Raw genomic sequence first — 72,089 nt, 5'->3', positions numbered from 1 at the left:
TAACACTCATCCTTCTCAAACTCTTCCAAAACATATCAGAGGGAGGAACACTGAAACAAATTCTACAAGGCCACCATCACCCTGATACCAACACCAGACAAAGATATCACAAAAAAATAAAAGTACAGACCAATATCACTGAGGACCATTGATGCAAAAATCTTCAACAAAATACTAGCAAACAGAATCCAAAGGCACATTAAAGGGATTAAACACCATGATCAAGTGGGGTTTATCCCAGGAATGCAAGAATTCTTCAATACATGCAAATCAATATGATACACCATATGAACAACCTGAAGGATAAAAACCATATGATAATCTCAATAGATGCAGAAAAAGCTTGTGACAAAATTCAACACCAATTTATGATAAAAACTCACCAGAAAGTTAGCATAGAGGGAAGTTACCTCAACATAATAAAGGCCATATATGACAAACCCACAGCCAACATTGTTCTCAATGGTGAAAACTGAAACAATTTCTTCTAAAATCTGGAACAAGACAAGGATGCCCACTGTCACCACTAATATTCAACATAGTTTTGAAAATTTTAGCCACAGCAATCAGAGAAGAAAAAGAAATAAAAGGAGTGCAAATTGGAAAAGAAGAAGTAAAGCTGTCACTGTTTGCAGATGACATGATACTATACATAGAGAATCCTAAAGTTGCTACCAGAGAACTACTAGAGCTAATCAATGAATTTGGTAAAGTAGCAGGATACAAAATTAATGCACCGATATCTCTTGTATTCCTGTACATTAATGATGAAAAATCTGAAAGTGAAATTAAGGAAACACTCGCATTTACTATTGCAACAAAAAGAATAACATACCTAGGAATAAACCTACCTAAGGAGACAAAAGACCAGTATGCAGAAAACTATAAGACACTGATGAAAGAAATTAAACATGATAGAAACAGATGGAGAGGTATACCATGTTCTTGGATTGGATGAATCAATATTGTGAAAATGACTCTACTACCCAAAGCAATCTACAGATTCAGTGCAATACCTATCAAACTGCCAATGGCATTTTTCACAGAACTGGAACAAAAAATTTCACAATTTGTGTTGAAAAACAAAAGACCCTGAATAGCCCAAGCAATCTTGAGAAAGAAAAACAGAGCTGTAGGAATCAGGCTCCGTGACTTCAGACTATACTGTGAAGCTACAGTAATTAAAACAGCATGATCTTGGCACAAAAACAGAGAAATGGATCAATGGAACAGGATAGAAAGCCCAGAGATAAACCCACACACATTTGGTCACCTTATCTTTGATAAAGGAGGCAAGAATATACAATGGAGAAAAGACAGCCTCTTCAATAAGTGGTGCCTGGAAAACTGGACAGCTACATGTAAAAGAATGAAATTAGCACACTTCCTAACACCATACACAGAAATAAACTCAAAATGGATTAAAGACCTAAATGTAAGGCCAGATACTATAAAACTCTTAGAAGAAAACATAAGCAGAACACTCTATGACATAAATCACAGCAAAATCCTTTTCAACCCACCTCCTAGAGAAATGGAAATAAAAAAAAAAAGCAAACTAATGGGACCTAATGTAACTTCAAAGCTTTTGCACAGCAAAGGAAACCATAAACAAGACAAAAAGACAATGCTTTGAATGGGAGAAAATATTTTCAAATGAAGCAACTGACAAAGGATTAATCTCCAAAATATACAAGCAGCTCAATATCAAAAAAAACAAACAACCCAATCCAAAAATGAGCAGAAGACCTAAACAGACATTTCTACAAAGCAGATATAGAGATTGCCAACAAACACTTGAAAGGATGTTCAACATCACTAATTATTAGAGAAATGCAAATCAAAACTACAATGAGGTATCACCTCACACCAGTCAGAATGGCCATCATCAAAAATGTACAAACAATAAATGCTGGAGAGGGTGTGGAGAAAAGGGAACCCTCTTGCACTGTTGGTGGGTATGTAAATTGATACAGCCACTATGGAGAACAGTATGGTGGTTCCTTAAAAAACTACAAATAGAACTACCATACAACCCAGCAATCCCATTACTGGGCATATACCCTGAGAAAACCATAATTCAACAATAAACATGTACTGCAATGTTCATTGCAGCTCTATTTACAATAGCCAGGACATGGAAGCAACCTAAGTGTCCATCGACAGATGAATGGGTAAAGAAGATGTGGCACATGTATACAATGGAATATTACTCAGCCATTCAAAGAAACCAAATTGAATTATTTGTAGTGAGGTGGATGGACCTAGAGTCCATCATACAGAGTGAAGTATGTCAGAAAGAGAAAGACAAATACCGTATGCTAACACATAAATATGGAATCTAAAAAAAAAAAAAAAGGTTCTGATGAACACAGGGGAAGGATGGGAATAAAGATGCAGAAGTAGAGAATGGTCTTGAGAACAAGGGGAGGGGGAAGGTTAACCTGGGAAAAAGTGAGAGAGTAGCATTAACATATATATATACTATCAAATGTAAAATAGATAGTGGGAAGCAGCTTCATAGCACAGGGAGATGAGCTCAGTGTTTTGTGACCACCTAGAGGGGTGGGATAGGGAGGGTGGGAGGGAGACGCAAGAGGGAGGGGATAGCGGAATATATGTGTGCATATAGCTGATTCACTTTGTTATACAGCAGAAACTAACACAACATTGTAAAGCCATTATACTCCATTAAATATGTTAAAAAAAAAAAAGAAGATAGCATAGCTTCCTTGTTTGATACCAGTCAGTTGTTAGGGGAGCAGGGATTTGATTAGATATCTGTTTCCTTACAAATTCATGCTTTTTCCTGTTTAGCTTCTGATCTGGAAAGTTGTACATTGTTTGGTAAAATATGGACTCTAGTTTCCATACTCTTGCCGTTACCTGTAGGTAGAATTTTGACTTCTAGTATATTGTTCATTTTACTTTTACTGTAAAATTTAAATTTAAACAAATGCTTAATAATATTATATTTTCAAATTATTAAATAGTTCAACTTATAAAAATAGTAGTTTCAAAATTTTATTTACTGATTATAATTGATATCTTACTTTTAAATTTCTAATATTTTAGAATAAAATGAACTTTAAAATATGTATTAAATATTAATTTTTCAATATTACATAAGTTTACATTTTATCAAAATACACTAATTGTATATACTTGAATATAATTACATTGAAAATTATAGATTATTATGTTAAATAGAATCCAAATTATGTGAAAATATTGGTAATAGCATAATTAATAATTTTATTAAAATGAAGTAAAAATATATTTTGTGCTATAAATATATTATTTGTGAATTATGAATGCATTTTTAAACATCATAGGTCCATCTACAGAATATTTAGATCTACGATAGTAATTTTAATGATAATTATGTCATCTTTTGTATTTTACCAACTTTATTTTAAAAAAAAGTATATATATCTTTTGATATTGGGGTTTCAATGCATATTGTCCAAGATAGGAGGCTGGGACATATTTAACTGTTTGTTGCTTAATTTTTAACTTTTAAATAGTTAAGCATAGGTATGTGGATCCCCAGTTATACTCTAGCCCCGAATCTTTCAAATGTGATGCCCTAGCACCACAGATTAACCTTAGGGCTCATTCTGCCCATTTATAAACTGGGGTTCATGATCTTTCATGGCTGTGGTAAGAATCGATAATGCACACCAAAAAATTTGTAAATTACTAAGCACCATTCTAATATGTAAGGTATTGTTTAGCATCACTGTCTCAAAACAATTTTTAAATGTTGAATGCTAATTTATTTCCACATAACTTAGAATAACAGAATCTTCAAGTAGAAAGAAACCTTTAGATAACATATATCACTTCTCTTTTCTTCCCTCTGTGCTTTCTGAGACAGTCCATTTTATTCTTTGATACTGCTGTTTTTAGAGAGTTGAAATGTGCCCCTCCTTCCATTTTGTAATCTGCCCTTATCAGAGGCATCATCACTGCTACACCTTTTTCTTGGACGTTACCTCTCTCCCACCTTTAAAATTCAGATAATTTTCAAAGACATATTAAATTGTAATTTAAAAACACTTTCACCTCTTGTGAGCCTTATTCCTTTTAAAAAGCAGTCATCAGGACACCATATCTCTGCTTTCCCTGACATTAAATTTCTCCCAATATATACATATCCAAGTGCTCCTGTCTTAAATGTCATGAATTCTAGGCTGACACGATCATTTTCTCTTCTGTCTTATTTCTAAATTATTAGTTTATTTTCTCATTGGTCAGAATTAAGCCCAAGAAAACAGCTTCTCTCTTTGTTTCTTCCTCCTTCCCAGCAACCATATTCATCAGTAAAACAGGCTAAAGTTGCATCAGATACTATACCTTTAGCGTAATTAGATCATTTCTTCTGTTGATGAGAGTTATGCATGTATAAGCAGGCTATATAAGGGAATTACTGAAATGATGCATTAATTTTCATTTTCCATGACTGTGAAATCATCTGTATCCCAATCTAACAGATGTCCTGAACAAAGGGAATTGAATGTAGTAGGAGCAAGTGGTGGGACCCCCCCCCCCACCATGATGAGTTAGAGAGATTTCTAAATAATTGTTTTAGTAAAATTCCTACCCAAACCTTGAAACACTGTTGTTGTTTTTTTCCAACCTATAGAACACTGTATCCAAAGATCTACATGGAATAAATAAAAGTACAATTGTATTATAGAGCTGACAGTGTGTGTATATAACGTTAACTGCATCAGGTACCATGGCAGCAGTTTAGAGTGAAGTTATGAAGGCTCACATCCTCCTCCTGCCACCTCCCCTCTGAGTTATCAAGTGATGGATCATTTGTAGTCAAAAGTAAACCCTGTTGAGTTGCTATATCCAACTTAGGTTTGTATCAGAATTAATTATACCTTCTGCTACTTTGCAAAGGAGTTGTCACCAATAAATTCTAATAAACAGGAGTAGAAAGATTTTATTCATGCCATTCTAAAGAAATTAGAACATAGTAGTGTTATTTAGCAATGCAGATGTTATATTATTGTGTTGTTTATATGGAAATGGATATGACATGAAGAGGTATATCAAAAGAGTAAGAGAGAGATTTGAGCTGGGCTACTGTTTTGATTATGCATATTTATTCATAAGGCAGAAGTTGCTCCATGGAACCTCTTTTCCTAAGATGGGTTACCTATTTTTGGAAGCCTTATTCTATATTTTTTTTATTATTTAGAAGTGTCAATACTACCAAGGTACAATATTTATGAGTGCCTTGTTTAAATTGTACCTTAATTGGTTTAGTCTCCAGAGTTGCAAGACATGATGCTAATACTTGGTTGCCCAGTGAGCAGGGCAGATAATGATGTGGTGTTTTCTGTTGGCTGCTGGGGAATGGGGTGGCAGTACATGGTCTGAAAACAGTAATTGCACTGTGACTGTGATTTGTTGTTATGGGTATAATGTTGTTTCACCAGCAGATCACCTAATTTTCTATTTTGATTACTCTGTCAGGACAATATCCTTATGCGCATATTTTATTTTATGTTCTCGATAGCAGTATGCCCAAACAAGATCTATGTTAACCAACTGATTAAAGAATTAAAACAATTAGATGACCTCCATACACACACACACACACACACACACAAATAGAGAGAGAAAGAGAGTGAGAGAGGGTGTGTGTGTGTGTGTGTGTTTCTTGCTTGAAATATTCATGGCATTGTGACTTAGGGAGTACTTTGAATTATCAATATCATGACCCAATGTCATGACCCTTTCTTTAGTGAACCAGTCACATCCAAGTATTCCATATGTTTCAAAAAGAAGGATAAAGTGTAGTAAACTGAGAAGTTAATAATTTAGAAGTTCATATCCTACCTGGGGCAGATTAGGGTTAAAAAAGCAAGGTAACTTTGCAAATAATTTTCAACTTGGTACAATAATTACATCCATCTTCAAAATTTGTGCAGGTCCTACAAATCTTTCACAAGGCCTTATACTCCCAAATTCATTCCCGCTTCACATTACGTCCTATCCCTTCAAGCTCAGAACAGAACACATCAATTTCAAGTTTTGACTAGTTATATCTCATTTGACTCTAACATGTTAAATCTTCCAAGTATGTTCAATATAGTCCTCTAATCTAGGATATCCTGCCTGTTTTTCTGTGTTTGAAATGCTCAAGGATTATGACATATAGGCCCAGTGGCAATTCTCCCATGTGTCTTTTTATAATTGGTTATACCAAACAACAAGGACAAAACAAATATTGTATAACATATTTTTGTACCAAAAGTACACATTTGTTTTTATTTCTACTTCTCACTCTCTTAGCTATGTGGGTGAGAGAAGGGAGGGACCTAGTTGAAATACTTTAAAATTTGAACACTCTGACAATAGAGGTAACCAGTCAAAACAGAGGAAAGAGACTATCCTGCAATCTCCAGATTATCTTAAGACTCTGGGTTGTCTTGTGGACAGAGGGCAGGTAACATTTCTCCCTGTGGGTCCCCATGGTTGCAGTCACCAAGTCCCATAGTCCAGTTGCCCTGAAGAGGAGATGTAGTATCTGCCTTTTCATGAAGCTTCTGAAGATGTATCTATAATTTTTACAAGTTACCAACAGATGTGACCAGGCTTACTTCCTTGACAACTGAGTCATTCCAATTAAAAATTCAAGACAACACTTGCATCATCATAAAAATGTGATAGAAATTTTACAACTTCTACAAGTAAGTCTTCAATTAATTTAGCCAATGGTATGATAGTCACCATCCAAAAGGGATCTCATTACATAGTTAATACAAGGCAAGAAGATGAAATGAAACCAAGTCTAGAGAGGGACTTCCTTTGTGGTGCAGTGGTTAAGAATCCACCTGCCAATGCAGGGGACACAGGTTTGATCCCTGGTCCAGGAAGATCCCACATGTCATAGTGCAAATAAGTCCTTGAGCCGCAACTACTGAAGCCCATACATCTAGATCCCCTGGTCCTCAACAATAGAAGCCACCACAATGAGAAGCCCATGCACCGCAACATCACACAACTAGAAAAAGACCACGAGCAGCAACAAAGACCCAACACAGCCAGAAATAAATAAATAAAATAAATTTATTAAAAAACAAAAACAAAACAAAAAACAAAAAAACAACAACCAAGGCCAGAGAGATTTTTCCAAGGGCTGTGCTTTTTTTGCTTCAAGTCCTAAATTCCATCTTCTCCCTGAAGCCCACAGTGACCATTCTGGCTCACCAACTTTAGTCTTCAAAAGCATGTAGTAACACTCAGTAATTCTGCTCTTTTTACATCCTGCATATATTCCTAGTTATCTAAATGATCTTCTGTTTTACCTTTGCCTTTTCCTTTCACTTAGGACACAAAGTCTTTGAATGCAGGAGATATATAGTAGATTCATTTTATTTGGGGTATTTATATTTTATAAAGTTGTCCAAACTCCGAATTAGCAAATACTGAACCATTGTTCCTAGGGAAAATACATCAGAAATGTTGAGTGACTTGACTGAGGCCACTCCACTAACACGTGCAAGAGTTGTGTTGCCATCCTCTGGTCATCTCTATATGAGGGCTAAAACAAGATGGAAGAACATCATTTTATTTGACCTCAGCTGGGAAATACAGGTTGGAGACTTAAATTTTTCACCACTTTGGGCATGACCATGTATGCCTACAATGGTCTGAAAGCCCGTAAGTATTGATTTTGGGGTTACAAATAAATTTTAGCAGTATGCACATTTGCAAATATGAAATCCATGACTAATGAGGATTAATTGCATTTGTCATATTTCTTTGGGTGCCTCAAACACTGAATACAGCCTTTTGCCAGTAGTGATTGCTCAATAAAAGTTTGTTCAGTGATGGGTTGGGTGAGTGAATGAACTGATAGCCCCAGAATCAGAGAGCAAGGGCTGGTTTATTTCTTGCTGTTTTGGAGTACACCTCCCAGTGTGTTGAAAGACGCACAGTGAAGGTGTTGCGAGCATGGACTTTGGAGATGGAGGGTCTGGATTTGAATCCTAACTCCACCATTATATCCACCTCTATGAGTTAAGCCTCAGTTCCCTCATGTATAAAATGGGAGATAATAATAGTTCTGAACTTAGTGAGTTGTTATAAGGATTAAATAAATTGATATTTGAAAAAAATTTAGCAAGTACCTGGCACATAGCATTATATAAGTGTTTCATAAAATTAAAAACAGAAACAAAAACAAAACTCAATATCATATTCTTAATACCTAGCATTGTAATAAACTATTTTTATTGTATTTCTAAAAATTAATACCTATAACTTTCCATTTCTCTATACTTATTTGAGAGAAAACATCCAACTGCTTTCTTCAAAAGAAGACTAGGGAGAACAGTGAAAACTATATTGAAAATATGAACTTAAAGAAATGCAAAATATTACTATGATTCCTTTGTATGCAAGTCTGGCAATCTTCAAAACCAGGATGCCGTCTCTTTGGTCTGTCCTAGCAATACCTGAAACTTGTACTTTGCGGTTCACCCAGTACATGGACAGGTAGCAATTTTGTTGTGACTTTCTCACACTTAATGTCTTTGAACGAGCTGACAGAACTCACTGCTGCACTGCCAGAAAATAATGGTTTAGGGTGGAACTGTATATATTTCCTCCCTTTTCTACCAATCGACAGGTTATAACTTAAGATAGAAACGAGGCCCCTGAGTTCATACTGGAAATCAGGGGGAAAAAAGTAAGAAATGATATGTTGTCAGCTTCCCTGAAAAGGTACAAGGCACCAGAACTGAACATAAAGACTTTATTGCCTTGCAAAGAAGGCATCATAGCATTCAGATATTACCTACATCTGCTTTAATGATTCCATTTAAGCTGTCATTTTCTGCATTTACCTTTCAGCATTCAAAAGCAACTATACTTACATGTTCACAGCCAACGCATTGCCAGCATTTACAAAAGTGGGGTTTGGTGGGGGGAAGAAAATGGTATATGATGTATTTCAAAGAACAGTTTTCTTCCAGAAAATTAGCAGTAATTTTGAGGCTACTCTTAAAGGGAAGTAAAGTTTCTTCAGAGATAAAATGTGCTGACACTGAATGAAAGAGAAGAGGAGAGAGAGAGAAGAGAGAGAGAGAGAGAGAGTGAGGCAGGCTAAATTCACTCTCTGGTCCTTTCTCTCTCCACCTTTTTCTATTTATTTGATTTGCTGTCAAGCACTTCTGTGGGGATTGCAAAGAAGCTGGGGATGAAGTCACCCTGCTTTTATTCCCAACAAGACCAGTTCTGATCAATAAAGGACACAAATAAATGTGGCTTTTCTGGGGATTCACTTTGCTGCTTCTGAAATGGGAGGAATTAATGGTGGCTATGGCTTCCAAGGGTCTGTGAAGAAGGTCCCAAGGTCTCTATGCTCCTTGGGAGCCCCACGGTGACTTACAATCTAGAAATGCAAATCACTTTGGATGTGGCAATTTTGTTATGGGTGGTCAAATATTTTGAATCAAATGCTGCAACTTCTTCTCTAAATAGGCTTTATTTCTCAAGTTTGAGCTTAAATCCCATCACCACTGCCTCTGACCTCTCCAACCTCCAAGGGTTCTCTTCCTCCTTTAAGTTCCTGGGATTTGGGTTAACCAGACTCTGGTCTGCACTTTGAGTGATGCACTAGAGCATTTGTTTGCTTACATGTTTCTGTATATGTGTGTATTTTCTTAGCTCTCCAACTAAAACTTAATTTTGTGAATTCAGAGGTATACTTCTTGGGGCCACTCATGCCTCCTGCAAGGCACATTTCAGAGAATAAGTGTTTGAAACAATAATAGTCTGTCTGCTATTTTTCTACTGAAGGTGAGCTCCAAATCTACACAGTCTATAAGACTATGTTTATTCATTTTTTGGACTCCTTCCCCTGCCTATTTGACCTATTAGGGGATTCTCCCTTCATTAAGCTTCCAAATGGTTTCAAAATCATTATGTTAGTGCTCCAAACAAACTTGAGCTGACAATTTGGATCAAGCAAACTTGGCTTCGTTGGAAGAACAATGGCTTATGACTAAGCAGGCCTGGCTCATCTATCTATGATTCTCTACTGTAAGCCTTTTCTAGACCAGGTGATGGTGAAATGAATCCTGTGGTGCTCCTTAGTAATGAGAATGCAGAGTGCTCATGATTGTATAAAGTGGAACTTCATAAATCTCTTTTTAATAAAATGATTCACTAATGAATTCATAAACAAATTCAGCAACTTTGAGCAATTTGCTTAAGTCCCCTTTAGATCTTCTGTAATTATGTGGATAATGCTTAGTGTCCCTTTAATCTGACTGCATAATTCAACAGGTTTATGCTCAATTCTCAGCAGAAATCATTTTCAATTTTTTCCTTTTTTATTGAAGAATGAATACTTTAAAATCAGAGAAAATTAGGGATTCTGAAATAGATGGCAGGGCCAGAAGCAGAAGCAGAGGGAGGAAATGTTGTTTATTAATGTTACTGCAGTAGTATTTTATTTCCTGGAAGGTGAGGGGACCCTAGGAAACATGGGCCAGAGTTTAGTTATGGATTTTCATTATTCTTCTCTCTTGACTAAAGAGAAGAAATCTTGTCTTAATTTGCTTTTGTATTCAGGTGCCTAGCACAATGTTTAGAATATAGTAGGTGTTCAGTAATTGTTTTCTGAATAAATGAAGGGGAAGCATTAACATAGCAATGTCAGAAAGGTAGGCAAGGAAGTAGAGGGTCTAATGGAGAACATCTTGTCCGTGTTCCTGTTTCTTTTTTCAAGATACCCTTTCTACATGAGAGTGGGAAAGAGAAGGGAGTACATTTTTGACTACTGCCATTTTTTTTTCCTCTGTATCTCTACTAGGTCCTTGCTCAAATTCCTTCTGTTTGGAATTCAGAAGGGTGACTGCATACTCACTCCACACACACCTTCTTACTTCCTGTCAAATTGATTGTCATATTGGAGAGAATTTGAAGAAATAATTGCCCACATTAGTGTTAAAAACTGAATGCAGACTGCTTTATTTTTCAGAAATATTTGACTTCATTAGGGAACAAATTCTGATTCCAAGGATCTTATGTCCAATAGAATTCAAGATAATGCTTACCAAATGTACTACTCAATCAGTAATTTAAAAAATGTATACATACACATGTTTTTTTTCTGCAGTCCAAGTAAGTTTGAAAAGCATGGGTTAAATACAGTTAAATAGACTGGACTTCCCAATTTTTAGTATAAAAAAATCCTATGTGAATCTCTACATTTCTCAAAGTTATCTTTCCATGGAATCTTTTTTTAAAATAAAGTATCATGAGAGATTAGAATTCTGTGTAAAATTCTTTGGAAAATTTGTAATAAACCATTTCCCAGAACACATTCACAGAATGAGGGTTATAAACCTCAATCCTGAACACAGGCTGAAATGGAATAATTTTCTAATTCATTTTTTCCATTTCAGAATTCACACAACATTATTCATCTCAAGTTACAAGAATGTTGAGCACTACTGTCCCTTCACCAAAACAAAAAAGATTATATTATAGGTGTGTGCAAGAAACTTTGCAATAAAATCACCTGCCCTGCATAATGACTGGTTTAGTTATTGGTAAGACTGGGGACAATAACTCTTTGAACTCTATGCTGTAATGTTTCTCATAAGCCATATCGCCAAGTTTTCCAGCTGCTTCAAAATCATTAATTAGTGAAGAAGTGTATCTGAACACAGTAATTTCCCAATAAAAACCACAGGTATCAGACCAAATGGATGCAAGCTGATCAAAATGTAATGTTATGTTTCCCATAATCATGGTGGATCATTTGGTTCATATTGAAATTTGGACTTTAATTTTCTGCAACAGCCAAAAGGAAATTTCAGCCAAAGGTGGCAGAAACTCAAGAGGCTCTGCTCACCACAGGTGTTTAATCATCAGGGATGCTCTTGGGGAATAATATTGACGGCTGTCCAGGCTGGCTTCTGCAGATGGGGAAAAGCTAGTTGGGGGGAGAGGCAGGTTAGAAGAGCATCAAAATCTGGAAAATCTCCAAAGAAAATCTCATCTTTCATTTCACACCGTTGCTATTTTCTGTCAGTCTCTCCCCAGAAAGCGTTATTACTTTGCAGGGCTCAACAGGGGTTGATGGGTAGCTTCAACATTTCCCCTCAGCCTCATGCCTGGTGAATGGACTTCTTCATTTAAAGCCGCACCACACTTTTCCCAGTTTAATGGGCATAAATATAGCTACTCAAAGAGGGGAAACACTTTCCTAGCCATGAAGATATGACATCCAAGAGACGAAAGGAAAACCTGCTAATTGAGAATTACACTTCGGTTTAATTACACAGATGCTAAAATAATGTAACTGAAGCGACTTAAAAATATAATTACCCACTCTGCTGTGCTTGAGAGCATGTTTTATCTTTTTTCCTTTAATATACATGATCAAGAAAGAGCCAACAAAAGAATAATTCCTGGGTAACTTGGGAAACTGGGACATGTTTGGGTTTGAAGGATGTTTCAGAAAAGTGTCTTGAAATAGGAATTATCAAAGGTATTTTATGAGTAACTATACATAAAATCCTTCTTCTTTACCTGTATGTTCTTCAAAGGCATCTGAGATTAAAATAAATAATAAATTTTAGGGTAGCTTGAAACTGTATCCAATTATCTCCTCCAACATAACAACAAGTGAGGACTGCTGTATATTTGGAAAGACATCCTGTTTTTATGATGTGACTTGAAGAAGGTCGGAAAAGCACCTCTGATTGATGAAATATTCTTTCCACCTCTCCTTCTCCAACCTTAAGCCCCAACCTATTGAATTTATTATTAATACAATGCTGGTTTATTATAAATTTTTCAAAATTTTACATAGAATGCTAATATTTATCTCAAACACTGCTAAAAATAAACCTGATTGTGTATTACTTTCCATTGCTATTTACTTTGTGTTTTTATATGCATTTTATTTTCCTTGTAGATTTTGCCTATTTCTGTAAGTAGTGTTTGCCATGGGTTATAGTAAACACGCTTGATTGATGCCAATATTATGCATTTATTATTAACATGGTGGACAGTATATACTATTGTTGGCATTCTAAGAAAGATTTTCAGACAAAAATGGATAGTAATTTAACAAAAGGAGGGCTGATAAAACCTACTTCCATGTAGCAATCTAGAGATGGTACTTCATAGACCTAATTCTAGCCTTCAAGAAGTACAGAAACTTCTAGGTGCTGGAAAGAGAAGTGTGTAGTCATGAGAGTAAGAGGAAAGAAGCAGAAGATGGAATGCTTGGAGCTTCTCTAAGGCCAACATGAAGAGGAGGACTGTGGGTTAAGTGATGCAGTCACAGAACATCTTGGTTAGCACCTTGACAAATAGGCTGTGGAGGAGGGCATATGGCAGAGGAGGAATGGAGCCTGGGCTAGATTCAAGATGAGGAAAGTGCTGGTTCCCCCTATTCCTACCTCACTCCCCTCACACACACAGGAGGCCATAGAGCTGTGAAGGAGAGGAGGGATGAAATCTCAGGCTCTGGAGTCTGAATGCCTGGACCATAACCCTGTGCCTATCTGACAACAGCTGTGGAACCTTGGAAAAGTGATCCACCTGTCTAATCCTCAGTTCCTTCCTTTGTAAGATAAAGATAATATTAGTATCCACTGGTTGAGTTTTTGTGACAATTAAGTGAATGAATTCAAGTAGCACATTGAGAAGAAGGCTTAGCCTGTTGTGAATACTCAAAAAATTAGCTGGTATCAGTTCTCCAAAGCCCAGGCGAATTCTACTTTGTCAAACCATGTGTACATTTCAAACACCTTATGTGTAAATGGTCAGATGGAGGTCTGTAGCTCTCAGAGCCTTCAAGAAGAAAGAAAATTCAGCAAAGTTGGAGGAATCTTGGATTTAAGATCCAGTGCCAAGTCAGTCTGTCTGCTACATCCTTGCTCTAGTAGGAGAAGAAAAGCATCATAGCTAAGAAATGGAGCTAGAACTGCACCGGACAGTTCGCAGGTGGGGTAGTCACAGATGCGTCTGCATTCACATCTCCATGGTACATGGCTGATTACTTCAGGGTGAAAGGCTACAGCATACATGTGCATATGTTAATGACTCTGGACCTGTCCCAGCAGACTGCCTAGGCAGTTACATTTTTTTGGATGATGTGGTATGTTTTGAGTGAAGTGAGGAATGAAAAAGTGAGGTATTTTGTTAATTTCTAAACATCCTGAATATCAGTGCTTCTAGTCAGTATTCTCTAATTTTCTATTTGATAAAATTGTAGTAATAGCCAACATTTATAGAATGCTTTATATGTATTATCACATTTATTGTAAAAAAAAAAACCATCAGGATCATTAATGACATCTTTCTGAAGGTGTATTTGTAAGCTCACGTTAATAATGTTACTCTCACTATTTTGTCACTCTTTGATATAGGAAGTTTCTTGATAAACTTTTCTTATCAGGATTGGTTTGTGCCCTTCCAGTCTTGAGCCAAATGAGAACTCACTGTAAAGAGGGAAGTGCTATAGTTTAAAGAAATTTGAGGGTTAAGTGGACCTGGGTTGAATTTTAGCTTCACAACTTATTAGCTGTGTGACTTTGAACAAGTTAAGTCCTCCAAGTCTCAGTTTTCTTATATCTAATATGGAAATATTAATATCTACCTTTGGGTGTTTGTAAGAGTTAGAACTAATATACATAAAGTGCCTGAAATATAGTCAGGCACTAGAAAAAATTAGCCACTTGGTAGGTTTAATTTTGATCCCTTGCGATGGTAGCAGTCACTCCAGGCACTTAAGATTCCTGTTGATCTCCACCAATGTTGTTCCTGTATGCTCCCAAATTCTCTAGCAGTGAATGCAGAGTTGTAAGCAAGTAAGAGAACCAAATGTATCAGTGTTGATTCTGATTTCAAAATCTATTTCAGACCTGTTCGCTTCCTCCTTCCCCACTATCCCATCCAAGGTCAGGTCTCCAGCACCTCCCATCTCAGCTCTTGCAGTAATCTCCTAACCAGTTTCCTACTTACACTTCAGTCCTCTCCAACACTTTCCCCACCAGTTGTTTAGAGCACTCCTTTTAAGTTTTAATCAAATTATACCATCCCCTTGCTGAAGACCTGTCCAGAGCTACCTGATACTCTTAGAGATCTGAATTTTAGTGGGAGGTACTTTCCTGTCCTAAATATCACTTTTTTTCATCAGTTAAATAACTGAATTGGTCCAGGTAATTTCTAAGACCTTTCAGTTCCAAGATTCTATAATTCCACTTGGATTTTTTCAAGTATCAGAGTCACCCTACTAGAACTAAAATTATCAGATTTTTATTAGTAAGTGTATTAAAGCTAGATGCTGCAACAAACACCTTCATTTCTCAGAGGCTTAAACAATGCTGTGGTGTTAAATATTTAGCAACTGACTATACAAACAAAAAGGAGAAAAAAAGCCTTGATTTGTAGAATTTGGTATTTTCATGGGATAAATACTCCCACCATGGCTGATGTGAAGATTTAATTTTACAATGTCATATCATTGCATATGGAATTGGGAAGAGATGTCAGCTATTGACAGAGCCGGTATGAGCCGTCTCCAGCACAACATAGAGCTTAACTTGGTAAACTTTATTTCTCACTTATGTGCCAGCTCAGTGTGATCAGTGGGTGAAGAGTGAGGCTCTGCTGCTCACAGTCATCCAAGACTCCCAATGTCAGAGGGGCTTTGCTCTGTTCACTGTGTTGCTCCATAGATCAGGTAGTGTGCCGACAACCTGCTGCAAGGCAAAGGACAGAGAGAACACAGATGATCATGCCACCTTGGGGCTACCAAGCCTGGAAGTGGCAATCATACTTCCTCCTGTTTTCTTTGATTAGAAGTCAATCATATAACCACAGAACTGCAGGGGAGACTGGGAAATGTAGTCTAACTGTGAGCCTAGCAGTAAATAGAAATATAGCATTTTCCTTGACAGAGACTGGCCTCTGGTAACCAGTCTGCCCAACTGTCTCACTTTTACCTACATTAAAACATACCTTTGCCTTAAGAGGTAGGGGTAATCTGTTCAAGACTAATGCTGGCTAACTGTGGTAGTGTCCTAGATCTACCATGAAAAGGTACCACAGACTGAGTGCATTAAAATAGGAAAAATTTATTCTCTTGTAGTTCTGAGGGCTAGAATTCCAAAATCATATTATTGGAGGGTCTGTGCTCTCCCTGAAGATTCTAAGGAAGAATATTTGCTTGCCTTTGCAAGCTTCTGGTGGTTGTTGACAATCCTTGGCATTATGTAGCTTACAGTTGCATCACTCCAACATCCGCCTCCATCTGTACATGGCCTTCTTCTGTGTCCAAATTTTCCTTTATTTATAAAGATACCAGTCATTGAATTAGGGTCCACTCTAACTCAATATGACCTTATTTTAACTCAAGTACTTCTACAAAGACCTTGTTTCCAAAAAAGTTCACATTTACAGGTACTGATACTTAGGACCTGAACATATCTTTTTTGGGGGGCACAATTCAACCCATAACACTGGCTTCCCCCGAAAATGAGTTGTCCCCCAGCAAATCTCTGTAGCCTAATGCAATCAATCTTGGTAAATTCCAAGGCTTAGAATCTAAAGAGAGGGACGAGCATTTCCCCAAATGTGAATGTCAAGCCAGAAGAAAAGGGCTGGGGATCAGTTTCTGATGTGTCATTTTGTAATTATTTCCTGACTCCTGATTATGGTGAGGAGGGTCTGGTATTTTCCAGTGTCTGATATATGGTCCTTCTAGATATCTGTGTATTGTCCTATAATAAAGGGGCCACAGGGGACCTGAACAGCTACAACAAACTTTGTCTCTGGCAGTTTTCACCAATCATGCTGTTTCAGGATGCAGCTGGGAGAACTGCTTGGCTACATGCCCTGGTGTGCATGACACCTCTTCTTAAAGGAGGCAACTCAAAATCACATACAGCCACCATTACCAGAGCTGACTGCTCAGTTATGCACATTGAGTATTGATATGGCTCTTCTTTGGCTATGCAGGTAAAGAATAGCAATAGCTGTGCACCTCTCACATCAAATCAATACACAATGGTTGAGTAGGACAGGGTTATGTTAATTTAAACTCCCATTTGGAAAAGAGTGAAAGGGAAAACATATCATTGGTTCATAGTAACTGAAATTCTGTAGGTCAAGGGTTATGATGTTTTCTGCCTTGGCAGTGGGGAAATTCTTGATGAGACTCCAGTTCTATCCTCTGGGAATATTTCCTTTGTCCACTTATCTCCATGGCCCCTTGCACTACCCCCTGGGGGAAGGGCTTCTTCCTGTTTTTCACCCTTCCTGCAATATCTAAGGTAGGTATATTAGTCAGAGTTCTCCAGAGAAGCAGAACCAATAGGATGTAAAGGAGATTTATGATGAGGGATTGGCTCATGCAGTTATGGAGCTGAGAAATCCTACAATCTGCTGTCTGCAAGATGGAGATCCAGAAAAGCTGGTGGTGTATTTCAGTCTGAAGACCTAGGAATCAGGGAAACATGATACAAACTCCAGTCTGAAGAGAGAAGATGAGACAAGTCCCAGTTCAAGGAATGAGGCAGAAAAAAAGGGCCAAATTACTCCTGCCTTAGGCTTTTTGTTCTGTTCAGGCCCTCAACAGATTGGATGATGCCCACTCTCATTGAGAGCAATCAATTTAACTGAATCTGAAAATCCAAATACTAATCTCTTCCAGAAACACCCTCATAAACACACCCAGAAATAATGTTTAACCAGATATCTGGGCATTTCCTGATCCAGTCAAGTTGACACATAAAATTAACTATCACTGTAGGCACTGGGATGTATACCCTTCTCTGGGCTGTGGAGCTTTTAGAGCCCATTTAAAGGCTCTGAAGCTGAGGTCACAAGGATTGTTTTAAATCTTGAATAATCAAGGGGTTATTTTAGTCCTGGTTTATGGCTTCTCTAGCAACACAATTCCCTTGAAAACTTAGTAGGCTGCTGATCTATTTGTTTAAAGTCAGTCTCATGTGAGTAACTGAGGCACCCAAGGTTCTTTCTTTCTTTCTTTCTTCTTTTGTAACATTTTTATTGGAGTATAATTGCTTTAAAACGGTGTGTTAGTTTCTGCTTTATAACAAAGTGAATCAGGTATACATCCAAATCTGGTTATTTCTTTGCTTCCTCACAGTCAGTTTTCCCTCTTTCAACCTAATGGCAGCTACCTGGAGACTACTGGGTTATATTTTATCTGATCTTTTCTACAAAGGTGGGAATTAGTGGGATTCTGTTGCTCAAAGGCTTATTTGATCTTTTTTTCCCCCTATTCCTTGGGGCCCAAGAAGCAGTGAATACTTGTAATTCAAGGTCCCATTATTACTGGATTTTCTGTATTCTCTTTTAGTTCTTTTCACAAACTGATCAGTTTTCTCTTGAACTCATCACTTTATTACAATTTTTAACTAAATTCAGCAATAATTGCAAACACATACTAATACCTTACTGTCTTTCCAACTGCTTCATCTAGAGCTCCAGGCTCGGTGGGTATGAAATCTTCCTCCCAAGTTATTGCATGTGTTGCAGTTACATAACATGAATCACCATATTCCAGCCTCTAACATCACTTTCTCTGTTATCTGCCATGTGACTTCTAAGCCAATGTCATCATTTTGGTTTTTGTTATAATAGTACTTTATTTCAAAGTATCAATTTCCATACTAGGATAACTAATGCTCCCTGTTGTAACAAAACTCCCTAATTCTCAATGAATTAGCCTTAAGAGTTTGTTCCTTACTCATGGTTGGCAGGGGGAGGAGAGGTACAGGGTTCTGCTCTATGTGGTTAAGCAGGAACTCAAGATCCTTCCATCCTTTGTCACTGCCATCTTTAACACATGGCCTCCAAGCTCACTGCTGAAGGCGGAGAGAAGACCCACCATCTTAGTTTGTAAGTAACCAATTGATTTTCCTTACATTCCTCTGGCTCCACTGAGACCCAAGGGAACTGGTAAATGCAGTTTAGCTGTGGATCCAGGAAAAGAAAATGCATTTGGTGAGCTTCTAGAATGGCCTCTGCTAGTGATCTGTTTATTTCACTTATGATAAGATGCTTTTGCCCTAGGTCATTTCTGAAGAGGGCAGCATTAGAAAAGAAGTAGCATGAGAAGTGTAAACTGGATAAGAAGAAACTGAATCAGAACCACTCACAATTCAATACAACCAGAATTTATTGAGCACTCACTACGTTCCTAGCCCTTGTCTGGGTAGCCTTGATTGTGAAAGCTTCTTCCAGTACAGCATCTCTAAATGTCAGCTAGACACTAAACATTCATGGAATCCCATGATTTTGCCACTTGGTGTTCTGTTGTTTGCGTGTAGAAATAAACCTTACCAAGTTGTTAGTTAGGATAACTTTTTAATCCCAAGGGAAACTTCTCCACAGATTCTGTATTCTCTAATTCACTAGGCTATTTTTAAACCTAAAATGCAAAAGAAAAGACATATTATTTCTTGGTTAAATCCCTTTTAGGCTCAATTACATCTATTTCTTGCCCTGAAAACATAGCCAAGTAATGCCCAGGTACTGGGGCATTATGGTAACCAGATACTCAGGGATTGAAGCTGAGCTAAATAATGCATGAGCTCAAAGTCACCCCACACCCTCCCTGCTTTTGTTGACTGAAGTGCTTTGTTTTTCAAAACCTCCTTTGGGAGCCTTCACAAACAACTGCTTTTTAGCTCATAGATTCCAAAGATGATAGAGACCTTTTCCTGCAGGTATAAAATATCTTACCTTCTGATGGTGGAAATCTGATTATTGGCATGCTCCCTGCAAATGACCCTGTCCAAAATCAAACAAAAATCAGAGACATTCAAAACCAAATGCCTAAAGACTGAGAGTTTAGCAAAATTCAAATTACTGCTGACCTCCACCAGCAGAATACATAAAGCGGTATACTTATTAAGAGGCACATTTGAGCCATTTGGGGTTGAGAACTTTGCTTTGCTGATTTTGAAAGAAAGAAAGAAAAAACAAAAAACACAGGCAGCTGCCCTAGTTTCTAGCTGGACACGAGAGTATTTGCTCAGCACAGAGCCAGTTGGAGTTAATGGTTCTGAGTGCCTCTAATGGGCCCCCGGGTTGGGCAGAGCCAATTTTGGCATGAACAGAGAGGTATGGCAGTCTGAGAGTGAGCAAATCTCCCCAGATAGGATTTACATCACCTACTGTCTCTCTCTGCTCTCTGTCCTTGGGACATTTCAGATCCTCCCCATAGAGCATGTGTGCAGGCTTCCAAAGCTCAAGAGCTTGGATCAATACCTAAAAGTTTGGAGGTTCATGAAATCTTCCAAATTAGAATGAAAACATCTCCCTGGGTACTCTGCAGTGCTGGTAAATAGAAATGAAACATCTGAGTGAAAGCGAAGCATTCCCCAGAACTTTATTTTATTTCCACTCAGTTGTAATCCAAAATTAACTCTTGCTCCAGACACCCAGCCTAGTAGCACCCGGAATGATTCCTCAGCTTCAACAAGAAGGGCAGAGCCTAGGGGCCTGGGTGAGTGGGAAAGGGGATCCGCCACTTGGAATTCCACCCTGGTAACCAACAAGAGACACACACTACCATTTAATTATAATCTGGAGCAGATGTGATAACAAGGTTGTCGTCTCTGGCTCTGTTCCTGACGTCATCACAAGGGTTTCCAGTTGTTTCTCTTTCATTTTGTGCTTCCTCACTAATCTCAGCTCCTCCAGCTGCCTCCTGCTCTCCTCCCTGAAGTGTCTGACCAGCCTTTGTGCAAGGCAAAAAAATAAGTGGCTGCGTGGGGCTGGGTCTGTGCTTAGTTTTCTTCCAGCCATCTGTGCTTTCCTGCAGGCCACCTCATGCCCCATGACTTCATCTTCATCAAATGAAAAAAAATCCATCATTTGAAAGAAATTTCAAACTCAAATGATTCCTTTGTGGCATCCGTGAAAGGACGTTTTCTTTGAATTCTGTGACTGTTATTTGGAATCTGGTCCTTGTTATGTTCCTGACTGCCTCAAAGCTCTCTCCTTGCTCTTTTATCTGTTTTTCTTACTCCAAACTTGAATACAGATATAATCTTTTAATTTTTCTCAAAGATCAGGCTTACTAGACCCAACATTAGGGAGGAAGTCATGGATTCATTTGTTTGGCATAGGCTGGCATTCTAGATCTCTTTCTGTGAGAGTGAAACCCGAGGCTGAGGTGATTTTGGTAAAGTTTTTTATAAATAGTTCACCAAATTTATTGTGCTTGAGATTTTGAACACAACTGGGCATATGTATATTTTCCAGTTTTTGGTTTCCTAGCCCTTCTGGGACAAAGAGTTGGTGAGGTACTGTAGCAAACACAAAATAAGGGTGTATATGTAAACTTTTTGATTGGAGAAAATCTCTTCTTGCTTGTGTTACTCTTAGCACCTCACACATGATAGCCAATCCTACAGTGCATAACAATAAACTCTCACATTTTTTTGAGCAGTTAGTATATGCCCAGTATAGTACTGTGCTAAGCTTTTAACATGCTGAATCTCATGACAGCTCATTAAAGCAGGGGCTATATCATTCCCAGTTTACAGATATGAAAACTAAGGCACTGGGAAGTTGATACTTGCCGAAGTCACAGACATAGTATTATTGGAGGCTGGCTGGGAACCCAGACAGCGTCATTCCAAGGCCTGATATCTTAATCATTATGCATTTTTCTTCTTTGAAAAAGCAGAATAGCTGTCAGTATGACATTTGTGATCTAAACATGGAACAAATGCTTAAACACAATAGCTGAGAAACTTGTATGTGGTGTAGGTGATTAGAACTATACGGATCCAGAGACACAAAAAGATATGGTTTCCAGTCTCTTAGAGGTGGAGGCCTGGTGGGAGAGAAAGTACTTCAGGCGAGGTAACACCTGATGCAAGCACAGGGGAGGCCATTTGATTATAGAGGATGGGAAAGGAACCCCGTTCTCCTGCCTAACCCATGGCTCTGCCCAGGGAATTCCAGTCTCCTGGACCTTTCTGAAGACGTGTTAAAGCATTGGAGAGAGCCACGGATTTGATGACTAGATTATTATTTAGAGGCTTTATTATTGCTGCCCATTTCGTAGACCAATATGTTGACTTGTGCTGTATGAGCAGCTAAATTCTGAAGGCAGATATATCTCTCATACTCAGGGGGTGAGCCAAGGAGAGGAGCAAGAGGTCCTTGGCATTCATGGGGGAGATTTTCTTCTTCAAATCTTCTGCTTGGGACTTCCCTGGTGGCACAGTGGTTAAGAATCTTCCTGCCAATGCAGGGGACATGGGTTCGAGCCCTGGTCCAGGAAGATCCCACATGCCACGGAGCAACTAAGCCCGCGAACCACAACTACTGAAGCCCGCACACCTAGAGCCCGTGCTCCACAACAGAGAAGCCAATGGACTAAGAAGCCTGGGCACCGCAACGAAGAGTAGCCCAAGCCTTCACACAGCAACAAAGACCCAACACAGCCAAAAAGAAATAAATAAAATAAATAAATTTTAAAAAAAATCCTCTGCTTGTTTTGTAAGCTGGGGCTGCAGTTGTACCCAGCAGGCATCCTGAGCTGCAACATTGCTGATCTGATTCCAGCTGTCTTCTTGATCCATCCCAACTAGGTCAATACAGAATACTCATATCAGAGGCCATTTCTTAAAGCTTCAAGTTTAGGTCAAATAAAATGAAACATTATTATATATAAAAATGGAGAAGTTACAGATTTTTAGAACAATTACATCATTGCAGAGTTGAAAATATAAAAAATTTCAACAGTGAAATAATATATTTATACATAAACCCTTTGATAGTTAATAGCAACCCTTTCGAGGGAATGTTATTCAAAGAAGCAATTAATTTGCTGATTGTAGTTCAAGGTCAGGTGTAATGGTATTCTTGAGTTTGGGCCCCAGGTACCCAAGTTTCAGTGATTACATATCTACAAAGCTGTATGGCTACATGATGATCCACAGAGAAATGCTGGAGAGAGCCAGAAACAAAACCAGTTAACTCATTTCAAGTTTACTATTGTTCTGGTGATGTGGCTCTGAGTAATTTACAAGACGGTCTATGGGGTTCAGGAGCTCTGGAGACCTCATGTCTAATAAAATAGCCATGTCGTTTTTCCTGAGTGAAGTGACTGACATATATCAAGAAGTGCAATTTGTTTGATATCCTTTTGTACAGGAAAAGGAAAGGTTGTGACATTTGTAGCTGACTAAAAAGGAGAAAGTTAAGGTATATAGGAGTGTTGGGAGAGACCTTGCAGTTGAAAGTACATACAGGTCTTTAGTATTTAAGATCTTGGGGACACAGGACATTATACTAAGAATACTAATGTTTCAGGTTTGAGCTGTCAATTTAAAGACTTAAATGTAGCCCATTCCATATTCCTTCAGGTTTTAAAGATACCAAAATAGGTCTTTCTTTATAATCATAAGCTAAGCTACCCCTTACCTGAAGAGGCAGGCCACTCTGCTTTTTCTAATTGTGATAAAAGCTATAACTCTGATTATGAGAGAAGGTGTTTTGATGACTCTTCACCCCCAGTGAGTAAATTGTCCATTTCCCAGAAGAAGGGTTTTGTAATACCCGTTGGGCCATTTGTCCAAAGGCTGTATTCCTGAATGAGCAATCCGATTCACCACACAGCTATCCCAGGAAGTAAAAGTCCCTTTAGTCTCTTGTTTAATTTATAAAATTATGATTTTCACTGACCAAAAGTAAACCTGTACTACGTGAATTAAGAATGAAGATATTAAACTATCTATGATCCTAGGCAATAGCTTGGCCTGGATCATTTGATACAGGGCATATAACTGTAAGTATGTCTCTCTATGCTTGTGGTGTGTGTGTAAGTGTGTACACACATGCATATGCATGTATATGTGAGTACATGAATGGGACAGTGAGATCAGAATGCTGAGGAGTCAAGGGGTGCTTGTAGCATTGGGGCTGTCAATTGGCATATGGTATTCTAATTAGGAAAGTTGAGATTTTCTGACTAAAAACTGGGAGTTTCTTGTGGGCAGGACATAAATGTGCAAATGAATGTATATTGATTGAACCATGGGCTTTAATAACAGCTTATTGATGGCAAGGGTGTCATAAGTTCAGTACACCTGCATTTTCATGGTAAGGTATTGGATAGCTTTCTTCTTCGAAAGGTATTTTTTTCTCTGTCTAGATCTTCCCTCAACTGTGCTGGGAGTTTGGTTAATGCACAATTCAGAGTAAAGAGATCTGGTTCTTTACAGCTCCTTCTTTTCCAGTAGAAATCACTTAGCCAGCTTCTCCCTCAGGGTCTCTGCTAATAGCAAGGTTGAGTCAACGGTTATGGAAGAAGACTGGCTGCATTCTTCTGGGGACTCCCTAAGAATGAGGACCGCAACATTGGGCAGAGTACTGGTCAGTAACTTACGTCAAGCTCAGACAACTTTGCAGTAATTCTTCCAACTGTCTGACTCAATAGCAGCCTTTGGAAGGGTATTTTTTATCTATGAGAGTTGCGGCTTTCAATCCTAGATTGGATTTCTCCCTGTCCTCCCAGAAGATGTTTTAGTGATGTCCTGGCTTTAGCATATGATTGGTAAGGCCTTGAAATAAATTCCCAGCTAAAAGAGAGACATAGTGGTGTAGGATGTAGGGTGGAAAGGGCATACAAATTCCCTAGTAAATCTAATATCCTGCTAACACTATTTTTAAGAAAGGAGGGACTTGTTCTTCGTTTCTGCATCCATTCCAAGTTTCTTAACTCTCTTCCTCTCTTCTCATTCTATTGTCATATCTCTGTAGCATGTTTTAATCAGATCAACTGCCACTGTTCTGAAATTTGTGATGGCTGGTTGCTGCCAGAGAATTGATTTTTACATCTGAGGTGTTGCCTGGTACCAGTCAGTGGACTGGTCTTCATGGGCCCTAAGTGTCCTCTGTTCTCACTGGCGCTAACTTGCTGTGGCCTTGGACACAAACCTTTCCTGCCAGGGCTCTGGTTTTCTTTACAATAAGAAAGGCTCTGGCTTTGTCTTTAAGCTACCTAGTAGGTAGGAGGCAAGTGGAGAAATCAAACTTGGAGAATGAGGAATAGATTAGAAGACTTGGAGTGAGAAAAAACTACTATATTCAATGATCAGTGAGGCAATGATCAGTGAGTAGAAGTTTGTAGGGAAAAGCAAAAGGAAAGGCAGAATAGGAAAGGTTAGGGAACTGGAAAAATAGAAAGAAGAGAGAAGATGCATTGAGACAAAGGAGAAAGAAGACAAGTTGGCAGAAAGGAGGGTGGGTGGGAGAGGTACAGAGAGGGCTGAAAAGCAAAAGTTTCTTCAGGAGGAACATTTGAAGCTTCCTGGGACCCTGGGACAATGTGACAGCCTGGCCTATGTGCCACATACAGACAACACAACACCACTTCTTCTGGTTCCTGCATTCTGTAGGGCACCATGAGAGTGAATGTTGCAAGGCCAATTCTGTCTTTTAAAGATGTCTTCCCAAGACCTCCCATAATTTCTTATATCTTCAACAGGGGTATTAGACAAAGCAGTGTCTCCTGAAGATTCCATAAAAATCCACATTATTTATCTGAGAATTCACAAACTTTTCCTGTTAACAATTAGCTTGGCACAGAAAGGGTGGAGGGTCAAGTGGTGATGTTCCTGGCCTCTGCAGAGCTACAGTCAGGGGAAAGCAAACCTAGACACATGACAAATGTGGTAGAGGGGGATGTGTGCTGTGCAAGAGGGTGTGCACACGCTCCCATAAATCTGCTTTTAATTAAGTGGCTTAAAAACTAAAAAGAGAGAGCATTGTGGACTTGAGAAATCAGAGACGTCTTCAGGGAGGAGGTAGAATATGAGAAAAACATGGACAATTTGAACAACTGGAGAGGTAGGCATGAGGTGGAGCATTCCTCCTGGTGAGAAAGATGAGGATGTGCCCAAAGATATGGAAGGTCATGGCATGTACAGGTGACAAGAAATCCTGCTTATGTCAAAATAGAGTAAACAGGTTCAGATGAGGAAAGGCCTTAAATATCAGGATAAAAGTTGTCATCCTAAGCACACAAGATAAAAGCAACCTGAGATTTGACACTGGATTCAAAGCTATAGAGCCTGTATTTTCTTTCTTTGGACAGTTTGCTTTGCATTTTACAAACAGTTTTTAATTAATATCTGCTTACGTGTAGAAAAAATCTATTTTGAGGATACATAGATTACCATTTTGTGTTCAATTATATCAATTTTGAGATCTGTAGGTGACAGCTACTCAGACTCCAAACTGTGATTTTTTTAGACTTAGTGAATTATATTGAACTAATGAGGACTGTATTTGGTTGCAACATTTTTCTCACACAACAAAATATCTAGAGGTCAGCAGTTACAGTCATTGGGTCAGTGGTTTCATGATGTCAGGGCTGAATTCTCTGTACTTCTCTTAGCTTTTCCCTTACTGTTTCAAGATGGCTGTATCCATTATATCCACAATCAAGATAAGAAGGAAAGAGAAAGTAGAAGGCCAGAAATGGGTCACACAACCTCCTTTAGTCTAAGAGAAAGCTGGGAAAAGTGGTTCTTGGATTTACAGACAATTCAGTGAGGTGCAGAAGTGGAAAAGATGGATGAGAATAGTTTTTCATTGCCATAAATACCTAACATGATCATCTGGGTATTTATCTAGTGATTAAAAGTTTTGTTGTATCTTTTAAATATGAAAACACCTGTACAAACAAAACCTATGGTGACTCTCAAGTGTCCAGTTATTACTATTATGTAGCAACTAAGTGTATTTTTCAACTTTCATCCAAGGTTTATCATTTCTAATAGTTTTATAAACATTATTCACATTTCTTCCAGTGTATCCATTTACTGGTGAACAATTGCAATGCCAAATATAAGATTTCTTCCAAAATGCTAACCAGTTTTCCAGCATGTTGTTTTTCTAGCAATTTTCTGCTCTAAGTCATGATCATCTTTCTGGCTGTCAACATTTATTGTGGACTGAATATGTGAAGTCTTTATATTTGTTATTCTCATTTTCATGATACTTCAAAGTAGTTATTGTTATTCTTGTTTTACAAATAAAGAAACTGAGGCTCAGATAAAAGTAAAGTGACTTGCTCAAGGACATATGGCTGGGAGGTGGCAGAATGAATTTAAAGTTAATTCTGTCCATTCCAAAGCCTGTATTTTTGTTTTGTTTGTTGTGTTTTTTATTTGTTTGTTTTCAGAAGGCTGTACTGACCTTGGTACCACTTGAGGGAGTTTGTACTTATCTACTTCCCAGATCTCATCAGGGTTAAAACTATGATGATGAATTCAGGTATAATTCTTTTTACTCTAACATGGCCTTGAGAAATGATTACCTGGGATCAGTATATAAAGGGCCAACTCCAAGGACTGTGAAAAGCAGAGCAGTAATAGATGTCTTGCTTCAATCATTAGGCAGAAGATAATGATTAGGTTTTTAATAACTTAAATCTCTCCCTGTCCTCGGTTCATAGCTGTTTCATTTTGAAGGTACAGTTTTTGTTCTTAATGGAAGTCTCCATGTCAGCTTTTGATTTGATTCTTGCTTGAAAGGGACTGGTCAAATGTATTTCTATCGGTGAACTTCCATGAAGTGTCTGGAATAGTGATTCTCAACACACAAATTAGAATCACCTTGGAAGTCTGAAAAAATATGACAGCCTGTGTCAACCTCCAGAGATTCTGATTTAATTGGTATGGAGTGGAGCCCAATATTTTTTTTCCATGTTTTGTTTTGTTTTTTAGCTCCCCAGGTGATTCTAATGCTCAGCTTGAGTAGAAAACCATTGGCCTAAATGATTAATAGAGGTACTAATGGAGGGAAGGGAAGAGAGAGCCCCCGAGGGAGTGTTCCTCAAACCTTTTGGTCTATGGACCATTTTATGGGGGTGTTGAAAGAAATGGGTCTCTTCAGAATTAGTAGAGATAATTGCCTCACTTTTGATGAGACACCAGTGAGTGAAAGGGCAAGTAAATTACTAACGAGAGAGAAATTATGTTAGAGAATAACTTCATTGTGTATTTCCATGATGCTTTTATACTTTTTTAAGTACAACCATCCAAATTTACAAATAAAAAGTACTAAGACCCTTTGGGGATAAATACATTAGAGAGACTATGGTTTAATTAGTGACAAAACTTGAATTAGAGCTCTGATCTGCTAAGATTTAGTCCAGATTCTCACTTATCCTGGAGGCCACTCCAGTGGGGTGATCTCCCAATATGAACATCTCTGGGAGATCTCACTGAATGCAATGATTTGTATTCTGGGTGGAAGAATAAGTAATCTGGTTTGGTCCCTGGATTTCATTTCACAGAAGCTCTGTTCTGAACAATTTTATCAAACTGAGAGAAACCTGTTGTGTGCTTTACACCACACTGTGTGCCATGGCTAGTTCCAATTCCCTGGGCCAAATGTATTTCCTTTCTGGCTGGTGGAAGGATCCCCTTTATTTCCCAAAGCCCATTTCTTACACTTTTTTTTTTTCTGTTTTAAGATTTGATCTATCTGAAATCTATACATTATTTCACAGACATCAGTGGCTTTTTTTCCAGGTTAAATTATTTAATGGTGTTGTTTCATTGAAGGCTTCAGATTAGCCACTGACACTTACTGGCAGAAGGAAACATGTTTTTCCATTGGGATAAAACATATTTTTTATTAGAGAAAAGAGCAGCTAAATTGAGTTTCTGTCTTTTAAATGCTAGCTGTGGCAAATGAAGACATCTGGGGCTTTAAATGACAATTTACCTTTGTATCAAAATTAAGCATCAGTCACCCAACCTGTACTTTCCCTCTCTCCCTTCTTCTTCCCTCTTGCTATTTTTTCCTTTCCCATTTCTTTTCTCTTCTCTTTCCTTCATTCCCCATCCCCTTCCTCTTGCTCTTGATCTCTCACTCTCCGCCCTTCTTTCCCTCCTCCCAACTCGCTCCCTCTTCCTCTCCACCCACCTCCCCAATCTCCTTCACCTTTCCTCTCTCTCTGCCCTTGCTTTCTCTCCTTTGTGTTTTCTAACTTGCTCTATTTTGGCTGGCTGATCTTCTCATCTTCTAGTCTTTATTCCTCTGGGTTTGGAGATTTTAATTCCAATGCCCCTCATCTCATGCAGTGACTAAGTCAGGGATCTGAAAGGAAAAAAAAAAAAAAGGGAGGTTGATTCCATTTCTCTCTCTCTCTCTCTCTTTTTTTTTTTTTCCTGCCAAACATTTTTCTTGGAAATTTTACAGAAACAAATGGAAAGAAGATAAATTTTTCTTTTCTTACTATCCAGGTGAAGAAATGGGGGTGAGGAGATCAGCAGCTGTCTCGGTACTCCTTCTTCTCCAGGGTAGAAGCATGTAATTGCAATTAGGTATCTGTTTTCCTATCCTTTCTGGATCCCCCCTCTACCAGATCTATCTGCCCGGAATTCCATGCACTGCATTGGTATAACACACCTTTATGTGTTTGACAAAATAACTCCATAGCCACAATCTCACATTTATCATCACAATCACTTCTCTATGCAGCAAATGTCCATTTTCCAGATGAGGTCAGTGGCTTAAACACTGGTAGAAAGGCTCTTCAGATGTTTGAGAAGAGAGAAGAGCCTGAAAACTGGGATGAAAATTAGCAGTCTGGAATAGTGTCCTTCTGGATGCCAAGTTCAAATGGGGCCAGACTAGTTGAGGGAGAGCAAAGCTGCCCAACCAGGGGGCCAAGCAGGAGTAGAAAGGAGAGGTCAGGAGAAATTTTCTGAAATTAACATCACAATGCTGGAGGCTCCTAGAGCCTCCTGGGTGTGCCTGAAGGCGGAAGAAGGCAGATTGGCAAAGGGCAACCAGAAAAGACCACCTCTTATTTTGAGATAAAGTGTGTCCTAAACAAAGGTGCTTGGCAAGGGGCTAAGTGAGGCTGAACTCTGGCCACTCTCAGCTCTCCAAGGTGGGCTACAGCCATGGAAGGGGAGGGGCCTCGTCCTGGCAGAAAGGTCCCATAGGCTCACTTAATCGGGCACTACACCTTGAACTCAGGTAACTGGCTTGACAAACTAGGGTCTCCTAATGAGTTAGAGCTGGACTCAAGACCAAGAAACAGGATCCTTGATTCTTAGATGACTTCAGGTGTTTCTTCCACCTGCTGCTGTTCACTACATACCCCTGGGCATTGTAATTATAAAAAGGATGAAATGCAGAAAAGCCTAAGTGGTGAGCTCTTCTTTTCAAAATGGTTTAGGAGACAACCTCACAAATTTCTTTTAGAGAAGAATGTAACAATCTTGTGGAGAGCAGGCATTTTCTATGCCTGATTTAACCAAGCACTTTTCAGCCACACTGGGCTAAAGAGAGAACTTGACTGCTATGCTACAGACTTTTAGTCTTAATGGTGCTGCCATCTCTGCTTTGCTGGGATTCCTCAAAACTTGCTTAGCCATGGGAGTAGTAATTGGACTCAATTATTCATTCCCAATAAATGAGCCAAGTAACTGGGAGCGCATGGCATAGAAGCGGGGGGTCATCGACTTGGAACTGACGGGGAAGAAAATAACATAAAAGACTTCTTGAATATAAGGAAAAATAAGAGATTTCAGGGAAGGATGTGTGGTTCTTGTTTCGGGTCCCTCATTCTATCTAAACTGAAAACAAAGAGGAGAAGAGGAGACTAGAGATTATGGAGATGGAAAGAAGGAGAGCAGGAGAGAGACGAACTGAGAGCAGTCTACATAGCATGTGTTTAGCATGAATTGAGGTGAATTGAGGTCAGATTAACAGCTGAAAAATAAAGTCATTACAGGGCTTCCCTGGTGGCGCAGTGGTTGAGAGTCCGCCTGCCAATGCAGGGGACATGGGTTCGTGCCCCGGTCTGGGAAGATCCCTCATGCCGCGGAGCGGCTGGGCCTGTGAGCCATGGCCACTGAGCCTGTGCATCCGGAGCCTGTGCTCCGCAACGGGAGAGGCCACAACAGTGAGAGGCCCGCGTACCGCCAAAAAAAAAATAAAAAAATAAAAAATAAAAAAAAATAAAGTCATTACAAACATTGAGTTGGATATATGAAACCTACTAGACATCAGGTTTCTCATCTGTAATATAATGTGTAATGTGTAATATGTGTGGAGCTACAGTGGTGTGGAGGGAATAATACCTACTCTGGCTGCCTTGCCAATCATTGTGAGATACAATAGAGAAAACACATTCAAAGCACATAGGAAATTAAAGTAAACTGCTGTGCAAATGAACCCATTTTTATAATTTTATAAATTCCTCTTTTGTTCCTGGTCCCTTTTCTCAGCCATTTCCCCTTATGCCCTCTCTCCTGCTTACAATGTTTTCCCTCTTTATCTAAATACTGCAGCTGACTGATTTGAGGAGTGAATGTTTGACAGGTAGATAGCAGAGCTCTTATACATAGTATGCTCATCAGGATGGGACCACTTGGACCAGCTTCTTTTAAGTGAGGGACCATAGAGGAAATTCATTCATTCATTAATATATAAACATTCATTCATCAAACATTTACAGAGGGTTCACTGTATCACAGGCACTGCACTAGACCCTGAGGATATGGCAATGAATAATACATAGTCATCCTGTTGAGGATGTCAGTGTCTATTACTTTCTTGGAGGTCTTCCTAGAAAAATTTTGTCATATATTCTCTAAGAGAAGTCTAGAAATTTGCCGGGCTATGTAGGCAACTTCTAAGCAGAGTATGTACATTGCTTTGGAAGGATAGACTTTCCTCGTCATACGTAAAAGTGACTCCATATGTTGGGACTGCCTTTTTTTTTTTTTTTTTTTTTTACGATATGCGGGCCTCTCACTGTTGTGGCCTCTCCCGTTGCAGAGCACAGGCTCCAGATGCACAGGCTCAGCGGCCATGGCTCACGGGCCCAGCCACTCCACGGCATGTAGGATCTTCCTGGACTGGGGCACGAACCCGTGTCCCCTGCATCGGACAGGCGGACTCTCAACCACTGCGCCACCAGTGAAGCCCTGGGACTGCCTTGTTATTTGTTGCCCTTGCCTTCCTTCCTCTCCCAGGAAGAAGAATACTGAAGATTCATACATCTAGGGAGTGAACCTATGATTTTCCTTATTCTCTTTGGAAGTCAAACAGCAGTGTGTTGGGCCAAACTAGAGACACAAAACTGTTGCCAGGTAGCTAACCAGGTTATGGAGTACTTAATTACAAGGGCAAGGCATGACCACAAGGTTGGGATAAGTGTAAAGTTGGCCAGGAAGGGGTTTGGGTGAATGGAGTGAAGAAGGAAAAACCATACAATAGCCGGTGAGGTAGTGAGTTTAGGAAGGGAAGGAGAGGAGCATATGTCAGGATATGGGTGAGTCTGCCGAGTCTGGGGTAACTCTTAACAGTTACTAAGCATGGAATTTAGTAAATGCTTCCTGAACTAAATCACACCATTTAGAAGAACTCAGAATACAATTCCAATATTCTGTATCAAAAGAAAGAGATCATTTTTATTTACTCCATCAGAGTTTCTACCCCAAATTTTACTTCTATGAATAATAATCAATAGCAATTAAATCAACAAATATTTACTGGGAATCTCTCTGCATAAGAGCCTTGAGGGTTCAAAGATTCTAAGAACCTTGAGATATTCAAAGACGAATCAAGGTTTTGGGGAAGATACTGCCTTCAGGGAATTTACAGAATGGCAGAGCAAATATGACATATGCAAGGATGACACTGTAGAATGTGAGAGGCCATGAGAGAGGTATGTATAATATTCTATGGGGGTTCAAAGAAGGCAAGATTACTTCAAGTTGAGAGTTTCAGGGAGAATTAGGACAGGGTGCAAGAAGGAAGGAACATTTGTCCAGGGAAGGTATGAAATGATGAGACAATGAAAGTTTCATATGAAGGAAACAAATTAAACCAAGAAATTGTAGGAAGTTGCACATAAATAGGAAACAGTGAGTTCTGTGAGGGCAATAGTGGAAAATTAAAGTTGGCATGGTTAGTTTGGGCTCAGTTAGAAGGTTTGGAGTGACTTAAAAGCTAAAACGCTCATACTTTATTCTACCAACAGGGAGATAGTGACAATTTTTGTGTTTGTATGGAAATGTTATAATCAGAACTGCATGTCAGGAATATTAATCCAGCTATCAATCAACAAATGTTTGTTGGGTGTCTACTCATTTGCAAGGTACTATATTAAATGCTGATGACCATACAAAAGGAATATAACACATAATCCCTGATCTAAAGTGTTTATTTGTTTGTTTGTTTGTTTGTTTGTTTTTACATTCTGGGTAAGGAAATGCATGCCATATTCAAAGAAGGATAACTAATTATTGAGTTATTTTAAAATCAATACTGGATAAATAGTGACGCATGTAAACACTCTTTTGGTTTCCATTGAGTGTAATCTGGAATCTTCCATGTTGAAATTGTTTGTTACAAGATTGTCTGTTTGTTCTCAGCTTGTAATGTTGGTTCTAAATCACTGCTTGTAGAAGGGAAATTACATAGCAAATTTGAGTGCTGCAAACCCACTACCCTGAGAGGATTTATAAAGAAAATCTTCCTAAGTCCCCTTCTCCCCCCAACTGTGAAGTGCATTTAGCTGAATGACGATTCTTTGTTTGTCTGAATGATTAATTGTATCTTGCACTGTCCTAGAACCTGATATTTAATTATCCTAAAAAGCTTTATGAATATAGATTATGTGTCTTTGGGATCATGTGAGTGTGCCAGGGATGTTTGTCGAGTGATCTTTTCTCTAATCAATGTAAATTTTGCCAGAGACAGACAGTGGCAGTGACTTCTTCATTGTCTGACTTTGAACTATAGCTACATCAGGAGGGAAGGATACACCACCTTAGGGCACCTTGTTTAATCTCAGACCCAAACTGGAATTTGATGCTTATACCAGTCTCAGCTATTAATTTTGGTTTAGTTCCTTGTCAGGCACACACATGTGTGCGTGTGTGTGTGCGTGCTGTGCACACACAGATCATTGACAGTATAGACAGCACAAAATGAGTTTGTTTTGTTTGTGATTTGTATTTTGCTTGTTTTGTTTTATTTATTTATTGTTTGAAGGGGGAATCACAAAGAAATTGCTTGCTCTTTGCTGGTGGAAATCTTGGAGAGGTTCTTCTTCCTGTTAACATCACCACCATCATCCCCATCAACATGACAGCATCATAAATTTCATCATCAAAACTTTACTAAGTACTGCCCCTGAGCTGTATTCTGTGTTTGGCTATTTTTTTCACTATAAGAAAGATGCATTTAGACTTCTGGACCATAAAGCCCAGGGATGCCACCATTATTTCCACAATTGTAGACTATTCTGTCAAGTAGTAGAATCAGGCTATGCTCTTGCTCAGGTAACTTGGCAAGATGACTAACTGGGATATGGAGCTTAGCCTGAGGCCATAAGGTATAACATGTGTAAAGTTAGGACCTATACATTTATATGGGTTAGATCTCATTTGCTCTGAACAGAATCCACTGGGCTAATTGCCTACAGGCAAATAAGGAACTGAGAGTTAATAGTAGGTGCTGATGAAGGCACTGGATGTCTTCTCAAAATAGCCGCTTCCTTCATATTCTTCCTTCTTATGGGACATCTTTCCTTATCTTTTTCAGCCATACATTAAACCAGTCTTAAAATTGACACAGACATAGGCCTACATTTGGAAGATATTAGTCTTCCCCAAAGAATTCAGCCCATGAGCTTGTAAGAATTTAACTCAAATATTTGACAATTAGGTTCATTCCCTTGCTCTAGTGTTTCTACAGGTATTTATATTTTCTAGGTTAGCAGCCACATCACTCAGTATTGTTGAGTGTGGAAAGGGCTGTGAAAATGTTGTGGGCTGACAGATGTTTTGAACTTCTCTATCTCCCCAGCTGCACCAGATCTAACAGCCTGAAAGTGATTTCCCTTTATGATATTTCATACCACATTGCAAATCTAAATTGAGGCCTGTTTCCTAAATACATTTAAATATTAGCTGTATATAAAAATGTGAATACAGCCAACAATCCATGAATATGCAAATGTATTTCACAACATTCTTCACCCTGAGGATCAGAAAATGGCATATCTGGGACAAGTGAAGATGGATACAAAAGACCAAAATGGAAACATGCCTCTCTGTGTATCTAAGCATTACTTTTGTGTCTATCACTATAGTGCCTCCGCCTTTTGTTGAGAAACATTTCTCTTCCTTAATGATGATAAACTCAGGAATATGCGGGAAAAAGAGAGCTAATGTATGAATAACATGAATTTCATCCATAATGGCCAGTATCGGGAGGCCATTATGTAGATGCATCCAGATCATTAAGTGGAAAGGTTGGCAACATTACAAATTCTTTACCCATGTACAGAGGCCAGGGCAAAATGGGAGAAGGGAAGAGGGGGTGAGAGGCAGGTGCTTTTTGTTCGTTTGTTTGTTTTGTTTCAGAGATGCAGAATGTAATGGGAACCTCTCAATTTTGGATATTAACACTGTTCTCACCAGTAATGCATTGCTGTCCTTCATAACCAAAGTCCTGGTTTACAGAACTCCTTTGCGAAATTCATTGCTAGGAATGAAAGTGGTCTGGATGAATTCAATAAAAAACACATTACTATACCATAGCTTTGATTTTATTGTGGGTTATATAAACTTTCCCATTTACATAGTTACCAATTATGTAACTAAACCCATGCTGTTATGCTTTATAAGAAATACGTAGAAATCCATCATGACTGGTGACTGAGCCAAGATTGAGTCCAATTTCACAGTATTTCCTTCAACTTTTTCATAGAAAACCTTTGTCCCCCAATTTTTTCTGCTGAGGCAGTTCTTGGTGTACCTTACACAGAATAAAGATCTTCTAATCAGCCTCCAGTATAGAGAAGTTTCCATAAATAAATATTTGTTTGATGAAGTAATTTTTAATGGGCATGAACTACTGTTTCTTTTTATTAAAACGATCACCCAAAGAACAAAAACAATTACTGAGTGAATCCCATAACCTGAACTCTTTTTCATTTTATGTTTCTATCATTCTCAATTTTCATCTCTATATTTCATTGGAGATCATTAACCAAATAGAAATACACTTTAAGAGAGCTTATAATTTTTTTTTCTCTTTAAAGAATGAATGAGATTCTTTTTTTAACATACTGAAAATAACTTGTAGACACTTCCGTTCTTCTAGCATTTATCTAATGTAGTCTGTACTTCTACAGGGTAGATGGGAGCAGATTTTCTTTGTATTTGAGAAATTCAAAAGGAAAGTGTCTCTTTCCTTTTTATAGCTCCCCAGGTACTATGTTAAATTCTAGGAATAGAGTGGTGAACAAATGGCTGGTTCTGGACCTCACTGTGCAGAAAGACTAGGGCACGTACTGTATTAGGAGCTGTAAATAGGACAAAATATTTTAAATATAGGTCTTGACCTTGAGGAATTGACATTTAGAAAGGGAGAAAATATATGCAGCTAATTACCCATATAATGTAATGTGTGATATGGAGATGGAGATATCCAGCACTACCAAAACTCACACGAAGGTATTTCGTGTTGGGACTTTCAAGGAAGACACCTTGGGAGAGGAAGGGACTGACTTGGAATTTGGGGGAGACTTTGGTTGGCAGAGAGAAGTTTGCAGTGAATGGCAAGGAATGGGGTGCAATGTGTGGAGGCAAGTTTGCATAATGCACATTCAGAGGGCATTATGCAGATCAACATAATTAGAACAGAATTTACACACGGGAGGGCAGTGTGAGAAAAGTTTGTCTGAGGAGGTTTGGGTGAGATGGCAAAGGACTTTGAATAGTCTGTTAGGGAGTTTAACCATATAGACCGCAGAAGTCCACTAAAGATTTCTTAGAGTAAAATAAAATTAAATGCTTCAGAATTATGTATATAAGAACTGGCAGGAATTTTGTGAGGCTATCATCTTCTAGCCCGTGTTCTCATATAACAAAGTATTATACCATCTGGACAGGTAGTATTTCTTCTGGCATATTCTGACTCCCTAGTCAAGTAGATCACTGTGTTCTTTCAATTAAGATGTTGGCTTCTTTTGCAATCCAACTTGGACAAACCAGATTTTCACAAGTCAGGGCCTTAGTCTTGTTCATCTCAGACACCTTTATGGGATATTTTTGATTACCCCAGACACTCGAAAGCCTGGCATTTGTCAGAAGTCAATATACTGGTCACCCTGCTGAATTTCAGCACATTCTATAATTGTGATATATAAAGATGAAATGAAGTGATAACACTCCACTCCCTCATATGAAAATCCTTCTTATCCATCTGCTCTGATGTCTCTGTAACAATATTATGAAGTTATATTTGACATGATGATCCAATGATGATCAGGGTGATTCTCAGTGCAGCAATTTTAGTCTCATCTCCTGCATTCCTTTTTACTTCCAGACACTGTGCAAGTAAAAGCTAGGTAAGCATTATTCCCTTTTTAAGTACATTAAGGATGGGTAGTGGGCAGCCAAGAGGATAAATTAATTGTCTGCTTAATGCAGCTGAATACATTACCTTAGCCAGAAGTGAAAATCTTTAACTCCCAGATAGCAGCACAATGGGGAAAAACAACCATGTACTTCGCAGGGATTCAAGGACCCCAAAGTGGGCAGTCAGGGAGGCCTTGGACAAAAGTGAAATGTATGCATTTGTTGAGATAGGGCATGGACTGTATTTTGGACAGTTCAATAGTTTCTTCTTTTTACTCTGATGGCTGTATTCTGGCAATGTTCTGATCCAGAAGTGGTCTGGACTCACTCCTCTCAAATGGACTTATTCTGTTTCACTAGGAAGCTCTCTGTGATCCCTAGAACTGGCAGTCTGTTTTCCTGCAGAAGCACTGATGTAATCTGGAATACCTGCTCCTTTGTTCTTCCTCCACTTACCTTCTACCCATTCTTGAAGGTCTGCCCTCTCCAGGACACTTTCTGTGTCTCTACTAACCACCAACAGTGGCTTAGGTCCACGCACCATCTGGAGCAGCATTTCATATGCATGTTCTTGTTTTTGGTTGTGCAACAGAATCACCCATGCAAGGATCTCTTTTCATTTTCTTTCTTTTAAATACTGAATCATTGGCTTTCAACTTGGCTCTGTATCAGAATTAGTTATGGGACTTTGCAAAGACAAAGAGACTGTACCCGGAGATTGTGATTTTGGGTGGTCTGGTCCTCTGCATTTGTATAAAGTCCTGTGGGTGATTCAGAGGCATATTTGTGGTTCAGATATTTTGATTTAATATTTTGCATTGCCTATTTTTGTCTTATACGAGTAAATCTTTTCTTTGTAACTAAATTATAAGGCACTGCAGTTTCACTGGAGTGTTTTATCTTACAGCATTTGTATTGTCAATAGTATAGTGCTTTGCCTTAGTTAATTTACTTTGCAGGGGTGTTGGGAGAAGACATGGCTCTGACTGCAGATATGCTTCTCCAGGGCAGTTATTAAACACTTTTGATCATGAGGAACATGCAAAGACCCCCCTCACAGGACACACATGCTTCAAGAACACTGTTTATTTTTCCAGGAACAGAAGCCTGAAGGCATTTTTAGATAATTTTGTTTTAGAGTCCAGAACTTATATGAAAAACAATAACCCCTAATGGAAATAAAAATTTGGGATGATCCGATGTTCTAATCTACTTATAACCTGGGTGTTATGAAATTTACTCAAGAAAATTGTGGAGCTCCAAAATCTCATCTGAATCTTTAAGCAGACCAAAATGAAGTTAAAGGAAGTTAGTGTAGCACATTCCTCAAGGGCCTGTGCCCTTCGTACCCTGAAAAAAATTAAAAGCAGGTCAGGGAAACCCTCCAGGCCTATACCCCCTTCCATCTTTCCTTTCTACTTCTGTGGGGGTTTTTCGCAGTGGGACAGCACTGCAGTAGACCTCTGTGTACCATCTGTAAATTCACTGTTATGGGGAGAGGTGTTAGAGACGCAGCTACTTCTGGGGTAAGGGCAGGTGACCACATAGCCTGATCTACAGCCTTTTCAATAACACGTGTCACTTCCTTCTCAGAAAGAGGGGCCTTTGATTGCCCCTCCTTCTTCTCTATAGAAAGCTGAACCAAGTATGTTTACAACACTGTCTTTTGATGATGGTGCTCCCCAGACCCTTCTCCCTTGGCCCGCTAAAGCCCACCCACCACTCCCTCTGATTTCATCTTGGTTGTAGTGAGAGCTCTGTTGGGCCGGGCTGGGGGGTGGAGTTGGGAAAGTAAGGCAGATGCCTGGCTTGTGGGTCAGGGAGTCTGTTCATTTGGCTGAGCTACTTTTCGGCCTCCTTCCTTCTCCCCCTACAGCATTGAGGGGAGGCCTTTTTTCACATTTGTGCTCAGACATGCAGAAGCAAACGCTAAAATGAATTACCTGGAACAGCGCTATTAATTTATGCTTCGACAGTAATGACCTTAAGACACAGAAGAATTATATATTAATTTGTTTCTGGTATACAGCACTGCTAAGTTAACACATTTAGGAGGATCCACTTCCCCGTCTCCATCTGTGAGGATAAATGAGGCCGAGCATAGCTACGAGCGGAGTTCGGGCGCGTCCCGCTAGATGGCAGGGTGGCCTCAAGGATGGGCTGGGCCGCGGTGGCTGCAGACACTTGGCAGTCATTTGACACGCTCGAAAATCCACAATTTTTCTCATGTTGTTCATTTGGAAATTATATTTAAACTTATTTATTTACATGGGCACATACATAACATGTATATTTACAAACAAATAGGCCTACACTGTCCGAGATAAAGGCGTTGAAGAAACAATGCGTCCAGCCTGGCTGACTTGTGTGAAATTCCCCGGCTCTGCAGATGCCCCGCTGCACTCCACACTAGCGCGCACACCGCCATCCAGCCTTATTGATGTTAGGAAGGGGAGAGATGTCTTTGAAAGTCAAAGGGCATAATTCCTTCCAGGAGGGAAACTGTTTTTAACACATGGTGTGGTCAGTTAAGGGCGCTCAGAAAAAAATGGAGAACAATCAGCATCGTACATTCAAACCCTCCCCCGGAAAGAAGATTAAAAGTAAAACCAGATTAGAAATTTGAATTTTATTCAAATCCTTTCTCCCCGTTCCTCTCCCTTGTCCTTTAATCTCTCCTACTCTTTTACCTTCCAGTCTCTCCTCTCTTTGTTCCTATTCCTATCGTCTCCCTCCTCTTTCTTTTCCCCTTTCTCCTCAGTCTGAATTTCCACATCTCCCCTTCCCCTACCCTTCATTCTCTCAGAATTTGTTGCTGCTGAGCTGCCTCTGATCCCGCATCCCTTTATGTAGCCTTTTCCAGATAATGAATTGTTAAAATTTCATAGGGAGCAGTGACTGTGCTCTTCTCTGCTCCTGGATACTGCAGTTTGCGAGCTGCTTTCCTTCTGGGCAAGAAAGCCACAGCTATGAGCTGGCTGCTTTTTGTCTGCAAACAGTTTTTCAGGGTTTACACGTTTAGTTTGCAGGAAGGTCTCTTTCTTTCTCCCTCCCTCCCTTCCTTCCTTCTTTCTCTCTCTCACTGTCTCTCTCTCTCTTTCTCTCTTCCCCTCACCCAAGTTTATGTAGGTTTAAAATTTCAGTTAATGAAAGCTTCTGGAAAAGGGAGAATGACTTCTATCCATGGTGGAGAAAACAGACACTAGCACTTTTCTAAAATGCCTGGCTTTTGTGGCTTTCTGCAGTGGAAATATTTCAGGAAATTCATGCAAACTGAGGACCATTTGAATGCATTTTCAGAGTGAAATTCTTGGAAGCACCCTTTGCTTCAGTTGCCTAGTAGGCAATCCTGTACCCCCAAATTATAACTTTTAATGTATTTGCTTACCAGATAAAATTAAGGTCATTTTTTGGATTGTTCTCTGTCCAGTGACACACAGGAGCTTCTGTGGCTGTGTGTCCTTCTTCTGTTATAGGATAATTGTCTTATGATTAATGTGTGGTAAGGAAGAATAGAACAAAAAATAGTCAATACATTTCAGTCTAGATTAAAAAGTGATTTCTTTCCCCTTAAAATCTACATATAGGATTTGTAAGAAGTTATATGTGATTCTATATAAGATATACAAATACGGTTATAACCCACTTTGATGTTTTACACAGTCGTGTGGAGTCTTCTGGAAAACTGTGTTGTTGTCACATCTCTGGCTCACCATAAATTTAAAGTTTCACTGATGTGAATCACAGAAATATATAGATATTATCAATTTGATATTATCCCCCGCTTCATTACCTTGAAAAATTGTTCACGGTAGTTATCTTAGGTACTGGAAATTCTGAAGTTCTTTCAATTTTTTTCATAAAAAGTTATGTTTAATTGGAGTTTCTATGTTAAATATATTATGCTACATTTTTAATAGTAGGAAAGCTATGTATAGTATGCAGAATATTATCAGTTGTGAACATACTATCAGTATGTTTAAAGAGAACATGAACATCCCATCCCTTAAAGATGTTGGGTACCTCAGTATTTAATACACTTCCTTCCCTTTTACTTGCTTCTTTCCCCTCTTTCTTTCATTATATCTTTCCTATACATCACTGTGGTCAGTAATTAGAAATTCATGTCAGCAGTTCATAGAATAAAAAAAAGAAAGCCACTGAATTTCCTTCTTCATATTAGCATTTTCTTCAAACTAGAGATGTTGACCATCTCAAAATCAGTAGATAGGTGCGGATATTTTATAAATTTGTGCCTTTACCATAAACCTTAACCAAGACCTTTAGATTGTTTCAGGAAAATCTTTCTTCTCAGCCAATACTGGACACATTTAGAGATCTAAGAAAAAATAAATTGTTCTCCTTCTTATCTACCATGGCATGCTTCCTGTTGTTAGGTGAATAATTGAGCAGTTTATTTTAATCGGGAGCTCTTTGCAGAGGGCGTGCTGGAGAGGGTTAATTGCTAGGGTAAAACAGTTATGGGAGTTCAGTTTACTGGGGTGCTAATTGGGTGACAGGTGAACATAAATAGTGTGGAGAAGCAGGAAATTAGACATGGGAGGGACAATGTAGATTTTAAGCTCCACAACCTTGTAAATGTACTTAAGTTATCGGTGCTGCAAACTGAGTAGCAAACTGTTTTCCCTTCAGACATTTCAGGCTGCCGGGCTACCACTGGGATTGGCTTGGCAGAGAAAGGGTGGTGGCTTTCCTGTTGAGTAGGCGACCTTGGCTGTATCATACAGTTGGCTTTTGGGCTTTTGGCATCATTGATGTATGTTTCAGATAGAGGCGACTGCTGGTAAAACCAGGCTTATTCCCAGTTATGATGTGACCAGGAGGCTCTAGGATGGCCTCATCTTCCTGTATCTACTCAATTCTTGTGATAAGATTCAAAGACATTAACCTCACAAATAAAAGTTAGAGCTAAATCATCAACATTTCTGGAAAAAGAAATATGGTGGTTTGTTTCCACTTTTAGGTGTGTTGCTTTGAGATCATATCTCTTCTTTTCCCTAAATCAAGTTAGAAGAAAAAGAAAGGCTAGACCAGCAGTGAACAACCTTGGCTACAAGTAAGAATCTGGGTACTGTTTAAAACTCCATATGTCCAGCCTTCCTCCCAGACCAATTAACTTAGAATCTCAGAGGATGGGACTCACACATCAGTAAACTTTAGGATACCTCAAGTGATTCTGATGAGCCAAGGTTGTGAAGCACAGGTCAGAGAAAAAGGCAGAATTTGGAAAAAGAACAACTCTCCTGTATGTGATATAGTGTAATTATCTTGTGTTTAATGTCATATTTTTGGACATCTATGAGGGATAAAGGGAGGTTGTGTGTAGGGGATGCAGACGGTTCCCTCTGTCTTAGCACCACCACCCACGCAGAAGATATAATTTAATTATATCATTAAAAGGTGATATAATTCTTGTGCTGCAGGCCTGGGGGAAAGAGTCATATTTTAGACTAGCACAGAAATTTATTTTCCCAAATTCTGGAAGCCAGAAGTCCAAAATCAGTGTAACTGTACCAAAATCAATGTGTCAGTAGGGCTCTGCTTCTGCTAGAGGAGAATCCATTCCTTGTTACTTCCAGCTTCTAGTGACTGCTGGCATTCCTTGGTTTATGGCCACCATCTTCAAATCTCTCTCTGCTCAGTCATCATGTCACCTTCTTCTCTGGGTGTGTGTCAAATTTTCGTCTGCCTCCTTTTTATAAGGATACATGTGATTGCGTTTAGGTCCCACCTGGATAATCCAGAATACTCTCTCTATTGCAAGATCCTTAATCTAAGCACAGTTGTGATGACTTTGCATATAATACTTATAGGTTCCAGGATAGGATCTGCTATACTGGGGGCATTCTTTAGCCTACCACAGAGGTCTGTGAGTTCCTATTGCTGCTGTGCAATGTAAGGTTAATGCCTTTGATGTATTAGCTCAGAAATTTCCAATCTCTCAAACAGATGCCTCCCCAGGCTTGGAGACCCACCTGAACCATTCTTTTCCTCCAGCCCAGCCTAAATGAGTGGAACAGATAGTTGGGGAGCTGCTGGAAACTTCTGTGCATTGAGGTAGCATTGGCAAAGAGAAAAGTACAAAGTAATAGTAGCTCTTTTTACACAAACCCTTTTTTACCAGTAGTTTAAACATAATTTCTCATAATTCTCTTCATCTGGTCTTCCTAACAGTATTAATTAACTCACTAATTAATCCACCAGAAGGCATTTATCAAACACTGACTATGTGCAAGGTATTGTGTAAACATTGGGATACAGAGATGAGTTTGGGTTATCCAGAGGACTGCAATAATCGTAGTCCCTCCCTCCTTCCCTTCCTTGCTACACTTTCTTCCCTAGGTAACCATAAAAATGTGCCTTGGTCACAGAGAGGATGTGACTGCCTATTGACCCCAGAGCTGGACCTGGGCAATCAGAGACTCCTGGCTCCCTCCCCCACCCTTGAAACATATTCTTTGCCCACAGTTTCCACAGCAGGAGCTGAGTTCAAGGATGCAGCCTTAGAAATAAATGTGTTGTTGATACCATCTGGACTGAATTTGTGACTGAACCCCTTAAGGTCTCTATAAACTTAAGATTCTGGCAGATGTGGTGGGATCTACTCTTCTTGAGACACCTAAGACAAGCTTCATGTGTAAGTTCCCTCCGCCTTATCGCCACCACCTACTAATCTGGAGTGGCCACCTCTTTCTTAGGTCTTTCCTTGCCCTCTTTGTCTGAAGGTCAGTTTCAGATTACACCTGGAAAGCTCCTGAGTTTTCAAACCAGCACTGTTTAAGTATCCTTAAACTTGTATGTATTCTTGTAGAATACATATTGTTGCTTTGTATGCATATGCACTGTTATTTTTCTAAATCATTGTGCTATGGGACTGATAATGTTTCTTAATTTTTAATCTCAGCATTGTGTTTTTAAGATCTATCCATTTTGCTATATGTATTTTTGTTGTAGTCATTGCTTCTAATGACTGTGTGATATTCCACAATATTCATCAACCACATTTTACTTTTCCCTTCCTCCACTTATGGATGCCTAACTAGTCTCCACCTCCCTGCTACAATGCATATCTTGTATGTATCTAGAGACTATGATGACTTAACTGGACCAAGCATTTCCAGCTTGCTTTCAGAGATAGCTTTTCCAGTCTCTCTTCCCACTAACAGTGGAAGAGGGTAATTTTTTTTCTGTATTCCCAACAACACTTGGCATTATCCAGTGTTCTAAATTTTGTTATTCAGATAGGTATAAAGTACATCGTCTTTTTAATTTCCATTTCTCTGATTATTCCTGAGCTTGAATACCTTTGCATTTACTTGAGAATCAGTTGAGTTTCCCCTTCTGTGAACCATCTATTCATATCTTTTGGCCATTTTAAGTTTGGTTTTCTGTCACTTTCTGCTTGATTCACAGGTGTGTCTTTTACATTATAGAGTGATGCTGTCCAATAGGGTAACAAATAGCCACTTATGACTCTTTGAATTTAAATTTACTAAAAATTAAACAAAATTAAAATTCTGTGCCTTGGTCACACTAGCTACATTTAAAATGTTCAATACCCACATGCTTTTTCATATGGCTGCCATATTGGACCATGCAGAGAATATTTCCATTATCACAGAAAGTTGTTTAGAACAGTGCTGTTCTGGAAATATTAGTTCCTTATTGGTTTGAGACATAGCTAATATTGGGTTGGCCAAAACATTTGTTTGTGTTTTTCCATTAGATGTTATGGAAAAACCCAAATGAACGTTTTGGCCAACCCAGTATTTTCTTCAAATCTGTCATCAACATTTTCTGTGATGTGGCATATTAAAGAAGGCTTCCCATTCTTTGATACTCCCTTTAATGAGAAGTATAATCTATGTCCCCTCCCTTTGAATCTGGGACTCTTTTGGCTGATAGAATAGTGTGTAGAAGTGATGCTGTGCCAGTTTCTCGGTGAAAGACTTAATAAACTGATAACTTCTAATTTCTGTTTCTTGGAACAATCTCTCTGGGAGTCCTGAGTCTCCATATAAGAAATCCAACCCCTCTGAAAACCACCAAGATAGGAGGCACATGGAGGTGCTCTGTCAATAGTCCCAGCTGATCCCAGCCTACCAGCCATCTCTACTCACCCAGACATTTTAGTGAAGCTGTCTTGGATGAGTACTTGGCTGAATACTGCCAAGCGGGGTCAATTCATGCAATGTGGAATAGGAGAATAATCCACTTGAGCCCTTCCTGAATTCTGGACCGAGAGAGTCATGAAATACAGTAAAATGGATTTTTTAAAAGCCAGTATATTCCAGGGTAATTTGTTATGCAGGAATAGATAACCAGGTAGACTTTTTATTAAACAAAAAAAATTGATGTAAGCAATGCAGTTTAATATACACACTATTGCACAGCAGCTATGAATTATAGAACCTTAGCAACAGTCAGACTGGAGTTTGGATTATGGCTCTGCCCCTTGAACAGGTTGATTGTACTGATTTTCACTGACTGCATCTATAAAATAGAGGGACTAATGCATCATAACACTAATATGGTGATGAGGAAAAAATGAAATGGCAGATGTTCAGAAAGCTCTTTGCACAGTGCCTGACTCATGAAGGAGATGCCCTAATTAAGGAATGTCCAAGGTACAGATGTGACACAAAGGACAGGTGATTGACTCTGCTTGGCCAAGCGAGGTGGGGGGCAGTTGTCAGGCGAGTGTCCTCAGAATTAAAGGGCTATCTGTGTATTAGAGGTAATAAAGGAATTTATCGGCTTAACTTAAGGAGAAACAGCCATCTGAGGTAGAGCAATTAGGGTGGGCTGAATAGGCTCAATCATTTATTTATTTGTTTAAAAAAATCTGTAAATATATATGTGCAATTTGATCACATAGGTATATATCTGTATATATTTAATATATCTATCTGCATATATTTTTATATACCTATAAATATATATGTATATTATATACACATATATACACATTCGTTATTGTCTTTCAATGAAAACATACCTAATTTTAATATAGTCAAATTTATAATCTTTTTCTTATGGCTTTGTTTTTGGCATGTTGTTTAAGAAATCCTATCCTATCTAGAAAATAAAGATATTTTCCTATAGCATTTCCTATAGCATCTCCTAAGATTTATAGTTTGCCATTTATGTATAAGTTTTTTAGACATCTGGAATTAATTTTTGTCCATGGTATATGGTAGGAATTTTATTTCACTTGGATAACTAATTATTCTAGAAAAATGTATTAAACAGTTGGTCATTTCCCATTGATATGTAATGCCCACTGTGTCATAAATCGTTTCCAAATAGGCATGGGTCTGTTCTTTTCAACCCCTCTATGTATTTATTGATACATTACTACCACACTGTTTTAATTACTATAGAGATTATGTCTTGATATTTGATAGGGCAAGCTTTCGTTCCTTCTTTCCTTCATCCTTCCTTCCTTTCCTTCTCTCTCTCTCTCTCTTTCTTTTTCTTCTTTCCCTCCTTCCTTCCTTCATTCCTCCCTTCCTTCCTTCCTTTCTTCTTAAATTTTTTAATTAAAATTTTATTCATCAGAGCAGTTTTAGGTTTACAGCAAAATTGAGGGAAGGGAACAGAGATTTCCCATATAACTCCTGCCCCAACACATTCACACATGCATAGTTTTCCCCATTATCAACATCCTTCACCAGAATGGTACCTTTGTTATAACTGATGAAACTAGATGTAACTATAGTTTTACTTTCACATTTTGAAGATTATTTAATGATGTAGGAAATAATCATCATATTATTAAATGAATAAAAGTAAACATACATCAGCCAGGTTTCCAAATCTGCTAGAAATTGTAGATATTTGTATCATTAAAAGAATGGAAGAAAAGGTCTCAAAGTATTTACCATGATTATTTCTAGGTGATGGACTCATAGGCCATTTTCTCAGTTATCTCCACACTTCTTTGTGTCTTACCAGTTTTTTATGAGTATAATCACTTTTACAATCTGAAAATCCAAAACATCTCAGTGGAAAGAACATTCAGTTTGAAAATCTTTGTGTGCAAAGGAGTCCCAAGTAAAGAAGGAGCTCTTTCTACTGAAATGCCTGGCAGCTCTTCCCTTTCCTCTCATTCTTTCCTCTTGCATCTGCCTCTTAGGGCTGCCCTACTGGGCACCTACATATCTATTATTTCCAATAATCTTAGCATAAATACAGATTGTTGTAGAAAATAGTGTCCCATCTAGCAAGTGGCTCTCCAGCTGCTCAAATCAAGTTTGAGTTCATACTCAGTTGGATGCAGACAGATGTTGTAGAATTCTCTCAGGGCTGTGTCTGTCTTCAATCCACTGTTCATCTCTGCCTATTGGGGCTCATCAACTATGCTTGGAGATCACCTCACTTGAGTTCTCTCTGTCGGTACTATTTTGTTTTTAATTTTTAATTTTCTGGCTGCATGGCATGTGGGATTTTAGTTCCCCGACAAGGGATTGAACCCATGACCCCTGCATTGGAAGCACGAAGTCTTAACTACTGGACCACCAGGGAAGTCCTGTGTTGGGACTATTTTTTTTAAAAATGTTCCTGTGTAATTCTATTTTCTTCTTTGTATAGTCTCCGCTGATGTGGACTTTTATATTCCTTCAGGAATTGATACCAGTTTTTACAGTCTGACTTCTGGGTCTCCACTCTTGCCCCTTGTTCTGAGCAGAAATGTCTGTGCTTGTGGGATCCAGAGGTCACCATGTGCATGTTGATGGCAGTAGTGGTCAGCACCTCCCTTGAATCCCAATTAGTTGGCCCCGAGCCCCATTCTTGAAGAGACATTCTACTGATCAAGGAACCTCCACCATTGAAACAACTCTAATCTTAGGTATTGGCTCCCAGATGGAGATGACAGGGCCTCAGTGGATGCCTAGTTCAATGCTTAGAGACAACTTCTGAAAGTCATCGCTTCTTAATTAGATTTGCATTTTGTCATCAAGTTCATCTTCAACACTGAAATTCTTTATTCTGAAAAGGTCACTGAGGATTGTTGTGCTTTGGAAAAGTACTGGGCCGGATGTCTAGAGGTTTCTATGTAATTTTCATTCTTTTGCTTTCCTTTGGCCAATTGGTGTCCATATTGAACTTTTCACATTTGCAGATAAAACACATCTGTTTACTCATGGGCTATAGTGATGTTGATGATCCTCTGCTATTTTATTTTATTTTTTTAAATATAAGGTCTTATCACCATAGTATTGCATTCAAGTTTCTCAGAAATGTGACACCATACTTCAATATCATTTTCTACTATACTTCAATTTCCTTACACCTTTCTGGGTCAGTAATTTACCAGGTTCATCATCATTTTATAACAAGATCAGTCTTATTCACATGTTATTCTTAGTCTAAAAAATCATTCACCAAAATTTAAAATCTTGAAAGCCTTTCTTGTCCCAACTGTGTCTCAAGGAAATTCTTCTCTTTCAGCAGACCCCACCTTCCCCTGCACTACCATTCTTGCAGACTTTTAGGAAATGTATGAGGGAAAGAAAGGAGAAACTTTTAGAAAAAAGCTTATTTTAAAGACAATCTTCTCTCTTTCTTTCTTTTTTTTTAAACCTTTGTATATATTGATGAGCCCATCAAGTTCTATATGGCAGGAAATGAATCAAACCACAAATATTGATCAAGAAACATGTTTGTTGCTGATCAGAGATAAAATTACTTGTAAAAATGTGCATTTTGGTCAATATTTATTCCTTCCTAAAATTACACAATTATGTTTTCTTCTCTTAAACTCAATTTGTCCAATTTGCTATAATGCAATTTTCTGTACCCATGTATAATTTATTTATATGATTAGAGTATCCTCTGTGGAAACTTAAACTGATATAACTTCCTTTGAACAACGTATCTGGGGCAGTTTTGATGTGTTATCATCAGTTAAGGGAAATATTTTGCTCATGAGTCACAAAAGCAAATGTGAGCAAACAATTGCTTATTGTGATCAATTTTCATAAGGTAGTTCCAACAAGGGCAGGGGTGGACAAAATTTATGCTAGTCATATAACTAAATTTTCCCAATCTTAATCACAGTTAAGTTTAATCTTTGGTTTTAAGATAATAGTAGTTAATAAAGGATTTTTAACTTTTGTTTATTACCTAAGACACATTAACAACTATTAACTGATTCTTAGAGTGCATATACTATTTATTATTTAACAGGTAAAAGAGCTGCTAAATGAATAATCTGATAAAAGTGAGTGTAGACATTGTTTGCTTAACAAGCATTTACAAGGTGTTTGGGGTATGTCACATGCTATACTTGTTGCTGAGAAAAATATATATGAGTAAGATATACCCTGTAAGCTAATGGGGAAGACAAGATTTTCACCAATGAACATGCAGAGCCTAAAATAACCATATGATATGTGTTGTGTTTCAATTTCTTCACTTGAAAATGGTCAATGCGTATTAACTAGTATTATTATCTCTGTGTGAAATAGAAATGAAAAGCAGGTCTAGATCACTCTGGATTTAAGAAATAAGGGAAGAGTTTATGAAAGTGGTTAAACTTGAAATGGTCTTTAAAAATGGCTGGTATATGTACGGAGAAGGGAAATGACCTGGCCTGGATTTCAGGTTGCTAGAAATGAAAATGACTTTTGAGTGTTAGACATACTGATAGGAGAGCAGGTTTGTTTATTGGAAGAAATTATAAATAATACTAGAAATCTAGATTGGGTGTAGTTGGTGGACTATCTTGTAGTAGGGTAAAATAATAGAAAATAATAAAAGATTGGCTGGGCGTGCGCGTCTGGAGCCTGTGCTCTGCAACGGGAGAGGCCCATGTACCACAAAAAAAAAAAAAAAAAAAAAAAAATCCTTTACACTTACAAATAAATAAATAAAATATTTAAAAAAAAAAAAAAAAAAAAAAAAAGGGCCTCCCTGGTGGCGCAGTGGTTGAGAGTCCGCCTGCCGATGCAGGGGATACGGGTTCGTGCCCCGGTCTGGGAGGATCCCATATGCCGCGGAGCGGCTGGGCCCGTGAGCCATGGCCGCTGGGCCTGCGCATCCGGAGCCTGTGCTCCGCAACGGGAGAGGCCACAAGAGTGAGAGGCCCGCATACCGCAAAAAGAAAAAAAAAAAAAAAAAAAAAAAAAAAAAAGATTGGAGTCAGAAGAAATTCTTTTCAATCACTTTCTCTGGATTTGGGCAAGTCATGTAGTTTTCTTTATTTTCATGACTCAGTTTCTTCATCTGCAACATTACATTAATATTGTGAAATACTTTTAATTTTTCCTTAAGTATAATAAAATTTGGTTTGTGATAACTCCTTTAACATACAGCAACTTACATAGGGAGTACAGCATTGCTAAGTGTTTATACTTATACTTTATAATGTTCTATAAACTCTATGTGTTGTACAAATATTTTATCATAATAACAATCACTATTATCATTATTGTTAATAACATTTGTAAGTTGAGGGGGGTGAATTCATTCTGTAGGTAATAAAGAATAAATGAATTTGTTTTACAATAGGTAAATATCATAAGGAAAGTAACATCAAAACAATATTGACCCTAAAATTTATTGGTATGTCACATTGAGAAAGTATTTACAACATGTAGACAAAAGAATTCTTTTACTTACTACGTAAAAAGGTCCTACTTTCTTCAAAAAATTTTGGACAAAGAACATGGGTGGGAAATTCACAAGGAACTGACACTTGAAAGTGACTGATGAACTTATGAATTTATAAAAACTTGTTTCACTTAATTTATGTTTAAAGTAATATAAGTGAAAGAAAGGTAAGATTTTTCAATCATTACAAGGAAAAATACTAAAAATAAGTTGTGGTTTTGGTGAGGATACAGGAAAAGAGTACTTTTGTACACTGTGGTGTAAGTAAAATTTGATACAACTTTTGTAGAAGAATAATTTGGCAATATTTATCAACATTTAGATTTTTTTTTTTACCCTTTGATCCCAAACTACTATTTTAAAGAATTTATTCTAAGGAATTAATTATAGATGCAAGATACATATGTGAAGATTAACTTATGGATGATCATCACTGTATTACTTACAGGAAAAAAATTGGAAACAGCTTACATTTCTAATATAAGGGATTGTTTAACTAGATAATAATGTCCACAGAAAGAAATGCATTGCTGACATTTAAATTGTGTAATAATAATGTATAATTACATGGAAATATGCATACAATATACAAAATAAGTTTCAAATCTAACTTTATTATCTCTGTAAAATATAATGTATAGGCATATATATGCATATGTAGACATATATATATATATATGTATATATATATATATATATATATATATATATACACACACACACAAATTACATTATTATTATTTGCAAATGACAAGCTTATACTTCTATTTTATTTACTTCTTTTGACCAATCTTTTTGAGGTTTCTTCTACTGACCTTATATTCTGTAACAATAAAGAACATAATAAAAACTTTGTGAAATGGGTAAGATCACAGGCTGAAGCTCCCTGAGGAGAGAGAACCAGATCACCATGGTAAATTTCTTCATTGTGGCTCACTGATAAGGTGTATGTGACTTTTGACCTATGGTATACTCAGGTTTATCATCTATTGGCCTGTATTTTATTTTCTGTCCTAATGGAGAGTTCATCTGTTTATCTGTCAGTTTTTTAACTATCTGACCATGACTATTCAGAGAGAAAGTAATATCACTAAGGATTATTTTGTGATAATCCCCTACACATTTCAAACTTCCAAGATAGCATAGAACTCCAAAGCACTAGGAGATAGTATTCTCATCTTGTGAAAATGCTGTAATAGAAATTAACTCAACGGCAAAAATTACCTGGTTGATATTTACTTATTGTCTTTATTTGTTCATTTAAATGTCCAGTTAATACTGCTTCTTGGCCAGTTTGACCAACTGTCCAAAGAATTAAAATTAGCAAAGTTCTATTCTTCCAAACAATTGACCTTGTACCACAATTGTTAAATGATCATGTATAAACACAAGTACAACTTATAAAAGCCTTTACTCAATTGCATTGTGGCACACAGGATAATAAAGGGATTTTTAAGGTCAGCTTCCCTGATTCAGCCCTATCATTTCATAAATTAAAAAGAATCTCCCAGGAAGGTTTAAAGACAGTGGTGTGAGTAAATGTTTAACAAATGGTGCTCTAGGTGGGGGGGTTCTGATTTGTGCGTTTGCCTACTCCCATGTGTAAATATTTTTGCCATAGCAGATTTTGAGGTCCCAGTGTGAAGTCATTGAATGCAGTTGGGGAGAGAAGTGAATAATTAACTCTCTTAAGTCAGTGTGAGCCAGCTGCGTTGCAGCTAACTACTGCATATGGTGCTTACATCTATGGTACAGATCGCAATGGGTTCCTTATGCCTGTCTCTTTACACTTAATGGATTGTGAAGTTACCAAAGGGACAATGTCTTTTTCATTTTTGTTTCCCCAGTGCTTCACATAATGCTGGGCACACAGTTATATTCATTGAAAAAAAAAAAAGCCTTTGAAGGAAATTACACCCATATTAGAGAATACAGGGGGAAGAATATATGGGCAAAGAATGTACTAAAGACTTTAATCTATAGTTAAAATATATTTGCATAGGATATTTTGGATATAACTGCTTAAGCATCAACCTTGTTTTAAAAAAAATGCAGTGGCTACCAAATTCCATTTGATGAGTTAAAACTAATTAGTGTCGTTATATGGGAGAATTTGTCTTAGAAACATAAACAAAATGGGATAAATATAAAAACACAGTATTGGTAAAAGAGAAATATTTCTGTGGCTAAAGCTAAATGCCTGGGGAAAAAAGCAATTCAGTTTCCCAATATTAATTATTGAGCCATATCCTACTATTGGTCTGTGCGTGTAAAAATCAATGCAAAGATAAGGACCTTCATAATTGACAGGAGTAATTTTGAAGTATACTCATTGACATTCAAAGAGGCAGGACACAATGAAAAGGTTATGGATGAGCAAACTTTGAATTGTTGTAATCACTACTTTTCAACCTTTTAAAGGAAATAGGGGAAGGAGAAGCATATTATTTTATTCCTTATTCCTTCCAGGTTTGCAAAAAAAGAGAAACATGCAACCAATATTTAACCAACATTTAAGTATATTACATTCATAGAACCTTTTATAATTTTGCAAAATTCTTTCATATTCACATTTTATTCTCATTTTAACCTGTGGGTAGAGGCCATGTAGGTGTTTTTCTCTATTTGTAACAGATGGGGAATGAGACTATGACCTTGGACTCTGACTATTACTGCTATCTACTTTTTATTAGAATATGTTTTCTCCCTGATAAGTGTGTATATGAACTTTTGCTTGGAAAGACAAAAGTATGAAAAAGTTAATCAGAAGACCTTATAGGGTTACATTTTTTGGTGAAAAAAATCCTATTTTTTCCTTACTTGTTCCACTTGTTTCCTCTCTTCTGGTTCATGATGACTCTTAACTTGGCAATTTAATGGGAAGTTTGCAGTCAGTCAACAAGAAAAGAGTATCCATTGGTTTAGGACTCTTATTATCCATGTGTATTAGTTATTTTTTCAGTTATGTGTGATGCACTCTAAGACTTCTTTCTGTAGCTCAGGACTTTATGTTACCCCACATCAAAACACTCAAACAGTATCTTGTTTTTTATTTCGTTTGGGGATAAAGTACACAAAGCCCTCCACTCCATTTTTCCCTCCTTTTATCAAGCTCTAGTTTTAAATACTTCCACATCCTTATTATGCAATGGAACTAACATGCAACTCTCTTTCTCTATTCATTTAACTTTAAGCACTGAATAAAATTTTTTAAAAATCAACATGTTACCATTTGTTTAATCATACTCATATATTTTTCTCCTGCACAAAGTTTCAGAAGCTGTGTTGGTGTAGAGTGGTCAAGGGCAAGCTGGGCTCCAAGAGAAATGTGAGTAGAGCCTATAAGTGTGTCTTAGTCAAGGATTACTTTGCTGCAAGGAGCAGAAGCCCATTAACTCTGGCTCAAGTAGAAAGAAAGTTTATTGAAAGGACATAACAGGGACTATTGCAGCTGAGAAAGTTTATGAAACTAAGTCCTGCTCAGACACCCACAAAAGGATTGGAACAGCCAAGGTATGAACAGAGGCTCCTCCCTCAACCACTTGTGGAGACACGTGGTATTTGGCTTCTGTGCCTCTTGCATGTGTGAACCATTCTGTTCCTTCTCTCAGCTGGCTTCTGTTGCTAACTCATGGCCTACCTGTTCCCTTTAACTTTTCTCTATACTTTCCTTCCATTTGTCTTGCTGGCTACTCTAGCTCTGACAACACAACCTCCCAGTTTAAAGCTAACTGTCTTCAAGTTGACTATTGTGTGGATTCTAACAAGATATAGTCTTATTGCTCACTGTGGGGTGGATATTCAACCCAGGGTTAGAGCCACAAGCTGCAGTTTCTAGACTCTTAAGGTATGACAAGTTCCCTAAGAAGGGGGTGTGGTAAGAGAAGCATAATATAGAAATTTTAATACACCAGAACTAAATGACAAAAACCAGAATTGGAACCCTTGGAAATTGTAAACTTTGTACTAGAGTGAATGACATAAGTAGAGAAATAGTATCAATTAAGGATAAAGATAGTTTGGGAATTTATATTATTGTATTTTACCTCTTAGGTAATGAGGAAAGATTGATGGATTTTGGTTTGGGAGTATTATGTGCAAGAAATATCCCATGAGAATCTTATGGGATAATTTATATCTTGAGATGGGTAGAGATTTGGAACCATATAGGAGGAGGTCACTATTACATCAAAGATGTACATATGGTATAGCTACTATACAAAATGTGATTTATAGTTCCCATGTTGTGACTTTTTATATGTTACCTTTATGCCTTCACATGGCAGAGAATATCTCCTTCCTCTTTACTCTTCTCCATTGGACAAAAATCATGTGGTTCTCCTATATGATTATAAATTGCTTGAGTCATTTGTAAGAATAGCGTATATCATCATTTTGCATTATATTTATCTACATATTAACTGTGTCTCTTTTCCCCAATAGACTGAAAATTTCTTGAGGGTATTGTACTTCTATCATGTTTGTGTCTTTCCCATCCTTGCATTTTGCACAGTGTCTGACACATATCAGGCCCTCAATAAATGGCACTTCTCTTTTTTTCTCAGGGAATGCTTTGTTTTCATTTAGAAGAATGTTTTTCAAACTGAAAAAAAGAAGACCACATTGTGATTAAGAGGAGATTAGACAAGAAAATAGCATGAGTTCTTATTCTGAAAGAACCTACAAGCATGATCACAGAACCTCCCACAGTGTAAATTGTGAGGTGCCCAGGGAGAATGTGAGAGGCAGTAAAGAATGGCAGTGGGGCGAGGTTGTCCTGAGGTCAAGGCTGAGAAATATATACATTTTTGGAATTGTAGACATCCAGCTTACTTCAGTCCTGAGCTATCTTGTGGAAGACAGATAGGACTTCATGTGGCTCCAGATAACAAAACTAGCACTTAGGAGGAGGTTGATTCAATATTAAGTAAGGAAGAAATTTCAAGAGCTGGAGTTACCTCAAATGAGATTAGCTTTCAAAATAATTTTTATTAACAGAAAATGTTCAAACAGAGACTAATTATTTGAGAGAGACAATGTGGAGATAATTTTACTGAGTGGAAGGTTGTACTAAACTCTAAGGAACTTTCCAAATCTAACGTTTTATGGGGTTATGTTTATTGAGTTGAACTGAAAGCCTTATGTGCCTTTAAAATGTAATCCACAAACATAGTGATGTATATATTCCTTTGGGAAAATTCACTAATCAGGTTAGAATAGCTACTTCTTTGATGCATTTATATGATTTTTTTTCCACACAAAATTCAAGAAGATACCTAAAAACTAACATTTTAGATCATCTTGTACCTAGAGAAAAATATTTCAGAGGAGGAAGAAATGACAGGTTTGTTAAGAGTAAGGAAGGCTCCCAAGAAGATTAGCAAGTATGAATCACGTGTCTAGATCAGAAGGGTCAGTTCAATAAGGCAAGCTTTAGAAAGGTCCATTGGTCCGATCCTCAAGAGACAGGTTATAAAATGACTGATGCCAATCAAATCTCGAGTTGAAATTTCTGTGAGTGTGAGTGAGTGTGAGTGAGTGTGCCTATGTATTTCAACAGTTGAAATGTCAAATTAAAACCAACGTCAGTCATCATAGTGTCAGTGTGGTGGAGATAGAATTGACATGTAGCTGGAGATTGGGGGAACTGGAAGGTCTTTTTAAATGTTGAGAAATCATCTTAGAGTGTTGGCAAGCAAGAGAGTATTTAAGGCATAGTACATAATTCTAGGCACGTTTATGACTAGAAAATTTTCTATATGAATGGGGAAAATAACCATTTATCATAATATAAAACACCTTCCCACAGAAAAACTCTAAGGGAAGCTTCTCATTTCCAATTCATTTCTAACTAACTTAACCCCAGTATTATCCTTTCCTTTCATTTTCTCCCCCACAATTCTTTACTATTGACTATAGTTAGCCTTCTCTCCTCAAAGTTCCCCAGACTGATGGTTACCATGTTCTTACATGTGGCTTTTTCCATTCTGAAATGTTCTTATACCTCCTTTCTAGTTATTCATTAGAAATTAGAATTTTAAAAGCCTAAAAATATAACATATATTTTAAAATCACAGCATAAAAGTAAGAGTACCACAGTATGTCATTCATTCTGACCTATCTATCCTTTTTCCATATTCTCCCCAGAGCTGTCCCCGATCATTCTTGTCCACAACTCTACCTGCTCATTGGCCTGCTACTGAAGGAAAATGCAGCACCTTCAAGAGGAACGAAAAAGAGCATAACAATTTTTCTTCAGCATTTGTGTTGTAACATCAATAAAATACTTCATGACTTTTGAGTCTAGTGTGTTTCTTGTGATTCTCCTGGATTTTTCTCTAATGTAATACTTTCGTTAAATGCCACATTAAATTTGAGCTCAATCAAAATAACCTGTTTTACAGTTAACAAGAAGGTTATTAAACTTAAAATATGTGGAACAAGGGTAAAACCAAAAGCATCTACCCTGAGTCTTCATTGCAATGACTAGGCTTTGCCAGTTTCATTGGGACTTGAATTCCTCAAGGCAGGAGATGTGATTTATTTGGCTCTTTTGGAATGGTACCTTCCATAGTGCTCAGCCTATAAAAGGTACTCATTCATTCATACATTTTAGAAATATTATTGAGTCTTAACTATGGTGAGAACATTTTTTAGTTTTGGAGGAACAGTGGTAAAGAATAGGACAGCTTGATTTCTGCTCTCCAAGACAGGTAATATAGTAGCCTGTGGTTCAAAAATAATCTGAATTTGAATACTACCTCTTAGAAAATGTATGACCTGGAGAAACCTACTTGAGCCTGTTTTCATTTGCTTGTTTGTTTTTAGTTTTTATGTTTTTAATCAGAAGAAAAGGGAATCTCATTGGTGGGAAGACCTTGAGGATTCACTGAATTAGTACAAATTACTTTGACCACTGCCTGACATAATATATATGTTAATTCTTTTTTTATGATCATGGAGGGTTTATATTTCAGCTGAAGGATGAATAATTTAAAAATAACAACATGAAAGTGTGGCAAGGGTTATGAGAAAGGAAGTCTGGAGTATTATGGAGAATCCTACAGAATTACTTGACCTAGTCTAAAGGGCAAGGGAACTGTCTGGAGGAAGTCAAGTTTGCTCTGATACCTGCTCCATTAACACTGGTTGAATGAATGCCAACGACAACTTTCCATTACTTATGGGACTATTACTGAGTTTGTGAGTTATTTATATTTTTTCCATTTTTCTTTCTAATTCCTCTTCTGCTAGCAGAAGTGGTGGCCATTTTGACCTTTTGTACTCTTCAAATGTTTCCGCTTAGCAGATGATATGCACTGCCTTCTGCACATGTGTGTTATTTAGTTGTTGTATGCTTTTCTTGGTTGATTTTAATTAATAGAGTGGTTATAACAAAGTATGAGAAGTCCTGCATTACATTCCATGTGTGATGAGGGAAGGGCTAAAACCAGGTATGGGTAGAATAAATGTCCCAGATCACACCAAGGCTGAAGCAAAATTATAAAATTGGTGACATTTACCTTTAGTGCTCATTACTGCTCTCTTACCAGCACATCTACGTAACAAAAGACCCATTGTCATCATGTTTCTCTAGAGTCTCTTATGTTACTGAGAATAGCAAACTAATGGAGAAAGTATGGTTTTTATAGGGCAAGTATAATTTATTATTTTCAATACATTTTAAGCATGAAAGAGGTTGCTATTAATTATTTCAGGACAATAGGCATAATCCAAGACTGTCTTGGGTAAATGAGGATGTATAGACATCTTAAATATTAAAGACTCAATATATTAGCCCTTTGGAGATATTTCAGTGTGCACCTGATAAATGCTACCTCTTGCTTTCAGTACTTTTTACTATTAAGTTAAAAAGACCAAGTGAAATGACAATAACTAACCCAAATTAATTCATCTCTAATGGTAGAATTTTATTCACTTTAGCCCATGGTGAAGAAGATATTTACTAAGATCATATCCCAGTACCTGTTGAATTATACACTTTATAAGTGAATCTAAACCTGGCCTTTGTATAACCTTTAAGGAACATCAGGGTATGTGTGTGTCCAGGGGAATACACAGTCAGAAGAGTTGGCAACTCTTTTTTATTTCAGTTCGTACACACCAAGACAACTCACAATTAGAACTCAGATCAAAGCTAAACTATATCCAGTAGTAAATAATTCATAACACACTTCCTTTTCTCATCTCCCTTGCTTAACCCAAACTGAGACCCATTTTGTGTTCCATTACTCCTTTGAGAAATAATCACTCAACACCTCAGGACTTTTCCCAATTTCTATCTTTTTGACAATGTCCGCTGTTTCAAAATACCTCATTATCTTCACTCTCCCACTGAGCCTGTGATGTGATGGCCATTTGCCTTGCCTGAGGAAGGAAGAGACAAGCTTTTCCTCTCCCAACAATCTTGCACATTGAGATCTGACCAGAGCATTCTCAAGCTGATTCCAAAACCATTCACTGGAAAGGGGAGAGCTGTTTGTTCATCCCATTGTCATTGAGTTGGAGAATGTTCTGCCAGGTCTGTCTCTTTGACAGATTTCCTAGTCAAAGAGAAAACTCTGTAGTGCTTAGAAAACAAAGCTATTTCAGGTTGTTTGACTGTGAGCTGATAAACAAGGCCTGGGGTGAGAAATGCAAAATACACACACACACACACACACACACACACAGATAGAGGCCCACGTGTGGGCATCCGGTCAGTTGAAGATGGTACTGACATATTTAGCAGTCAAGCTGCATTGCTTTCTTTCTGACCTGTTGGACACATATTCAGTTGATAGCTTCCTACTACTTATCACAAAACAATAGAAATCTTTTAAGAAGACAGTCCAAATTGCTCTAATACCTTCTTTAAAGAGAACAAAATGCAGAAAGTTCGCCTGTAGAGACTTCATTTTTCATAGATATGCAATTTATGGTGTTTAAATATAAGCTTTTGATTTTAGGTTGAAACGATCTTGTCAAAAATGTACATGAAAGACATTTATGTTGGGCTCTTTTATACTTAGGGTTACAGCTGATCCTTCTCATGTCTTTTATCCCCAGAACACTTGACTGGCACCTGACTTCACTACTTCGCTTTAGTAGCTGATTCAGAGAAGGCTGTTTCTGAATTTCTTTTTCACTTTTTTTTTTTTTTTTTTTTTGGTCATGAAGAGAGAGAGATTTGGGGTCAGGACCAGGGTGAGGTGAGTGGGAGACATTTACCTTGGACACATTTAAGGGAGTACCAAAAAAACCCAAGAATCAAGATAAATAATATTTTCATGCAATATTTTAAAAAATCAAAATCAGTGCAAAAATGCATGGTAAACAAAATATCAACATTTTAAAATAAAACAGGATCAGTATTACTGATTTTTTTCTTTTACCTCAAGCTCCACTATGGCTCTGTATGGCACTGGGTGGAATGTAATAACAATAAGCTGGAGAATGAGGTGATATTTCTGAGGCAAATGCACATCTATTTCTCCATTTCTTCCAGGAGCACATTGGAAGGGCATCAGGGACCAGAGTCAGTGGAATCATGAATTCATTGAGCAAAAATTCTCCTCAGCCAGTAGATAATATAATCACATAAAACAGTCCTGAAGGCACAGCCCTCAAAATAAGTCTAAAGAGAAAGATGGAGCAAAAGCAAACCAATTAGACAAGGGGTTATACATCTGAGTGTGTCTGCTCAGTAGAAAGTGAGAAAGGAAGGGAGGGATGGGGAGTTGGAGTAGCAAAGGTATCAGATTATTGTGGAAGGTTTCATGGTCAGACACGTGAGAGAACCAGAGTTTGTGCACAGTATCCTTGGCAGTGTTTCTATTGATTTCCTGGGGAGGACGCTGGCATAGGAATTGGAAACTACAGAAGACCTTGGACAAATTACTTAACCTTTCTGTGATTCAGTACTTTTATCTGAAACTTGGAATTTATAGTGTCTGCTAATTATAAGGTAGGGATTCATGTGTTAAATTGTTATTGTTTGTAACTTCACACCTCCTATTGAGACACTGGAATTGAATCATAGCTAAGGTCTGTGAGTCTCCTTCTTAGATGATCTCCTTTATATTATTTTTTTGTGTGTGTGGTTAAATGTACATAACATGAAATTTACCATTTTAACCATTTTTAAATGCACTGTCTGGTGGCATTAAGAGCATTCACATTGTTGTGCAACCGTCATCACCATAAGTCCCCAGAAATTTTTCATCTTTCCCAGTGGAAATGCTGTATTCATTAAACACAAACTCCCCATTTTCTCCTCTCCCCAACTTCTGGCAACCACCATTCTACCTTCTGTCTCTATGAACTTGATTACTCTAGGTACCTCACATAAGTGGAATCATGCAGTATTTGTCCTTTTATGTCAGCCTTATTTCACCTAGCATAATTTCTTCAGATTCATTCATGTTATAGCCTGGGCCAGTTTTCCTTCCTTTTTAAGACTGAATAATATTCCATGGTATGGATACATCACATTTTGTTTATTCGTTCATCTGCTGACGGACACTTGGGTTGCTTCCACCTTTTGGCTATTGCAAATAACACTGTAATGGGCTTGAGTGCACAAGTGCTTCTGCTTTCAGTTCTTTTGGGTATATACCTGGAAGTGGAATTGCTGAATCATTTGATAATTTTTTTTTTTTTTTTTTGCGGTACGCGGGCCTCTCACTGTTGTGGCCTCTCCCATTGCGGAGCACAGGCTCCAGACGCGCAGCCTCAGCGGCCGTGGCTCACAGACCCAGCTGCTCTGTGGCATGGGGGATCTTCCGAGACTGGGGCACGAACCCGCATCCCCTGCATCGGCAGGCGGACTCTCAACCACTGCGCCACCAGGGAAGCCCTCATTTGATAATTTTATGCTTAATTTTTTTTGAGGAACTGCCAAGCTGTTTTCCACAGAGTCTGCACCCTAATTTCCACCAGCAGTGCACAAGAGTTACAATTTCTTTCCAACCTCACCCACACTTGTTATTTTCTATTTTTTGTTTGTTTTTTAATAAAAGCCATCCTAATGGGTGTGAAGTGGTATCTCATGATTTTGATTTGCATTTCTCTAATAATACATGACACTCAGCATCTTTTCATGCAATTGTTGGCTGTTTATATATCTTTGGGAAAATGTCTATTCAAATCCTTTGCCCATCTTTAAACTGGGTTATTTATTTGTTTTGTTGTTGTTGTTAAGTTGTAGAAGTTCTTTATGTATTCTGGATAGTAATCTATTAGATATTTGATTTGCAAATATTTTCTTCCATTCTGTAGGCTGCCTTTTTACTCTGTTGATAGTGTCCTTTGATGCACAAAAGTTTTAAATTTTGCTGACATCTAATTTATCTATTTTGCTGTTGTCATTATTGTTACCTGTGCTTTTGGTGTCTTATCCAAGAAATAATTGCTAAATCCAATGTTATGCAGATTTCCCCCTATGTTTTCTTCTAGGAGTTTTATAGTTTTACTTTTTACCTTTGTGTCTTTGATCTATTTTGAGGTAAGTTTTGTGTACAGTGTAAGTTAAGGGTTCAATTTCATTTTTTGCATATGGATATCCAGATTTCCCAGGGCCATTTATTGAAAAGACTGCTGTCCTTTCCCCATTGAATGTTCTTGGCAATGTTATTGAAAAATTTTTGACCATATATACATGGGTTCAATTTTGGGCTTTCTATTCTCTTCCATTATTGTACACGTCTGTCTTTGTGGCAGTACCATATTGTTTTGATTACTGTAGCTTTATAGTAAGTTTTGAAATCGGGAAGTGAAAGACCTCCAAATTTGTTCTTCTTTTATAAAATTGTTTTGGTTATTCAGGGTTCCTTGAGATTCCATATTTTCCCTCATCTTTTTTTTTTTTTTTTTTTTTAATACAACACTCAAGCACCAAGCTGATTTATTTATTTATTTATTTTTTGTCGGTTCGTTGGTTTGTTTATTTATTTATTTTTGGCTGTGTTGGGTCTTCGTTTCTGTGCTAGGGCTTTCTCTAGTTGTGGCAAGCGGGGGCCACTCTTCATCACAGTGCGCGGGCCTCTCACTATTGTGGCCTCTCTTTTTGCGGAGCACAGGCTCCAGATGCGCAGGCTCAGTAGTTGTGGCTCATGGGCCTAGTTGCTCCACAGCATGTGGGATCTTCCCAGCCCAGGGCCCGAACCCGTGTCCCCTGCATCAGCAGGCAGATTCTCAACCACTGCGCCACCTCATCTTAAAAAAAAAACAAAACCTTCTTCCGATTCCAAATTTCTCTTTTGCTCACTATAGCCAACATCTGGAAAAAGTTTTTCTAATTTACTATATCTACTTCCCCACTTACCCCCTCTCAACCCATTGCCACCTGGCTTTCACTCCCACCACTCACTGCAGTTAACCTTGTTAAGTTCATCAATGGTCTTTTTGTTTCTAAACTTAGGAGACACTTACCTCCCTACCTTAGCAGCATTTGTGACCATTAACCTCTTTTCAAGTCTTAGAATATTCTTCCTTTGGCTCTTTGGAAACGACACCCTCCAATTTCTTCCTATATCTTTAGCTGTTTCTTCCCAGTCTCCTTCTTGTGCTCCTCTGACCATATTCTAGAATCCTCTCTCTTCTACTTAATAGCTGATTCTGAGTGATTTAATGCATTCTCCTGACCACAATAGTTGGGCAAACATGGGACTAATGACTCTAAGTTATTCTCTTGAAAAGAAGGAAAGTTTCAACGTAGGTGGCTTAGAGGTAGGATGAGGGGACATTGAAATGGTCAGGTGCAACGACACAGATTATCTTTTGACCCAGGCCTCTTTGACCAGTGTTACAGGGCCTAGCCAAAGGGGTTTTAACTAATTATCAATTCAAATAAAAAGACTTAGCACTGCAATGTCTGGTAAGACTGAGCTACTAAGCTACCTCAAATAGTCCTGCTTGGTGGTTTGATAACTGAAAGGATACATAGGAGTATTTATCACAGCCTGCCCTTTATATGTCATTTATCCTGCATGAAAGCTATAGGTGCAGAGTTCTGCAGAGAGAGAGAGAGAAAAAAAGGGATTTTCTGCATTTATATATGGGTTCTTCCATTCATATAGGTAGCAGTTGCATTAAGCAAATAGTCAGGACACATGCCTTGAAGCAGAGCTGAGGGATTTGGGAGGAACTACATTATTATTTATTTTCTGTGTGGTTTCAAGTTATCCAGTTGTAGCAGGACTTCTGAACATACTTAAATGCCAAATATCTGACCCAAATCATAGAGATCGCAGACTTGGGCAAGAAAAAGAACATGACTGTCCCTACCCAGACCGCTAGCTCAGCATCTACCCTTCTCTTTGGTCACCTGCCTACCTCAGCACCTGGACATTTAGGCTGGCTTTGCCTAGACTGGTCCCCCAACTGCTACATTTTACTTGGGTCTGGCTTACTTGATTTTTTTTCTGGGATCAAAATTATACATTTCCTTTGTTCTGCTGGGTAACAAAAACTCCTCTGAAAATTTATTCTCAGCCAAGGCATTCAAGGGATAATACTTTATAGGTTATTATACCCATAGAAATTATTTGTCTGATTGTGCCATTTAAGTTCTTGTCCTACAGCAGTTAATTTTATGATGCAGGTTTAACACTTGTGACATGTGAGCTTGTGGGAAGATATCTCTGAGTGTAGGTGATAGTCTGGGCTTCTTTTCTCCTTACTAGGAAGTAAGTTTTTCTAGCACAAAGAAATGGCTAAAGCAATCAGTTGGTCAAGGATCCAACTAACTTGACTTTGTTTTCTTTTCTGGGGGGCAAAATTGGAGAAGGCTTGGAGAGTAGGGGGTTGGGATTGCTTTGGATGTTTGAACTGATTCCCTCTTGCTAGTTAAGAAATCAGTCTGGCATAGCTGTTTGCTGTGGAATTTTTCACACTTTATCTAGCATCCCATGTCTCTATTGCCTGAGGAATGTATTTATATTTACACTGTGAAGCGTGAATATGCTGCTGTTCTTTGGGGAAAGGGATTCATCAAATAATCCTTTTGCTTGAGTATTATTAAGTGGACCATAGCACTTCCTCTGCTTGTTTTTGCTTGGAGCCCTTGAGACATGTGAGGTGGCCTTGTCCAGTTCAGTGGGTTTCAACAGGGTGAGCCAGATTTAAAGAAACATAAATTCAGTTGAGACAGAAGGTAAAATGGCATAGCTGAATAATGGGCTTTAATAGGCAAACCAAATAGTTAAATGCAAGATGCTTGCTGCATGCTGAAACTTAAGGAATCCATATTCAATGCAATGCATTATTAAATACAACACTGAGCATATGGGTACCCACAATTAATGTATATAAATAGCTGATAAAATTGCTTGGTATTAGAAAGCTAGCGGCAAAAATGACCTCATATGTCAAGCAGACAAGTAGGCAGCTACCATTTTCTTTGTACACCTTACAGATGATAAATTAGTTTTATGGTCTGCATGGGGCCCTTATCATACTACAGCACCAAGTGCATGATAAAGAAAAAAAATACCTCGGCTCAAAAATCGAACTGGAATTTGGAGTCCCAGCGGAGCTCATTTTTTAAATGTAAAGAATTTTAGCCTGCTTCCTTTGGGGAAGATTTATTGTGGCCAAGAGAAATGTAGATCTTGGTTATGTGTTTTGATTAAAACTTGATTTTTGTTTTTATTGACACTGGGTAGAATGTGAATCCGTCATAACTGGCTGCCTATTGATTGAGAGCAGTTTGGTCCAATGGGCACAGGACAGGAAAAAGAAGGGGGAGTTCTGACTTTAATTTCCAGCTCTACTACTAATAGGCAAAGCTGACCTTGGATAAAACTTTGTAACTCTTTACTAGCTCTGCCTGCCTTGCTAATTCTCCTCAATTCTGGTGAATAAACATTCTCTGTTTTATCCTAAATTCATAGGATACAGGAGGGCAGTTACACAATCTAGAATTAAAGAAGGATGGACTAATTTGTCCTAGAGTTATATAGCATAAGTACTAACTAAATAAATGGCACTGTTGTGTGATATGTATGTGTCAGGGTTGGAGGAGGAAAGCCATTGATGTCTATTTAAAAATCTTGAGTAGAAAAAAACCCAGAAAGATAGCAGGCTCTCTCTCAGGATTTGTGTGTGGTTTCTCAGCCTTTTTTAAAACTTAAAAATCTAGTGTGTTTCTTTTCTACACTTTGACATTCAAAATAAATTCAATATTAGACTGAAATCAATCTGTAAGTTTCAGAGGCCTGCTTTGCTTTCAAGTAACATGAGACCCAGTCCTCCCCCAAACTCTGCTCTCCTGGAATCACTACTTTGCCAGCCAAGGGTCTCCTTAGCATTATTTTCATAGAAAACCCATCAGTGGTCTGTTGTTCCATATCAGGTAAGCCACAGCTTGTACCTGTGATAGGATGCATTCCTGTGCTTCTGGGATGTGGCTGGGATTTCAGAGGTGATTAAATTCCTTGTTTTAGGACTAGCATTATTCAGAGAGCTAGAGGGAGAAAAGATTAGCTGAAGTTACAAAGAGGGATAGCTTGAAGAAGTGAACAAGTCTTTCTTTTTTTTTTCTCCTGTTTTTGTCCACTCTTTTGCTCCACCACCCCTCCTGGGAGAGTGGTCTTTTCTTTTAAAACTATTTTAAAAACTCACTTAATGACTACACATAATTAGGAGCAGTGTTATCTGTTTTTGTTTCCCACATGGTAGCCAGAAATGATGTGTTTGGACTGTGCGGAAGAAGTAAGCTGGTCCACACAGGAAGGAGCTAAGGGCAAGTCAGAGGCAAAGCCTTTTGGGTCCCCTTCTACTAAGGTGGTGTCTCTATGGTCTCAGCAATGCCCCAGTGTAAACATATGTCTTGCCTCACAGTTGCTGTTGTTGTTGTTGTTGTTACTGTTGCTGTTGTTGTTTGGTCCCCTTTTAGAGTTATGGGAATGGCATGTAAGGACTCTGATTATCCTTCCAAACTCTGAGCAAAGTAAACAGTTCTTCTTGGTCTTCATCATTGCCAGGATTTCACATATGTCCCTGATATTTCATTCATCCCTGTAGGCATTCGTCTGTACATATTTACTGAGCAATCACTGTGCCAAGAGCCAGTGACACAAAACCCTTCCTGAACGGCCTGTCTCCTCCTCAATCCCAGTTTCAACTTCCTCATCAGCACCACCATTTCCCCATGCTTATCCTTCCTTCCAGCTCTACTAAACATCATGTCGGCTACCTTTGCATGTGTTAACTACCCTCTTGCATCTTAGACTCTGTACCTGAGGTTTGCCCTGGCCCAAACTGTCTTCTCCCCACTTCCCTCCCAGGTCACTCCTTGTCATTCTTTAGGTGTCCAATTAATGAACACTTTCATCAGGAAGACTTAGTACTCTTAGACTAGGCTGGATGCTCCTCCATTAAAATTTATTCTTGGTAAACTTTACTGCTACAGCTGTTCGGTTGCACTTCATCCCCACTGGACTGTATGATCCTTGAAAGCAGAAACCATCTTTACCATTATATCCCCAGCATCTACATAAACCTTGGCACATAGACAATACCTAATAAATACTTTTGAATAAATAAATGCAACCACAATGGTCTTTGTCTCATAAGCTGCAGAAGGGTGTGAGGCTGGCATTTTGACCTCCAAGAGGATCGAGTTTACCTCCTCTTGGCTGCAGTAGCTTAGGAGTGCCTAGATGTGTTGTTGACAGAGAGACTCAGGAACTAAGGAGAGGCTTTTAATTTATAAAATATTGTTTTAAAAGTTATTATATGAAGGTCTCTGCTTGGAACTGATCACAAAGTATATATATGTTACATTGTAATTACATGCCAATATAATTTGCTATGTAAATAATGTTCAGCACAGGATTGTTAGATGATGTACATCTATACTGTTAAATCCCTGGGAATGATGAGGAAGAAAAGGCTATCTGGCCACTCTTTCTTTGAACTCTTAGATCTGGGAAATGCTACATGACACTGCATAGGAGCTCTTGTCTGGATTGTTTACATAGTGCTCATGTAGCTCCACATGGCAGTTGTCATTCTCCTGGGCTGGCAATAAACCTATCGTCACTTAGAGGAAGCCAATCTGGGTAGGTAATGACAGGGATGAATAAAGTCATTTTGTAGATGTGCAACTGTGGCCATTAAAAATAAAGCAGATCCTTCTTAGGGGGCTGCTAACCTTGCCAGCTAGTTGACATTGTTTAGAGCAGAGGACACTCAGCCAGTGTGTGAACAGAGAAGAAAAACAACAGGGTTTCCAAACAAAGGCTCTCTCTCTCTCTCTCTCTTTTTAAGTTTTACTTGAGCTTATCAGCAGCAGTGGAGCTGATTTGGAATGGAAATGAAATGGTGGCCCCAAGTGGGGTCCAGCCTCCCAGTTACTAGCTACACAGTGGGGGACAATCGACAGACATATGCACTGAGATCACTTGTTACATTTCTGCTCTTTATCTCAGCTTATCTCATGGCTTTGTCCCCTCACATCCTAGCAAATTTTGGGGCCCTAGAGACATCTACAAAGGGATAAAATGCTTTGTCCTTGTTTGTTGGTAAAGTCACTCTAGAAAATGCCACTGACAAAAGGGTTAGGAATTGGTTTCTTTTCACAGAGATTCTAAATGAGCACATAGACATACATGCAAAAAGTAGGATTTATGTCTCTGAATATGGCTTGTAAGGAGGGAGTAAACCTCCTGAATTTAGCAATCAAATTTGTTAAGGCTTCTCTAAAGCCTAAACTTCCAATTAACAAGCAAATCATCATCAGACAGCCAGTGAATGGCAAATTCATTCCATTCAACATCTTTTCAAAAGTGGATTTTGTGCACTTATCTCCATGAAAACCCAGCAGGAAGATTTTCCCTGGGAGTGCTCCTACATCTGCCTGTTTTTAATGACGGTAATGGCAAGCAATATTCTACAATTACTTTGGTGATCTCATTTCAAGCATGCAAATCATATTATTGAAGAGCCCAGCAAAAGCCATTTGTTCCTTGGAACCACCAGATAGGTTCTGTGGGGTGAGCGAATGCTGCTTGGAGAAGGCCAGGCCCTTCTGTCTCATAACCTCTACTGCATGGTGGTAGAATTTGCCCTCCAAGGTCAGAAAAGACAACCTAAATATAGACATCAAAGGAGAAATGAAAGAAAATCATTCCTAAAGTGAAGGAGTACTTCTTTTTGTTCCATTCATGAAAAATCAGCTTTGTAACTCACTTAATTAAAAATAACATCATTTAAAGAAAAATGAAGAAAAGGAAAAAAATACACACTGCTGCTAAAGTTCATGAAGTCAAAGCCAAGACTTCTCAGGAGTGAGAATCCCTTTATGTTCCACAACTGTTCTGATGCCTTTTCCATTTTCTCTACCTTCTCGCTGACTCAGCTAAACTGTAGTGTAGTCAGTCTTTTATACATATATTTAGAGGCAACATAAATGGGATAAAATGATCATAATGAAGGACCGTTAATAAGTGATAAAATTCATTTAACAAATACCATACAGAAGGTTCAGTGGGGGAAAGAGGAAAGATAAACCAACAGGGTTCTTAATGGAGAGATACAATTTCAGTAAGTGATGAAGACCTGAGAAATTGTGACCCATGACAGAGGGGAGAAACCAGCTTATTTTTATAGAAGTGATGAAGAAAGTAGAAGACAGATAGTACTGCAGTGGGAAAATAGAGACTTAGGTGGAAGTCCATTGTTAGTGCTCCCAGACTGTTAAGGGAACTTTTTGTAGTAGGTGTTCCTTACCCAGTTTTATGCACCAAGATCTTGGCTCCAGTATTGAGGAAGGACCACTGTTTCAGATAGCTCCTTTAACACCTCTTGGAAGGTTCTTTAACTTGGAACTTCCTAAGAACACATAAGTTAGGCTGAGACTAACAGAAAATACACCATGATATGTGAACTTTTTAACGTATTATTCATTTCAGTTAAGCAGAAAGGATATCATAATCTATACATGGAATATAACCTGGTCCAATAATAATTTCTAGTTACGACTCTAGGAAAGAGTTCTCTAGTGAGAAGCTTTAGCCTATTACAATTAAAACATTCTTTTTCTGTTTAGATCCAGTCATAATTTTTTAATATTCAAATTCTGCTAATCCTTTTCTGTGTCTTTGTCCTGTGGAAGTTTATACTGGGTGTCATTTCTTTATACTGGTGCCCTGTCCCATAGGCAGGCAATATCAGTTTCAGCATATGAAAAAAATTCTCTAAGTTTCCTTCAGGCAAAACAAGGCTTAAGGGGGTTTGGCTCCTCCATGACATGGTCTTCAAATGCTTGACATTAGAATGTGTCTCTTATTGTTTGTGAGGTTCTGTGCTTCCCTGTTGTGTCCTCTGTTCTGACTGCCTTGGATTCTGTAGGCAGACACCCATCTACTCTGTCCATGTGTGCAAATGAAGGGAATGAGTGTTTATGTTTGCTTTTTTGTAAAAAGAGTAACTTGCAGGTCGGCATTCGAGCTGTAAGGAGGCAAATGCCTCCTTACAAGTGTGGATAGGATTTTGCCTTCTGTGAAGGTCTACTAGAAACTTCCCCAGCCTTCAGCAATTCAGAACAATTTGTGTTCAATTCCTTGAATCCTTCTTCTTTGAAAAAAAAGACTTCATTAAGTATTTGTTGATTTGAATGGTGTTTTCATCTAAGGAGCTGGGAATTTTTCTAGAAGACAATGGAAGGGTTGTTGAAGTTTTCTGAGGCTAGTATTTCATAAGGATTTAGCTATAAGCACTTGGTAGGACTTAATAACAACAGCATACATAACAAACACTAAATACCACTTACCATGTTTTAGGCCCTGCTTTAAGTGTTTTGCCTATACCATCTCATTTAATCTTTACAACAATCTTGTGAAGTAGATACTAATATTATTTCCATTTTATAGATGAGGAAATCAAAATATAGAAAGATTAAATTATTTCCAAATGTCACATACAGTTTCAAATTCAGGTATGCTGGCTCTAGTGTCCATGTTTTTTTTTTTTTTTTTTTTTAATGGGCAAAGGACACTTGGGAGCCATTGAAATGGTAATAATGTCTGTGATAATTATTCACATATTTGATTTTTCTTTAAGAATCTGTATGTTAAAGCATAATAACCCAGTGACTGTCACAGAGGCTTTGCTTTTAGGAGACAGGGGCTGTTGGTGTTACTCTAAGGCACTGTGTCAGCATATCAACCTTACTGACAGCTTGGCCACCACTGCTGTCCCCAGACACATCAGAGTTGCTTACAGCATCTGTCTTCTTGGTCTTTGAGCACCTGAGTTACATTCTGAGTGGTCATAAAAGAGTCATAGACTGAGTCCTTCAGTCATCACCCATAACTGAGCTGCCACAATTTCTTAAGATGTAGAGAGTCAGGGGAAGTGTTGATTCTGTTCTCTGAAAGCAAGTTACAACAACCCACTGGTCTTTCCTACCTTCCTCTCCTACTCCTTTCTTCTGTGAATTCTCACAGCAATTCTTCAAAGTCTCTGGGGGGTGGGAATGAAGGAGTTTTGTCATAGGAGAAAGGTAACTGTAAAGGTACAAGAGTGAATATTCTTGTTTCACTTTTCCCTTCTATGCAAGACCAAACTAGAGGCACAGTCCTTTTCGTTAGAAGCTACACCCTAGAGAGGAGTATCTGTGATGCTTCAGAACTCAGTCTGTGCTCCAGGATTCACTTCTTTCTGTCCTTAATGGGAACAAGTAAATCTTCCAAGTCAAAACCATAAAGACAGATATAAAAGGCTGATGACCACAAGCACACTGTCCTGTAACTCAGGGCATGGGACAAAACGAAGCAGGGTTGGGTGGACAAGTGACCAGTTCTAAGCACTAACCCAACAGATACTCATGGATCAACATTAAACTGCTTAAAAGAAGATTTTAAGACAGTGACCAAACTTCATCTTACTGGCTGTTTTGGGAAATGATCAAGTTGGAGAAACATCATTCCTTCCATTTCTAATTCCGAACTTTTAACTGCTTGACATTGATTTTAATTTGGTCAT

The sequence above is a fragment of the Mesoplodon bidens genome (genome assembly GCF_964165515.1).
Source record: "Mesoplodon bidens genome assembly, chromosome: 13".
In the NCBI taxonomy this organism is placed as follows: Eukaryota; Metazoa; Chordata; class Mammalia; order Artiodactyla; family Ziphiidae; genus Mesoplodon; species Mesoplodon bidens.
This window is presented reverse-complemented; position numbering follows the sequence as displayed.